Source organism: Alligator mississippiensis, chromosome 15, assembly GCF_030867095.1.
Source record: "Alligator mississippiensis isolate rAllMis1 chromosome 15, rAllMis1, whole genome shotgun sequence".
NCBI lineage: Eukaryota > Metazoa > Chordata > Crocodylia > Alligatoridae > Alligator > Alligator mississippiensis.
The window spans coordinates 31477305-31549393 of NC_081838.1; the positions used below are offsets into that span (position 1 = coordinate 31477305).

Below are 72089 nucleotides of genomic sequence, written 5' to 3' on the forward strand. Positions count from 1 at the left end.
CCACCTCCCCGGCCTCTCACAACAACCACAACCAGCTGAAATGTCGAATCGAACAATATTTCTCTCTGGCTTTCAAGCAGATTACTGAACCACTCTAAAAACAGCTGTGAGGTCATCTGGTTTAAATTCATAGCTTGAGAGTATGAACAGTTTGCCATGCTATCTGCCTGAATACGTAACTGGGCATAGTCATTGCCTGTGAATCTCTGGCGGAGTTCTGCTACAATTTCTTCCACCCCTCGGGTTATGGCTTCATATGCCACGTGTAATGGCACATGCTCCAGATTCACAAAACAGAACTCCTCAGTGTACCTTGTCCCCCCAAACCTGGCTACAGACCACTCTTGCCTTCTCACCCGCACCATATGTACATCCAGTAAAACATCCTCTGATGACTCAAGAGACCAGGGGGCGCTTGAGGGGTCCTCAAAACTGATTTCTGCACCAGATTCGTTATCCCAAGCCTCTGACCCTTCAGGTCTTGGTGATGGGGTAGGCCTGGGAACATTTGAGGGATGCTCTAAGGTGCTTCCTAAACTATAGTCACCATCTCCCCTCTCTGGCTCTGTGGGTTCTGGTGAAGGGTCAGGACTGGAAGGAGGAGAAGTGTTTGAGGGATCTCTAGGGGATCTCTTTTTTTTTTTCAACCAGTGTTTAGTCTTCCCCATGCTCCTCTTTAACCAGGCCCTTACTTTTTACCCCGTGAGCCACTTGCTGGTTCGCCGCCCATTCTTACCCCCACATTTACCATGACTCCCCCCTGTATGATACAGGCCACGACTGCTGTCCGAATTACACAGACTACCTCCTCCCTGAGTAAAATTTACCCTTTTGCTCTGATAGTAATCATGATCTTTCAAAGTGCTCTGCGTACTCTTTCTGGGATGTATACGCCTGCCAACACCACCCCAACCCCCCTTTTTTTTCACAATAATCATGATCTTTCAAAAAAGGAGAAAGACTCTCCTCTTTTTGTAAATTGTGCGAGCAATCAGTCCTGGGTTTCTTATTCACAGGGTCCAGATCATCTGTTTTGGGGGTGTGAATCCTTGTCTTTTTCCATATGGTTTTCTCAGAGGTATGTGGCTTATTTTTCTCTGAGGAATCAGACCCTTCTGTTCTGCCCCGGTGGTCTTCTCATCCTTGGGTGTTATGATCTGCAGACTGAGCATTTCTGGGGTTTTTTGCTTGTGCTTTTAGAGGTCTCTGCCCTGGCCCCCGCTCTTCTTCGGGAGTGGTGCGTGTGATCACTTAGGAAATATAAAATGTACATCTCAGCATTAAGAATTCACTTTCCTCACACACTGTAAATTTAAACTTTGCTTAACCCCTACACACATCTTCTCCTCCCATAGGAAACACAAAGTTTCAGAAGCTGATTTCAGAAAAATTACCTTTTACTACTGGATAAAAACATGACCGTATGTGCTTGTTCTGCTTTTTTATTTGAGAAGAAGAGGTTCTGTTTGAAAACAAACAGTTACAAACAGTCATTATAACTTAGTGTGATTGCAGTAACACAGCCACAAATAACCCACCATTTTAAAATAATTTTTACCTTGCTGTGGTAAAATTGCATGGTGCTGCCCCACCTGATAAGCTCTCTGTAATATAAATTGAATGATACAATAAGTATGTCCTCTGTATTAAAAATTAAATAATAGATTAAGGAAAATAGTGTATATATTAAGTAAAATATAACTATTAAAATAGTCACCACTAAAAGACAACTCCACCCTTAAAACATGTGGAGATCTGGACACACTGGTAAGCTTTCTTTTTTTTTTTTTGATCTTGTTATCTTTATGATACACACCCGCCACCCCATACCATACACAATCTGTGAGAATATATATTTTAAAATTCAGTCTTTATTTCCATCAAAAACTTTTATAATATTTACTGATTTATTTTGTTAAACCTTCTTCTAAGAAGTGTTTTTTATCATTTCCTGTGACCATTATGCCTTGTTGGCCTTATCTTTACAGCAGGCGTTTTGGCAAAAGATAACTCCTTTAGTCTTAAAACAGGCAGAAGTCTGAACACAATGGTCATTTTTTTTTTTTTTTGTGGTTTGGTTTATCTCTATAACACATACCCCCACCACCTCCATACCATACAAAAGCTGTGAGAATATATATATTTAAATTTAGTCTTTATTTCCATCAAAAACTTTAACAATATTTACTGGTTTATTTTGTTACCTCTTCTCCTAAGAAGGGTTTTTTAAATCATTTCTAGTGACCATTAAGTCTCATTGGTTTTATCTTTAAAAAAAACCCTATATATATGTGATTAGAGATCCAAGACACTAAAGCAAAAGCTAATCTACACTAGATGTAGAAAACTGTTGATGTGCTTTACAACCACACATCCCCCCAAGATCAGCAAAAGATATATGCCCCCCCCCCCCCCCCATTTTGAACTGTTTTTGCTAAGCCCTTCTCTTAAGCAGGGTTTTATAATCTCTAGTACCAATTAAGCATTCAATATGGGGTATGAGTGTTTTATCTTCCTCAGTGATCAAATCATGAAGCGCAGCATTAGGATCTTCTGCAGAATACACAATGTTTAGAAGCTCTCTAACCTGAACTAAATGTTTCTCAGTAATTCTGAGAATGTTCCTGGCAAACCCAATGGCTATAACAGCATTGAAAATATCATCAAGACATATTTCCTGGCAAAGTTCCTGAATTATTTGATTTACATCTTCATCTAACCAGGTAACATATTCGTAGGCTTCTTGACCCCCTAGGTCAAATGTGCACCCCCAGCATAGGTCAAAAAGTCTCTTCCTCAAGCAGTATGTCATTATGCCATAAAAGGAAATGCGAACAAGAGACTACATGAAAACTTTACGTTCACGATTAGTAACTGGATCTGTTGATTCTGAACTCTTCAGCCTCATCCAGTCTTTGTTCTCTGCAGAAGCATACACTTCCTTCTTGTGTACTGGTAAGTAGGTTTTCTGGTGTCATTAAAAAGGCTTCATCTAGCTGCAAAGGAATTCAAATAAAGGACTAAGTTAGTTAGTTGCTGTTTAATCAGTCCTTAGCTACTTCCAAACACACACGTGCCATGAAGTGAACCCAGGCCACTACCCTCAAAACCCAAATGCCCCCACAACTATGCTCCAAGTCTCTTACCTGTTTCTCCTCTGCAATGACCTCTACTTCATGCAGGCTCTGGCATAAAGATACCATCTTCCAAATTCTCAATGTCTGCTTCATTGAGCCTATATACTACTGAGGTTGCTGTGGTATGTAGCTCAAGGCAGAGAAGGAGGAAGTGGAGCAAGAATGGAGACTCAGCAAGGAAACTGCTTTTCTGGGGTTGATTTAGTGCTGGTTAAAAGGTGCCCTAGAGAATGAAATCCTACATTTATCCAGACAGTCAGTAGAGCATAAGCAGAAACAAGGCAAGCCTTCACCCATGTGCCTCAACTGCAGCTTGGAAGTAATGAAAGAGGCCTCCATACCATCATCCCACCCTTAATATTGGTCATGTTGTGACAGGGACTAAACAGGTAAGAGACAGTGTTGGTCAGCTTATGCTCTGCTCTGTCAGGTAGGAGGCCTGAGTTCTGGCCCCAGTTCTGCTGCTAGTTTGTCATATGGTGTTGGGAATCCTCTCTATCTGTTTCCACACTGTGAGTGATGATTTTGAGATTTCTTTTTTCAAGTAAGTATGGCTTTGGTATATAGGCCCGTCAGTCTTACCTCAATCCTGGGGAAACTCTTTGAGAAGATCATCAAGGAGCACATCTGTGATGGGCTGGCACCAGGGATGATGCTCAGGGGCAATCAGCATGGTTTCATTAGGGGCAGGTCACGTCAGACCAACCTGATTGCCTTTTACGATCAGGTCACAAAAGCATTGGATGCAGGTGTCGCCGTGGATGTAGTCGTTCTGGACTTCAGCAGGGCCTTTGACACTGTCTCCCATCCCATCCTCATTAAAAACCTAGGCGACTGTGGCATCGATGCCTACACAGTCAGATGGATTGCTAATTGGCTGAAGGGTTGTATTCAGAGGGTGGTGATGGACGGGTCATATTTGACCTGGGGGGAAGTGGGCAGTGGAGTCCCCCAGGGCTCGGTCCTTGGGCCCGCACTGTTCAATTTCTTTATCAACAATTTGTACGATGGGGTGAAAAGCAACCTGTTCAAATTTGCTAATGATACCAAAATTTGGGGTGAGGTGGGCATGCTAGCAGGGAGGGAAAGACTGCAGAAAGACCTGGATAGGTTGCAGGGGTGGGCTAACAAAAACAGGATGCGTTTCAATATGGACAAGTGCAGGGTGCTGCACTTGGGCACTAGTAACCAGCAGCACACTTATAAGATGGGAAACTCCCTTCTTGAGAGCACAGAGGCAGAAAGGGATCTTGGAGTCATCGTTGACTCCAAGATGAACATGAGCCGCCAATGCGAAGTCACAGTTGGCAGGGCTAACCGGACCCTATCGTGCATCCACAGGTGCATCTCAAGTAGGGCCAGGGAGGTGATCCTTCCCCTCTATGCAACACTTGTCAGGCCACAGCTGGAGTACTGTGTCCAGGTCTGGGCACCCCACTTCAGGAGGGATGTGGACAACATTGAGAGGGTCCAGGGGAGGGCCACCTGCATGATCCAGGGACAGCAGGGCAGACCCTACAATGAGAGGCTACGGGACCTGAACCTGTTCAGCCTTCACAAGAGAAGGCTGAGGGGGGACCTTGTGACCATCTACAAACTCAATAGTGGGGGACCAGAAGGGTTTGGGGGAGACCTTGTTTCCCCTAGCACCCCCCGGGATAACAAGGAATAACGGCCACAAGTTGTTGGAGAGTAGGTTCAGATTAGACATCCGTAGGAACCACTTCACAGTTAGGGTGGCTAGAATCTGGAACCAACTTCCAAGGGAAGTGGTGCTGGCTCCTACCCTGGGGGTCTTTAAGAAGCGGCTCGATGCCTACCTGGCTGGGGTCACTTGAGCCCAGTTTTCCTCCTGCCCAGGCAGGGGGTCAGACTTGAAGATCTACAAGGTCCCTTCCGACCCTACCTCTATGATTCTATGATGACTTGGAGGTTCTTTCACCTGTACCTCTACAAAAATCATATACACCATCAAGTGCTTGCATTGCCCCTCTGCTGTCTATGTTGGGCATGCAGGGTGTCCCTACATGTAAGAACAAATGAAACTGCACACCGGCAGACTGTTTTATCCTCTGTGGACATGTCATCACTGACCCCAGGTAGCTTTTCTTAAACAAGGAAACTTTAAATACAAAAATGAATGGAAATCACAGAAAAAGAAAAGATCAAAATACATGCTTGTGTTAAGAAGGCATAGTCACAGTTTAGACTATGCTTATCTCATGACCTGGATTAGCTTTTGTGACCCTTTTTTCCCTTATGGGTTTATTACTTGTTTGCTTCTCCCAGCACTTTCCCTTGTCCCCTCTCTTTCTTCTCTCCCTCCCTTCATTCCGTCTTTTGTATTCTATTGGATTCACTGCTCTGTGCATATCTTTTTATAGCATGTGATGAAGTAAAATCTGGCTTAAGAAAGATCATGCTACATACCTCTGATTTAGCTAGTCTATAAGGTGCATATCTACTTGCCTCCTGCCAGACTGCAATTGCCATATGGCTAAGTAGGAGGGAGGTCTTGCCTAGATACTGGCTAGGTGGAAGGGGATTTAGGATGGAAAAGCTTGAGGATGCCTTATTTGAAGGATTAATGTTCCCACTGTCTTTTCCTGATATTGGAAGTACTGAGAATCTATATCTTCACTGAGATAGTGATGGTCTCTGTCCCCTGGTAGTGAAATTAAGAGGAGAGATTAAGGGTAGTGTTACAGGTTACCTTTAAACCATCTAAAGGCACTTAAAATGGGAGCAGTCACTCTCACTAAAGTGCGTTATCCCATTCTAAGTACTCACTAAACATGTTAAAGAACAGATAATTGAAGTAAGGGTTATCTTTGTTCCATCTTACCCAAGTCCTTTCAGGGTACTATTAGTCAGCTCCAGGGAGATAAAACACTTAATTTTCAGCCCTTCAGCATTCTGGCATGCACAGCTCTCAGCCCCTCTACCCCTTCCCACCCTCCAAACTTTTGCTCCTTACCACTCCACCACCACATGGAAAGCAGCTTCTTTGAGTGGTTTAAGTACAGCATGCTTCCTCCAGTTCCTTGGTCTTGCTGTTCAGTGGCTCTGCACTGAGAGCAGAGCCACCGCCATGTTTGCAATGAGACCCAGGAACCATAGGCGACTGGTAGGGAGGGCATGGTGGAGTGGGGGGCATGTGCCTCCCCTGACAGGGCCATCCCCCACCACTGATGTCTCTGGTGGCTTCTTCAGGTGCTCGCCGGCCCCATCCCTGCTGTGGATGCTGCCAGCAGCTTCTGTGGGTGCGCACCAGCCTCATCCCTGCTGCAGACACCGCCTGCAGCTCCTGTTCTTGCCAGCCCTAGCCCCACCACCAACATCGGCTTCTGCAGGGGCTCACCAGCCCCATCCCCTCCACCGACGCTGCCACTGACTTTTGTGGGTGCCCTCCCCAGACTCAGGAGGCACCAGTCACCCATGCCAGGAACCCAGGGAAGAACACTCTGATCTTGCTACATGGTGGCTACACAAGGTGCCATGGTGCCCCGGGGTGCCTTGAGATCTTTCCAAGGATGCCACACCATCGTTAGCACTGTTAAGTTTACAAACATGATTCACAAAACAAACCTATAGATTTCAAGAAAGACTCCATAGTTTGAAAAGCATTTTGCCCTGTTGGGGTTTTCTGAGTTCTTTGCAGAAGAATTGCTTGATTATTTTCTATAGGATAAGGAATGAGTGAAAACGAAGAGTTGGAATTTACTGAGGTAATTGTTTTCTGTACCAATTCTTCCTCCTCACTTCCCAGGACCAGAGGTGTCTCTGGAAATCATCTGAGATAGACTGACTGGAAATTTTCTGACAAAACCAAATTTCATTAAAAAATGCTGGTTTGCTAAGCATGAAATGTATCCTTTCACTGAACCCAAGGCTGTGTGTTGAAAGAAAGTTACCTAGACCTTTTGGAGGTTGAGCACTTGATCCGGGAAGCTGGAGCTTGCAGGTTCACTGCTCTTGGCTGCTGGGTCTTCCTCACAAGCAGGGATGTTGGGAGCCCCTTGAATTTGATGCCTGTTTGGTAAGCTGTCTTTCTAAGTCTGCTGCAGAAGTGTTACTTACCACTGGGGCTGAGGGCACATTGCTGAATTCAGCAAACACAGGAAATTGAAATCTGTCCTTGTACATGTGGAGTAAAAGTTGATGTATTAGCAGGAATTCTTTGTATTCCCATCATAACCCTTATCATTTCTGTTCCCTTCTCGGGCATGAACTAAAGAGACTAAATGGACCAACAGAAACTAAGCTCCACAGTTGTGAAATAATTCATCCTCTTGCGCCTTACTCAGAATCACAAGCTACAGTCTTTTCCCTTTGTAGTCTTCTTTACACTCTATGTGACAACTTGGCTGGGAAACTTCACTATCGTTAGCACAGTAATCTTAGACCACCGGCTCCACAGCCCTATGTATTTTCTGCTGGCCAATTTAGCTTTTCTAGATGTCAGTGACTCCTCAGTCAATGCACCCAAGTTACTCTCCTGTCTCTTCCTCCAGCACAAAATTATCTCATTAAATGAATGCATCCTCCAAATGTTCTTCTTTCACTTCATTGGGGGCACAATGGTGATGATGGCAGTTGATTGGTATGTGGCCATGAACAAACCACTGAGATACTTGATTATCATTAGTCAGGGTATGTGTGTAGGAGCTAGTGGCTGGGACATGGGTAGGTGGATTGATTAGCTCCATTGTTCAGATTGGCCTGATCTTCCAGTTACCATTTTGTGGACTCTATGTCCTGAATAATTTATATTGTGATTGTGCCCGCCTGGCCTCAAACATCTGGTCACGTGTGGCTCTATTCTGGATGTTCGATGATGTTCACCTTCCTGTCCCTGGTGGTCCGCCGAGTAGGTGTTCACTTCCGGTATGGTCTGCCCCAGCCCCGCCGGCCATGACTTTGAATCTTACTTCAGTGGAGGGTCGAACCACTCGGAGTATCTTGACAGTGGGACATCTGTCTGGAGGTCTTCTGTGAGGCTCCATCTCCCCTCTACCTCGCCCTTATACCCAGCCTTGGTGGGTCACTGTTGTCCTCTTGGCCAGCCTCCTGACCATTGCCCCAGCTCACTTTTGCGGAAGGGATGAGCCACCCTGCCTAAAGTGTAAGCAGCCTGCAGTATCCTAACTGGGCCACGAGGCTGCCGCCTTTTCCCTAAGGCTAACAACCACCCTCTGGCATATGTAAAAAGAAACAGGCTCCCCAAGTTCTGACCCTCAACCCCTCCGAAAAGTGGGCAACACAAAATACACCAAAATAAACTACTGATACCCTTTGAGGGACCCAACTGTCCCCTTGCTAGGCCCCTTGGCCAAGTTGCTAACAACTCTCTCTCGACCCTATGGGTCTATGCTCGGCCCTATGTGTGGCAGGGGTAGCCTGCAGATTCCACCCCGATTCTTAACTCTTGTTGCCCAGCCTTTGGTTTCTTCAGCCTGCTGTGGTCCTCTGGTGGATGCCTGTCCCCTCATCCCCCACTTGGTCGACACTACATCGCCGAATGCCGGGTTTTGCAGCACCTCACGCTGCTCTTGTCTCCCATCCCCCACCTGGTGCGACTCTTTGGCTCCTCCAGTGCCCTCAACGGTTCCACCTGGTCTGGTGCCATGACCTGTACTGGCCTATCCAGGTCCTCTGCTGTGGCCACTGGTGTTGGGGTCTTCCTGCTTCCCTCTGCCCTTTTGTCCGGGTTCCCAGTGTTGAGGAGCCACCTTCAGCTCCTGGCTCCTTTTGCTGTAGCCAGCAGTCTCTGGCTTGCAGCACATACCAGCACATCCTTCCCTGTTGGGGGAAGCAGCTTCTGGCTCCTCTTGCTTCTGCCAGAGCTTTGGGGAGGCACCTCCTGCCAGCGTCCCTGCCGGCATCAATCTGCTGCCCCCTTCCTTCTTGCCAGTGACCTGTTTTATTTCCGCTGGCTGGCAATCACAGCTGACATCACCAGCTGGCCGCAACTGTATAAAGGCACGGCTGACGAGCCGTACAGGTTCCTCCCTCAGTTCTGGCTCCACCGTGGGTCCCGCTGTAGGTAAATATCTCCCTTCATCTTTTCTTTTTCTTTCCATCCTCTCTGAGTGTTCCAGACCCTGGGGCTACCCCCTGGTATTTTGGGGTCCCTCCTTCTGTTTCACCCTGTGACAGTGATATCCCTCAAATCATCAAGTTGGCCTGCACTGGCACCTATTTTGTGGAGTTACTGATGGTCTCAAATGGTGGGATGCTTGTTTTAATCTTCATTATCTTATTTATTTCATACACTGTCATCTAGTCAACATAAGAGCTCATGCTATAGATGGGAAGCACAAGGCCATATCTACTCGTGGAGCCCAGGCCACAGTGGTGTGTTTAATATTCATACCCAGCATTTACATCTATATTCATCCATTCAGAAAATTCCCCATGGACAAGTTGGCCTCAGTGATTTACACCACGATTGGTGTTGATTTCCTTGTTTAAAAGGGGATGCTGTTCAATAAATATGAGGTGGTTGTTTTCATGTCACTGATTCTCAAAGTGTGGATAACAGAATATAGCAGTGAATATGGCAGAATATGGTATTGTGCTGCAATATTGCAAAACAAAATGGGTATTTTTTTTGTAGTCTTTTTGATAATATTACATATTTTGTTTTCCCTGATGTTCTTGTATGCTCTTGTACCCTGGGAAAGAATGGGTTAACATTGCCCTTAATTTGATTGGGAGTGAAGATGGGGCTCTACCCTAAGTGTCTCAGTTCCTAGAACAACAAGCATTTTTTGGGGGGGGTGATCTGTTATCAGATTAGTGGTTGGCATAAATTTAGACAAGCTTTCAAATAAAAAGTGTTCATCTTCTGAAATGCAATTACTCCACCCCTGCAAAAATAAAAATAAAAATAAAATAATCCTTGCCACTTACATATTTCCTGCTCCATGGTGGTTGCAACATGTCTGAAACATTACCATCAGATTCTAAAAGAATATGATGGATTAATTTGCAGATGAAGATATTCCTGATCCAAACTGGACTGAAGCCCCAGCAGAGGCACAATGGATTTGATAGATTTCATAGACATTAGGGCTGGAAGGGATCTTGGGAGATCATGGAGTCCAGCCCCCTGCCCAAGGACAAGAAGTCAGCTGGGGTCAAAGGATTCCAGCAAGATAAGCATCCAAAGACTTGTTAAAGGAGTCCAGAGTAGGTGCTTGCACCACCTCTGGAGGGAGCCTATTCCAGGCTTTGGCAACTTGGACAGTAAAGACATTTTTCCTATTGTCAAGCCTATAATGCTCTTGGAGGAGTTTATGACCACTGGTCCTTATCATCCCTTAGGGTGCTCCGGTGAACAGACATCCCCTCAGATCCTGATGCATACCCCTGCTGTACTTATAGGCTGCCACCAAGTCACCCCTGAGCCTGCGCTTTTCCAGGCTGAAAAGTCCCATGGCTCTCAGCATCTCTTCATAAGGCCTATTCTCCTGTCCTCTGATCATGCATGTGGCTCTCCTCTGGACTCTCTCAAGCTTCTCCACATCCTTCCTGAATTGGATGCAGTACTCCAGCTGTGGCCTCACCAAGGCCGAGTACAGTGGGAGGATGACATCCTGAGATTTACTTGAGAAGTGTCTATGGATGCAAGCCATAGTTTGGTTTGCTTTACCAGCTGCAACATCACATTGGTGGCTCATGTTCATCTTGTGGTCAATCATGACCCCCAAGTTTCTTTTGCCCTTGGTGCTAGTAAGTGTAGCACTGCCAAGCCTACAAGCATGCTGCGGGTTTTTTTTCCCCAAGGTGGAGTACCTTACATTTGTCGGTATTGAAAGTCATCAGGTTTGTATCTGCCCACTTTTCAACTTATCCAAGTCAGCCTGGTTCACCAGCCTATCCTCAGGTGTGGATACTCTACCCCAAAGTTTGGTGTCATCGACAAACATGGCCAGTCCACTTCTGACACCAGTATCCACATTGTTGATAAAGACGTTAAAGAGAACAGGTCCAAGGATGGAGCCTAGGGGAGCCCCACTGGTCACAGAGCACCATGATAATTCCTTTCTGTCAGCCACCACTCTCTGAGTTTGGCCTCAGAGCCAATTCCCTAGCCATCAGACTGTAGTGTAGCCGAGGCCACTGTTGGCCAATTTTTCCAAGATGAAATCATGGGACACCAGATCAAAGACTTTTTTGAAGTCCAGATATATGATGTCAATCTGTTCTCCCGTGTCCATGTGATGTGTCACCTGGTCATAGAAGGAAATGAGATTAGTCAGGCAAGACCTACCCGCAACAAACCCATGCTGGCTATCCCTCAGGATGTTGCCATTAGCCAGCTGATCAAGAATGGTTTCTTTGATGATTTTTCTAGAATCTTTCCAGTGATGGAGGTCAATCTGATTGGCCTGTAGTTCCCTGGATCTACTTTCCTCCCTTTCTTGAAGATGGGCACCACATTGGCCTTATTCCAATCTTCAGGTATTTCACCTGAGCACCAGGAGTTTTTGAAAATCTTTGCCAGTGGCTGAACTATAATTCCTGCCAGCTCCTGAAGTACCCTGGGGTGCAATCTGTCAGGACCCACTGACTTGAAGGTTTGGTTTGCTTTACCAGCTGCAACATCACGTTGGTGGCTCATGTTCATCTTGTGGTCAATCATGACCCCCAAGTTTCTTTTGCCTTTGGTGCTAGTAAGTGTAGTAAGTGGTGTCCAGCCTCTCAAGGTGTTCCTTTACAAGGTCTACACTGATGCTGGGTATAAATTCACCCTCACCCTGGCCATCCCACATCTTGCTAAGCAGGGCGGTGCCTTTGGGTTGATGAAAAACTGGCACAAAGTATCCATTAAGTATGTTGGCTTTTTTCTGGGTGTCAGTTGTCCCATTTGGTTTAACAGGGGTCCAATGTTACCTTTGCTTTTCTTCTGACTCCCCACGTATCTAAAAAAGGACTTTTTATTGCCCTCGATATGTGTAGCTAGATGGAGTTTGGTTGTAGCCTTGGCTTTCCTGGTTTACTCCCTATGGGTACAGACCAGTACAGAGCAAGCTTCCTTTGTAGTGATTCCTATTTTCTATCTTTTATAAGCCTCTCTTTTTTGGTGTAGGAGGTCCATGAGTTCCCTGCTGAGACAAAGGAGTTGCTGTGCCCTTTTGCTACCTTTCCTCTGAGATAGGATGGACATCCCTTGTGCTTTCAGGACCACTCCTCTTGAATTCCCTTCCCTGTTGAGTCATGGTCCCTTAGAGCCTTGGCAAAGAGCCTCCTGAGCTTATCAAAGTCAACTTTGCTAAAGTCGAGGACTTCTGCATTATTGACTGACTTGCCAGCTTTGCGATGGATAGTAAAAGTGATCAGCTTGGGGCCACTGTCTCCCAGCTTTCCTTCAATCTTTAGGTTGCTGACTAGATTATCCACTTTAGCCAGTACTAGGTTTAGCAGTGCTTTGCCTCTTGTTGGTCCATAGACTTCTTGGGTCAGGTAGAGCTCATCCACGTGCATGAGGAATCTTTGCGACTCTTCAGATTTGGCTGAGTGCTGTTCCCATGAGATGTCTAGGTAGTTTAAGTCTCCCATGACAACCATGCACCGCAAGTGTGTGGCCTTAGCCAGTTCCCTGGCAAATTCCAGGTCGAGCTCTTGTTCCTGGTTGGGGGTCTGTAGTAGACTCCTACCATTGTGTCCCCTGTTCCACGTTCCCCCGTGTGGAAATGTCTTTCCATAATTGGCACCTAATAGAGACATCAAAGAAGCCTCAGTACAAGAGACTGACTTGGAAAAAAAAATAAATTTCCATGGACATAAGCCCTGGGGGGCACAGGGAAATGGGGGAGAAAAACAGAAGAAAATTAAATAACCTGGATTTTTGACAGCTGCCTGATATTTGGCTTTGACAATCTGCCTGTTATACTGCAGTTAGCTGACAAATGGCATCTTGTTTAAGAAGGGCTACCTGCTTCACTGAATGTGACATCAGGTGCAGTCTTAAAGAAGAGTGCACATCCCTTAAAGAAGAAAGTCCCTGTCCAGACATAGATCCAGAATGTAGTTCACTGGGTGGAGTGGGTTGGTGGGGGACAGAGACTCAGACAGTCGTCAGTTGATGCAGGGACCAGAACTCTTGGTGTCAGAGTCCAAGAAGCTCAGGCTTTGATGGGCAACAAGACTGAGAAAGCCCCATAGATGATGAACGGCTACTAAGAATGACCTTCCATGCATTATCACCAGACTAAATTGGCACACTGATGGTATCTGCAGCAAGTTGCTCTCAGCAGATCTTAGGGATCAAAAGGGAAATGAAGGGGCCAGGTGGTGGGATGAAAAAAGGAAGAGGAGGGGCCTCTCACCATTTAATCCAGGACATTTTACTGTTTAGACTGTCTCTCTAAGTGTAGGAGATCTGGATCCTTGGGCTCCCGTACATAGATAGGCTTTGAATCTCCTTCCTCAAAAAGTGCTGTAATCACCCTTGCCACTAGAAATATTTAACTAAACACAAGAAGTCTTTTGTGGTGACCAAAGTATCAGCATGGAACCACTTCACTGAGATCTTTTGCTGCCAAATAAAATGCATTTTTCAGAACGACCACTGCTTTCTGGTACACTGTCACTGAGAGTCATAATCAGACTGTCAGTGTTGTCAGGGCGGTCACCTGCCTGTAGGGGTCAGGTGTTACCAGTCACATCAGGCTCCCTCATTTGGGTCGTCTGTATGCCCAGTGTGTCAGGATGCCATCTGTGGTGCTGACTGCTGCTGCACGCAGCCTCTCTCCATTGACAACCTCATTATTAGAGGGAGGCTCGATTCTTAGTGACAAAAGCTTGGCTGATTTTATTGCATATAGGCATAGCATTTTATAAGCATAGTCACTAACATCCATAGCCCGCCATTATGCAGTGATAACTGGATTCCTTGCAGGCAAGATATATGCATAACGTACTTGTTCTCCCTCCCTACCTTGCCCCAGGCCAGCACAATGCATCAGAGTTTAATCCACCACTTAAAACTACTTCATGTTTACAGCATGCACATCCTACTTCTCAACAATCACTAATACTTTTTGGTGACACCATCCACATCCCAGTTCTCACCAGACAGTGTAACCTTTCCACCAAACTAAGGAACCTTTTTACTAGGTTTCTCCAATTCTTGTTTGGTGTTCTGGCTGGTCTAATCATTTTCTCTATCCACTGGTCATGTGAGGCACCTTTATGGGCTAACAACATCACTTTCTCAGCACCTCTTTGTAAGCTATATAAGGTCTGCCCAATTCTGGTCTCAGTGGGTGCAGCTACATGAGACTCTAACTGTGAAATAGCCTAATATTGTGCAGTAGTACAACACAGCATGGACAGTACTAATACACTACTGCACAGTATTATTAGGCTACTATGCACTAGTGTCACTAAAAAGGGGTTCACCAGCACTAGTGCACAGTAACTCTGGTTATTGAACATTTATTTAGTACTTGATTATACAAGCACTAAATTAAATACTCAGTAATCATCAAGCATTAATGAATGTGTAGACATGCCCCAGTGTGGCTTGTTTTGGTCAATGCTGTAGCAGAACCTTTGTACAATTTGTCTATACACTGAGTAATATTTTTATTAATCCAGAGTCCAGTGAGGCCTACAGCAGTTAGCCAGACTCCTTATTTCCTGCTTAGGCTAAAATTTGTCAACCTGTTTAAGGATTGTGGACAGTAAGCACCCATTATCTGTCATGGTACACAGGCTTACAACTTTCACAGGTAGCTCAGAAAAATCTCAACTTTCCCTATAACAGCATGTTCACTTCTAATATCTGCATGAAGTTTAGGAGGCCTGTTGTGTAGGGCACTCCTCTACTTATACCTAAGACAAGGAGTCCTGACTTGCAGTTCTCATCACTTCTGATTTAACAGCTGGGTACTAGTGACATTTTTTTAATTGGGAACTGAACAGACATCCTGACTTAAAATCTTGAACCTGCCCTAACCCTTAGAAACCAACCCTCTACCATAGGTCACAGGGGAAACCAGGAGTCCTAATAGAAAATTCCCTCATTTCTAGGGCATGGACTATACTACTCCCCATGAACTCAGCATGGATACCAGAATACCTCTCTCCTGCTCAGGGCTCTTGTTCCAACTTTTCATCAGAACCACAAAACAAAAGTTTGCTCCTCCACTCTCCTTGAAGGCCAGTTAAATGCCCTAACCACCCTGCAGGTGTCAATTCCCAGCCTGAGGACTTTTCCCAAGGTGTGTTGTTTCTCTGTGTGCTTAAAGCTAGTTAAATAATAATGGTAAAAGAGACCCATAGCTGAAGGCATATCACCAACTTTTAAATGACTCTTCTTGAGACTGAATTGTCATGGTCCACTAGCCTAGCAGGTAAATAGGGTGGACCCAGGGACTACAAGTCAGAAGCCAAATGCCAAGCCAGAGAAAGGAGTCAGGAATTAGAAGTCTAGTCATCATGTCAGAAAGATAATTCACAGGTGAACTCCAAAAGCCAAACCAGGGTCAGGAGTCAGGAAACAGCTCTGCAGGCAGAATTCAAAGCTGAAATATAGGAACAAGTCAAAGGCAAGATCAGGAACCAGGACAGCCATAGATTTGTTTTTTGTTTTTTGTATTAAGGACAGCCATAGATGTTGCTAAGATAGAAGCTGCTCAGAAACTGAAGACTAGTGTGATGTGTAGGAGGACTCAGGTGCTGGTGGGGTTCCTTAAAAATAGCTCCATATCCAGTCAGAGAGGGTCAGCTGACCTTGATTAGCTGTAACTGGGTCAGCTGTACTTTATAAAGGCTGCAGGGCAGTAAAGCCTGACTAGGCTTTGCAGAGTTGACCCAGGGTATAGTGCAGGATCCTTACATGAATGACTCACATTTTAAAATCAGCAGGTTTAGTGGTATTACCTAGTAAACCTTGGGAGGATTTTCAGCATCAGTATTACTGGGAGGGTAAGAAATAAGAGGAAAAACAGGGAAAGATGTCCAAGGTTTTATTCTTTGAAACTTGACCCACTTTCCTTGTCTCTTACAAAAAACATGAACCAGTCTGAGATGTGGCTGACTAAGGATATATTCTTAACAGCCAGAGGCACCTGGTTCTGAAGTTACAGACCAGGCTGGTGATATGAAGTAATGAGTCTTTAAGCATAAATTGTGCACTGTTCTGCTAGAGGTGCACTGCTGATTCATAAATGCAAAGGAAGATGCTGTGTGATCCTCTTGACAATGCAGGAAAGATCTGGTTAGGAGGATGATGCTTAATGTTACAAACTGCTTCCCTTTCTAAAATAAAAGGCTTTCCAGACATTGGCTGTGGTTTTCAGAGGAGCCTAGAACTATTAGCTGCCCAACTCCATTGCAAGTGAGTGTAAACCTGTTTTCTACGTCCTTTAGGCTGTTTCAAAAATCCTAATTGGCCTCCTCTGTAGTCCAACACCTGACAGATTTTAATCATTGCTTCTGGTGGAGGAAGCTTGCTTCCCAGGTCTCTGAAAGAGCTATAGACATATAGTGTATTGATCTCAGAATTTAAAACTCAGAAGTATGTCGAAGTGGGAGTGCTGCAGAGAAGATTTAGGATTTTATGAGCTGAAAACACTCGCCTATGAACACTTATGATGCCACAGGAATCAAAGCTTCTACTCCATTATCCAAGCTACCCATAACTCTAAGGACTAGGGCTAGAAAAGCTACTTAGGATTGCAATGGTTGGACTAAGAAGGAAGGGATAACTCAAAGCAGCTGTAACTACCATGATTACCTGATGCTTTTTTGTGGCTGGTGCGCGCTCTCTCTCTCTCTCTCTCTCTGCACTTTGATTCCCATCCAGTGATCAAATCAGAAGTAGACATAAAACTGGGACTGCTTTCTAAGACCAGAGGATCCCACTTAGGTGTATATCTATCTGCTTGCATACCCCATATCTATCTGCTTGCACAACCTTTATCTGAATGCATACTCCTTTACCAAATCATATGAAGAATGACAGTCAATCCATCTCTCCATTTACTCTCTATCATTTGAAACACCTCATTCTTCTGACATGTTTGCACAGACACTCTGTCTGTCTGTTTTTACATAGGAGAAATGCCATGCATCAAATGGTTACAGCAACGTTACTTGAACTATGAACATCATCACTATCATTATGTTTTCCTTTACTTGTGTCTGTTTCTTGATAAATTAGCATTGATTTATTAGCCTGGTTTACATAATAAATATCACATTGAGCAAATGTTCCCAACTGGCAGTTACTTATTTTGTTCTCACATTTGTCAGGTTAGTTGAAACAACTTAGCTTATATGGGAATCAGAGAAGTATTATTTCTTTTAATCTTTTACTTGGAAATCCCTTTATTTAATGTTGATATGCTAGATGTGATACTGCATAGAGGATGTTGACAATGGGTATGACTATGGGCATCTCACCTCAATCCTATGAACTCTCTAATAGTGCAAGGGATCTCTTCACTACACAGAAAAGAAGCACACAGGGTGAACTTCCTTTCTTATATGACTTCTTGTTATCTGCAAACCAAATGTCTCCTGCTCCTGAATGGATGGGGAATGGGATGTCATATTGAGTTTGAAAAGCTGTCATTGCAAAAGGAAATCAAATGCACCTGATAAAGATGTAGACTGCTTCAGCCTCAGAAAGTGGCTCAGAATGGCATTTTTTGCTGTCACGTGTCAGAACACTGTACAAGCCAAGAACTGTCTCCTGTGCACAGAGCCCAGAATTTTAAAGGCATTTAGGGGACTAATCTATATACCTAACTTTTCCTTACTCCTTATTCAACTCCAGTCACTCAAGATTATCAAAATATCTTAAGTGCACAAGTCAGGTTGAATTATCTTTGTTTTTGTATTCCTAATATGCTTTTGATTTTTACATGCTCACCTGCCTTAATGATAGACAGACAGTCTGAGAATATGGAAAATAAAAGTCTGTTGGATTTTAAGGGAACAAATTCAACAGACAGGTTTTGTTAGACAACATAGTGTGCAGTTGCAAAGTCAAGGAGTTTTTGCTGAAATTCCCCTACCCTTAACTTGCTATTCTATTCTATTCTATTCTATTCTATTGATGCCATCAGTGCTGTTTTTCTCCCTGGGTGGCAAAATTAGGAAGAATAACATAGGGCTAGATCTAATTCTTAGGCTACGTCTATACTGATGGCCCCTTTGAGTGGAAATTTTGGCAGCATGGAGAAAACACTACTGCTAAGGTGCCATGCTGCATGCACACCCAAGCCCTGCTGGCAATTCCATACAGCTCTGCCCAGCAGCTGTATCACTAGAGCATACAGTAGACACTGAGGGCTTCAGCTGGTTCATTAGGGGTAAAAAATAAATGCCTCTGAAGAGCTGTAAAGAGATCCTCTTTTTTTTTTTCTTTGTGTTGTTATAAAAATTTGTAAAAACAGAATCCAATAAACTGAATTGTATTCAAAACCCAATTTGGAGAGGAGGTTGTATGCATCTTTGTAGGTATTGTAAAGTGCAGATCCCTTCAAAAGACATTTAAAAACTGTGAAATCTAGATGATAACTTAGAGTGGCATTCTATTTCCTTCCTTGTAATCTAAATGGACATTTTTTGGTTTTCTATGTCACTTTTTTGATACTTACTTGCCCAGAGGAATTGTATTCCTGACCATTTAGTCATGCATGCCTACATGACTACCTAGTCTCACAGACTGGTAATGCCCATTAGTGTCTAGGGCCCATTCAAGTGCCCCCGGGAATGTGTAGCACACTTATCCATGCCCAACACATGACTACAGACCTGATGCTCAGAAGCAGAAAAGCAGGTGGTCCATGTTTTCCCCTCATAACTCAGTGGCTGAAGCATCCAGCTGGAAAACAGGTGGTTCTGGAAAATAGCCCTCTTTTCCTCCCCACCGCATTCAGGTGGGTTTGAACCTAGAACTTTCTGACTGTGCAGTGAAGCACTCAAATCATCACACCACAAGGAAGACAAACCAGGCAGCCATCTGGCATTCCTTTTGAAGCTGACCCTCTGGCCACAAGAGGTGGTATTGTTCCCAACAGGATAAGGCTGAGGGTGCGTGGCTCAGCAAGGTGGCTACTGACGTAGAACAGGAAAAGCCTTAGGTCGGGGTGGGCAAAATACGGCCTGAGGGCTGGATGCAGCCTGCCAAGCCAATCTATCGGGCCCACGGGGCCCCTAAAAAATGTAGCAAATTCATATTTATCTGCCCTGGGCTGCCTGTCATGTGGCCCGTGATGGCTTGCCAAAACTCAGTAAGTGGCCCTCTGCCCAAAATAATTGCGCACCCCTGCCTTAGGTACTAGTCTGAGGTAGAAGCTTCACATATGCACTGTTCTCCATCCTTTTTCTTTTTTTAATTTTCAGTGACAATATTAGTGTCTTGGCTTCAAACAGAGTGCCAGAGAAGGCTCTGGGTACCAACTGATCTGTGGTAGGAAATCAGAGAGACCCAGGTTCAAATTTTCTCTGGGTATGTGGGTCCTAGAGCCCATGTCCTCCAGATGAGTGCCTTAGCTGTTGGGGGCAAAGATGGCATATATAAATTGATCAAACTACTACTAGGATAAAAGTAGACATATGATAACTATGTTGCTATAACACATAATGTTATAATTTTAAACCTGATTTCTCTCAGGGTAACATTATATAAAATTCTAGGAAATAACACCAATAAGTGTTATGTAGTCATCTCACTGCTGCTTTTTTATACTGATATAAGGTCAGCTTACCCCAGATAAATGTGTTGTGTAAGCCTTAAGAATAGTTAGGTGAGAAGTCCTGATAGTGTATGTCTTCATCTTTCTTTCCATCTTTCCACTTACTGGAATAGAGGTCACTAAATGAAGAGAAGTGTGAAGGGGTCATTCATTTATGACTAATTTGAAGAGCCTAGGTTTACCTTGGCTTGAGAAAAAGTCCATTATGGTGATGAGTAACATCACTGCTTATGACAGATACCTAACTAGGTACCTGGCCTGAGCGAGCAGGTGATCTTGTAATTATTCTCAAATATCTAGTGACTGATCCTAGGGGAGGAAGACCATCCCACCTATTAGCCCATATATGCTGTTTAGGGCAAGGGAATGGAAACAGAGAAGAAGGAATATATGGCTCTATGATAGATATACTGCTGTGACAGGCCAGGTGACTTTGGCTCCTGGCTCCGGTCCCCTGTGGTATTTCTGTACCTGGGATTTAGTATTTTCTAGATAAAATGGATGAAAATAAGACACTTTCATCTGTTTTGAGATCAGGAAATAAAACCCAAAGTTTTATCTGGGGGCACATGCCACCACGCTCCCATGGCGGGGTGGGGGTGGGCTCGAGATAAAACCACTACTTGTTGGGGAGCTGCGGGCAGGCTGGAGCAGCTCCCACTGCTGTGCACCACTTGTCCAGAGGCAGTGCAGCAGCTCTGCCCTGCCCTGGCAAGGCAAGCAGCAGAAAGGCATTGCCTCCACTCCCAGCACCTTCTGCTGCCTGCCCAGAGTGCATCCCCAGCACCTCCTACTCCATGCAGATCTGGGAGCACATGCCCCCCCCCCCCGTCCTCCCAGACTGCAGGTGGGAGCAGAGAACAGAGCCACTGACTGAGCTGTTCCCAAATCGGTGGCACAAAGTAGCAGGAGCCACCCCAACCACCCTCCCCATGCCCCCACACCCTCACCCCCCTGCCCTGGGTGGGCAGCATTTGCCCCAGCCTCAATCCATCCCTCACTGTGGGGGCATTGATCTGCTCCCCCGCACGCCTTCCTTCCCCCCACCACAACAGACTTACCAGCTGGAGGCAGCTATGTCGAGCATCATAAAGGAGCCAATTCCTCTTTTACAACATTGTTCCTATGGGAAAATTGGTTCAGAGTTATGGTATTTTGACTTAAGACATAGTTTTCAGGAACCAATTGTGTTGTAAGTGTGAGGACTGCCTGTATCCTAATATTTTAATATGGGAAGGATATGTCATGTGTCCTCTTTTTCCCCTTCTTATAGATGTATGTACCTGCTTAATGTTGAGTCTTTCAGGAACCAATTAAGAGTGCTAAGCGGGGGTTGCCTGTACATGCTTTAAGAGGCTGATTGAGCACTGGATTATACTAACAAGGGAAGTGGTAGATTCTCAGCAACTGATGCCATTGTAAGACTGGATTTTCTTCTGGAAAGGCTGCTAGATCCTTTACTCTTACATCTGCACTATCTGGGTTTGGGCTAACACAAAGGGCTAATGATGTAGTTACACCAAAATCATTTAAAGGATTTTAACATAGACCCCAGAAACTATTCTGCACTCAGTTCAAGTTGGACTGGACATGTTCAAGTCAGCAGGTCCAGATGCTCTCCACCCCAGGGTGTTGAGGGAGCTAGCAGGGGTTATTGCAGGGCCCTTGGCACAGCTTTACAAGCACTTGTGTTGCTCGGGCCAGGTGCCAGATGATTGGAAGATGGCCAATGTGGTCCCCATCTTTAAGAAAGGGAGGACCTGGGCAACTATAGGCCCATCAGTCTTACCTCAGTCCTGGGGAAACTCTTTGAGAAGATCATCAAGGACCACATCTGTGATGGGCCAGAATCAGGGATGATGCTGAGGGGCAACCAGCATGGTTTCATTAGGGGTAGGTCATGTCAGACTAACCAGATTGCCTCTTATGAACAGGTCACAAAAGCATTGGATGCAGGTGTTGCCGTGGATGTAGTCTTTCTGGACTTCAGCAGGGCCTTTGACACTCTCTCACCCCATTCTCATTAAAAAACTAGGTGACTGTGGCATCAATGCCTACATGGTCACATGGATTGCAAATTGGCTGAAGGGTCGTACTCAGAGGGTGGTGGTGGACGGGTCATATTCGACCTGGGGGGAAGTGGGCAGTGGAGTCCCCCAGGGCTCAGTCCTTGGGCCCGCACTGTTCAATTTCTTTATCAACGATTTGGATGATGGGGTGAAAAGCAACCTGTTCAAATTCACTGATGATACCAAAATCTGGGGTGAGGTGGACACGCTAGCAGGGAGGGCAAGACTGCAGAAAGACCTGGATAGGTTGCAGGGGTGGGCTGACAAAAACAGGATGCGTTTCAATACGGACAAGTGCAGGGTGCTGCACTTGGGCAGTAGTAACCAGCAACACACTTATAAGATGGGAAACTCCCTTCTTGAGAGCACAGAGGCAGAAAGGGATCTTGGAGTCATCAGTGACTCCAAGATGAACATGGGCCGACAATGCGAGGTCACGGTCGGCAGGGCTAACCGGACCATATCGTGCATCCACAGGTGCATCACAAGTAGGGTGAAGGAGGTGATCCTCCCCCTCTACGCGACACTAGTCAGGCCACAGCTGGAGTACTGTGTCCAGTTCTGGGCGCCGCACTTCAAGAGGGATATGGACAACATTAAGAGGGTCCAGAGGAGGGCCACCTGCATGATCCGGGGAGCAGGGCAGACCCTACAGTGAGAGGCTACGGGACCTGAACCTGTTCAGCCTTCACAAGAGAAGGCTGAGGGGGGACCTTGTGACCATCTACAAACTCAGTAGCGGGGACCAGAAGGGTTTGGGGGAGACCTTCTTTCTCCTAGTGCCCCCCGGGATAACAAGAAATAACGGCCACAAGTTGTTGGAGAGTAGGTTTAGATTAGACATCCGTAGGAACTACTTCACAGTTAGGGTGGCTAGGATCTGGAACCAACTTCCAAGGGAAGTGGTGCTGGCTCCTACCCTGGGGGTCTTTAAGAAGTGGCTCGATGCCTACATGGCTGGGGTCACTTGAGCCCAGTTTCTCTCCTGCCCAGGCAGGGGGTCGGACTTGAAGATCTACAAGGTCCCTTCTGGCCTTACTTCTATGATTCTATGATTCAAGCAGAGTTTCAAAATAGGCCTCAGAGAGGTAAGTAATATGTCATCTGGTCAGCTAAGTATTGAATGTCTTGTATTTGAAAGCTTGTCTAACTTCATCCCAACTACATAGTTGATCCAGTAAAAGACAACAGTCTAAGAAATTCTTGCCTTTCAAACCATCTTTAAACCAGTCACTGAAAATGGAATTTTCATAGATTCAAAGAAGTTTAAGGCTGGAAGGGACCTGATGAGATAATTGCTGCCCTCCACTGCCCCGGGCCAGAAAGACTGCTGGGGTCAAATAACCCTAGCAAAGTGTGCATCCAGTCTCCTTTTGAAGATCTTCACGGTAGGTGCCTGCACCATCCGCACTGGGAGTCTATTCCAGAGCTTGGTCACATGATCTGTGAAGAAGTGTTTCCTTATATCCAGTCTGAAACCTTCTTCTAGGAGGTTATGACTGTTTCTTTTGGTTTTCCCCTGGTGCACATTGTTGAATAGTTGTTCACCTAGGCCCTGATACTCTCCCCTGATATATTTGTAAGCTGCTACCAAATCCCCCCAAAGTCTTCTCTTTTCTAGGATGAACAGTCCCATATCTGTCAGGCTTTCATCATATGGCTTGCTCTTGAGGCCTCTAATCATAAAAGTGGGTCTTCTCTGGATTCACTCCAGCTTCTCCACATGCTTCTTGAAGTGTGGCGCCCAGAACTGGACACAGTACTCCAGCTGTGGTCTCACCAGTGCTGAATAGAGTGGAAAAATAACTTCCTTCGTTTTCCTTGAGATGCATTGCTTGATGCATGCCAACATATTGTTTGCTCTGCTGACTGTAGCATCACATTTTATATTCTATTCATTTTATGGTCAATTATGACCCCCAGGTCCCTTTGAGACGTGGTGCTAACTAGCGTAGCACCATCATGCCTGTCAGTTTGTTACAGATTTTTCCTCCCCAGATCAAGCACCTTACACTTTTCAGTATCGAACAGTATCTGATTCTGGTCTGCCCATTTAACTAATCTGTCTAGGTCCACCTGGATCATTAGTCTACCCTGAAGCACTGACACACTTCCGCAAAACTTAGTGTCATTGGCGAACTTTGCTAGTGTGCTTTTCACCCCCACATCGAGAGCACTGATGTAGGTGTTGCAAAGCACTGGTCCAAGTACTGAACCCTGGGGAACCCCACTGGCTACCTTCCATCAGGTTGACACAGATCCATCTGTTACTACTCTCTGGGTCTGAACCTGCAGCCAGTTTCCTACCCATCTGACCATTGAATTTTTGAGCCCATAGTCCCCTAGTTTTACCTTGAAAGCCTCATAGGACATCAAGTCAAATCCTTCCTAAAGTCCAAGGAAATGATGTCAACTTCATCTCCATTATCCAGGTGATGAGTAATCTGGTCATAGAAGAAAATGAGCTTGGTCACACATGACCTACCCACAACAAAGCCATGCTGGCTGTCATTCAGAATTTCTCCTTCTACTAGCTTATCACATATGGACTCCTTGAGAATTTTTTCAAGGATTTTTCCTGGGATTGAGGTCAGAATAATTGGTTTGTAGTCCCCTGGGGCCTCTATCCTCCCCTTCTTGAAGATGGGCACAACATTGGACCTCTTTCAGTCTTCTGGGGCCTCTCCCAAGTGTCATGAATTCTTAAAGAGGTTTGCCAGCAATCCTGCAATAACTTTGGCTAGTTCATTCAGCACTCTCAGATGGAATTCATCCAGTCCCACTGACTTATAGATATCCAGCTTCTCTAGCTATTGTTTGACCAGTTCTACATTGGCTGTTGGTAGCAGATCATCCCTTCTGTGACTATTGTTACCAGATTGGCCATTACTTTTCGGTGCGCTCATTTATTAGGGATACGTTTCTAGGGTCTTGGTAATTCTATCAACGTGCTGCTTGTGTTACTTGTGTTTCTATATGGAGCTGTATCCTCACCCCCAATGGAGCTATCTTGCAGGAATCAGTTTTAATAGGGCTGGGTTCCTCCAGTCACCAAATCAGTCATACACACACAGATTAACATGACACACCTGACCCAGCCGGGTTGATGAGCATGGACAGGCTGACACCCTCATATGCCAAGAATCAGCTCATCAGAGCAACAATAAACTGCAGTCAAACACACGCACACAGGTGAACAGAATCCTTCTAAATCCTTCTAAATCCAGCTGACACCCGCATGGGTCAGCATTCAGTTCATAAGGGCATGTCTGAGTCAAACTGGGTCAATCAGCCTGTGCAAGCCGATCCCCTTATGTGTTTCAAACTCAGCACATCCCAATCTTTGGTCTCTTGATGAGCAGACCCACAGTATTTTTGGGCTTCACAGGGATCTTTAGCTTAGGTAAAAGAAGCGTTGCTGCAGAGCATGGGAGGAAGGAGAAGTAGAGAAGGAAAAATGTACCCAGTTACTACCAGTTTGACTATGAAAGTTATTTATTGCTAAGCATATGAAATATATAAGGTACTAGTAGTAATAGACATGCAAAGGAAAAACACAAGCAATTACAATACTACCCTGGTTTCACTAAGTATTTGGGGAAACTTAGCTCAAGCTTAACTAATACAGTTCAGATTCAGAAATTTATGCCTAGAGAGAAAAGAGAGAGAAAGCTCTGGGATCTCACCAGTCCAAGGTGCTTGGGTTGCAAAGCTGACAGGTAAAGTTCCTAGCACAACACTGACAAGTGCAGGGTAATGCACCTGGGAAGGAAGAACCAGCGGCACACCTACAGGTTGGGGAACTCCCTTCTCATCAGTGTTGAGACAGAAAAGGATCTTGGAGTCATCATTGATGCCACAATGAACATGGGCCGACAGTGTGGGGACTCAGTCAGGAAGGCCAACCATACCTTGTCGTGCATCCACAGATGCATCTCAAGCAGGTCCAAGGAAGTGATCCTCCCCCTCTATGCAACACTGGTCGGGCCACAGTTGGAGTACTGTGTCCAGTTCTGTGCTCCGCACTTCAGGAGGGATGTGGCCAATACAGAAAGGGTCCAAAGGAGGGCCACCCACATGATCAGGGGTCAGCAGGGCAGCCCTACAAGGAGAGGCTGAGGAATCTGAAGCTATTCAGCCTCCAAAAGAGAAGGCTGAGTGGGGATCTAGTGGCAGTCTACAAACTAGTCAAGGGGGACCAGCAGGCATTGGGAGAGTCCCTGTTCCCCCGAGCAATCCTGGGAGTTACAAGAAACAATGGACACAAGCTAGCAGAGGGTAGTTTCAGGCAAGCCATTAGAAAGCACTATTTCACTGTCAGGGTGGCTAGGACCTGGAACCAACTTCCAAAAGAAGTGGTGCTGGCTCCTACCCTGGGGGTCTTTATAAAAAGGCTGGATGAACATCTGGCCGGGGTCGTTTGACCCCAGTACTCTTTCCTGCCATGGCAGGGGGTCGGACTAGATGATCTCCTCAGGTCCCTCCTGACCCTACCAACTATGAAACTATGAAACCTCCTTGGACCTGCTCATGATGCATCAGTGGATGCATGACAAGGTGTGGTTAGCCCTCCTGACCGCATCCCCACACTGGTGGCCCATGTTCATCTTGGAATCAATAATGACTCCAAGACCCTTTTCCCCCTCTGTGCTGATGAGAAGGGAGTTCCCCAGCCTGTAGGTATGCTCCTGGTTCTTCCTCCCTAGGTGCAATACCTTGCACTTGTCTGTATTGAAACCCATCCTTTTCTCATCCGCCCACCCCTGTAACCTGTCCAGATCTAGTTGTAGCCTGTCCCGCTCCTTCAGCATGCCCACTTATCCCCACATCTTAGTGTTATCCATGAATTTGAACAAGGTGCTTTTCACCTCCTCGTCCAAGTCACCGATGAAGATGTTGAACAGTGCAGGCTCGAGGACCGAGCTCTGGGGGAACCCACTGCCCACATCCCTCCACATCCCTCCCACCACCACTGTCTGGGTGTGGCCCTCCAGGCAGTTTGAGACTATCTGACAGTGTAGGCATCGATGCCATAGTTGCCTAATTTCTTAATGAGAATGGGGTGAGAAACAGTGTTGAAGGCCTTCCTAAAGTCCAGAAAGACCAGGTCCACCGCAACACCTGCGTCCAAGGATTTTTTGACCTGGTGGTAGAAGGCCATCAGGTTGTTCTGACAGGCCCTGCCTCAAATGAACCCATGTTGGTTGCCTCTAAGCATGATCCCCTCTGCTGGTCCCTCAGATGTGCTCCTGGATAATTTTCTCAAAGAGCTTTCCCAGGACCGAGGTAAGACTAACAGGTCTGTAGTTTCCTGGGTCCTCCTTCCTCCCTTTTTTGAAAAAGGGGACCACATTGGCCCTTTTCCAGTCCTCTGGCACCTCACCAGAGCAACATGAGTGCTTGTAAAGCTGTGCAAGGGGTCCCACAATGACCTCCTCAACCACCTGTGTCTCTTCTTAGGGGTGGCAACTAGCTGCCTCCCCTCATCCAGAGCTGGTATTTCTGCTGATGTCTCTGGTGGTGGTGTGAGAGGTGTGTACTTGTTTCTCAGTTCCAAAGGAGGAGTGACCCTGGTAGTGGTTGTCTTGGGACCTGAGTTGACGATCTTCAAAGCATCCCCCAAGTGTGGCTCCTGGTTGATCTTCCTATTGTCTATCTTCACCTAGTCAGGCATCCATGTTTTTCTCTCTTCATTCTTCAGGAGAAGAGCCTGATTATACTGGTCATCCATCTGCTGCTCGTGGGCCCTGATGGCATGAAACCTGCCTACCTGGGCCAGGAGCTCAGTCACCTGGGACTTCAGGGACCTCACTAAGGAGCATACCTTACAGGTGGGGGTGACCTTGCTCCCATTCCCAGTTGCTGGCACTGTACCGGGTAGTTCCTGCAGCCTGGAGCCCGGGGCTCCACCTGAATGGAGGCCAGGGCCTTGGGTTCCATCTGGGTAGAGGCTTCAGTGGTGAAAGGGAAGGGAGCACCATCTGGGGGAAACCATGGAGTACGATGAGTCCCCACCATTGTGTGGTAATAGGTTATGTTACTACCCATGAACTGCCTGCAAACTGCTTCCCCTGTTTGCTGTCCTTGTGTACAGGCTCCCTGGTCACTGGCTCCCTGGTTGCCTGGGGAGTCTCCTTTTATACCCTTTTGGGCCTGGGCTGACTAAGCCCCATTGTTAGGGCTTCTGTCAGGCGCAGGCATCCATCACTCAGCAATCATTCAACAATTAGCAATCACTCAGCAGTCAATCACTCCCAGCTTCTCAGAGACCAGGCCCTGAACACACACAGCCCACCTAACAAAAACTCATTGATTCATAGATGCTAAGGTCAGACGAGACCTCAACAGATCATAGTATCACAGTACTTAGGGTCAGATCATCAGGTCTGACCCCCTGCCCCAAGCAGGAATGGGTGTCGGGATCATATCACCCTATCCAAAATATCTGTCCAGCCTTCTCTTAAAGACTCCCAATGTGGCAGAGAGTACCACCTCACTTGGGAGCCCATTCCAGAGCCTGGCAGCCCTAACCATAAAGTAATGTCTCCTGATGTCCAGCCTGAATCTTCTCCCTAACCATTGAGATCATTGAGTCTGACCCCCAAGGTAGGGGAGAGCAGCACGTCCCTTGGAAACACATTCCAAATTTTGGCCACCTTTGCTATGAAGAAGTTTTTCCTGATATCTAGCCTAAATCTGCTCTTTGTCAGTTTGTGACCATTGCTCCTTGTTACCCCAAGAGGCACCCTGGTGAACAGAGCATCTCCAATACCTTGCTGCACCCCCCCTAATGAATTTGTAGGTGGCCACAAAATCACCTCTCAGCCTTCTCTTGTGGAGGCTGAAGCGGTCCATGTCCCTTAGTCTCGCCTCATAGGGCTTGGCCTTTAAACCCCTAACCATACAAGTGGCCCTCCTCTGGACCCTGTTGAAGCTATCCACATCCTTCTTAAAGTATGGCACCCAAAAATGGATGCAGTACTCCAACTGTGGTCTGACCAGTGGCGCATAGAGGGGAAGTATCACCTCCTTGGTTCTATTGCATGATAAAGTCCAGTTAGCTTTGCTGATGATTTTGTCACACTGACAACTCAGTTCATCCTGTCATCCTCTATGGCTCTAAGATCTCTTTCCACTTCTGTGTTGCTGAGAGGGTCATTTCTGAGCCAGTACGTGTCCTGGATATTTTTATGCCCTAGATGCAGCACTCTGCATTTGTCCTTGTTGTACTGCATCCTATTGTGCTCTGCCCACTTTTTCCAACCTGTCCAGGTCCACCTGCAATCATTCCCTACTCTCTGGAGTGTTCGCTTCCCCCCACAACTTAGTATCATCCACACAACAAACTTGGACAGAGTACACTCCACGCCAACATTCAAGTCACTGATGAAGACATTGAAGAGTATAGTTCCAAGAACTGAACCCTGTGGGACCCCACTACCCACATCCATCCAGGTCAATAACAACCCATCTATTACCACTCTCTGGGTGTGACCCCTAAGCCAATTTGCCACCCATTGGACCATGTAAACATCTATATCACAGCCTCTTAATTTATTTATGAGAATGGGATGAGATATTGTATTGAAGACCTTCCTAAAATCCAGGAAAATGACATCTACCTCTATCCCTGCATCTAACCGTTTTGTGACCTGGTCATAAAATGAAACCAGATTAGTCAGGCATGATCAACCTGCTATGAATCCATGTTGGTTGTCCTGCTACATTATTTTTTTCCTGCTGGACTCCCACAAATATGACCCTTAATAATCTATTCAAAGACTTTTCCAAGGATGGAGGTGAGACTGACTGGCCTATAATTACTTGGATCCTCCTTCCTCCCCTTCTTGAAAATAGGGACCACATTGACCCTTTTCCAGTCCTCTGAGACCTGACCCCACAAGTGCCATGAGCACTCAAACAGCCATGTCAGTGCCAGTTATGACACCGGCCGATTCCTTCAGTACTCTCGGATGCAGCTCATCCAGGCCTGCTGACTTGAACACATCCAGTCCATCCAAGTGACTCTGCACCAAGTCAGCATCGACAGTTGGTGGGCTGGTGTCCCTCTGATGCCCAACTAAGAACCCATTAGGAGATTTATCTTGACCCCTGTTCAAGAACACTGAGGCAAAAAACTCATTGAAGAGCTCAGCCTTATACCCCGTGTCTGTCACTAATTGCTCCTGCTTGTTCAGTAGGGGTCCTATGCTTCCCTGTGCCTTCCTTTTACTCCCTACATACCTAAGAAAAAAACTTTTTGTTGTCTTTAATTTGTGTTGCCATCCTCAGCTCTGTAGTTGCTTTGGCCTTTCTGACTGCCTCCCTACAAGTGTGGGCCAAGTAGGTACTCCTTCTTGGTAGCTTCCCCCTCCTTCCACTACCTACATGCCTCCTTTTTTGCCTTTAGGCTCCCCTGGATTTCTCTGATTAGCTAAGGAAATTTTTTGGCCCCTTTCCCCCCTTTCCCTCACACTGGGATCATCTCCCTCTGTGTCCAAAGGATCGCTTCCTTTAGGATTGACCACCCTTCCTGGACTCCCATCTTGGCAATACACTTATCCTGCAGTGTGTCATTGACTAAACTCCTGCCCCCCAATCTTCTCTGTTCCCTGCCTGTGCTCGTGACGGTGGCACACTGCCACCACAGACCTCCCCCCGCAAGTTGCCTTGTGGCGTCTGGTTAGTGCGTTGTGCATCCTGTCTGCTCTGGTTTTCCTTGCCATGGTAGTGGTCTGGCTCTCCCGACTGGTCCGGACCTTCCCATCTGGAGAAAAAATTGGCTACAAAGTTATCCGTGCCTGGACGATGCACTATAGTGAATTTAAAACGTTGCAAGGCCAGTGCCCAGCGGGTAATTCTGGCATTCGTACTTTGTTTTCTCGTTAGCCACTGTAACGGAGCATGGTTTGTTATTACCAAAAATTCCTTCCCCAGGAGGTAGTATTGGAAATACTCTATGGCCCATTGTATGGCCAGGCATTCCCTTTTCACGGTAGCATACCTTGTTTCTGTGTGGCTAAGCTTCCGACTCACAAAGGCAATTGGGCGTTCACCTTCTTTCCCCTCCTGTAATAACACGGCCCCCAATGCCCGTCCTGATGCATCCGTCTGCACGAACTAGGTGGCGTAATCCACCAAGACCAGGATGAACTGGTAGACATTGTGTGATTTCGGAAGGGGACCTATTATGTCTAAGGCGACCCTGGAAAAGGGAGTCTCAATTATCGGCATAGGTCTCAAGGGTGCTTTAGGTGGCCCCCACTCCTGGGATCTCTGACATTCCAGGCATGCTGCCCCCCACCGATCCACATCCTTGCGCAGGTGTGGCCAAAAAAACTCTTGGGTCAATCTAGCCCGGGTTTTGGTATGCCCCAGGTGACCCCCTAGCAGAGAGGCATGGGACAGCCTCCAGACGAGGTGCCATAGGGGAGATGGGACCACCAACTGCCTCCCTTTCAACTCGCCTCCCTCTTCCCACTGCACCCGATATAGTAACCCACCGATTACCTCGAAGCCTTCCTGCCTCCGAGACGTTCCCTCTCTGGGGTCACTGGTTCTCAGCTGCTGGAGTTCCTGGTCCTCCCATTGAGCTTGTCGAAACTGTGCTGTGCTTACCAGGGATTCCACACTAATGCCTTCCCCGCCTTCTCGACGGGCAGGCTCAGAGTTCTCAGCCGCCCATCCTTCCATTCGTTTAATCCGCCTCCTCTCCTCTTCAGTGGCCCGCACTCATTCTAACACCCGGTAGAAGGGTTCCCATTCGCGTCCTAAAATCATTTCGCAGGCTAAGGTGGGGGCCAAGCCCACCCGTAGCTCACCACGGAACTCCATCACCCTAATGGGTACGTAGTAGCAGCTGAATTGCATTTCCCCGCCTAAAATGCAGGTCGTATTGATGACCCCCGCCTCCTTTCTTCCTTCCAGTGGGGCTAGGTCTGCCCAGAGCAAGGACTGGGAACATACAGTGTCCAACATTGCCCGCACAGCCCTACCGCCTACCCAGGCTGTAACCATAGGACGGTTCCACCCTTCTTCCGGGCTGGTGAACCCCACACTACAATCCATGGGTTCCCCCATGCCTATCTCCCTGCCCTTCTGTCTCGTCGGCAGGTATCCCACAGGACCACGGCTTAGTTCGCTTAGCCCTATTCCACAGTCCTGGGAGATGTGTCCTGTATATCTGCATTTATAACAGACTACCCCTTTGGGGAACCCTTCTTCAGGGCTGACCGGCCTTCTCCCTTACTCATCGAACTTTCTCTCAAGACCCGGAAGCCTCATCCACTCCCTCTCTCCTTCTCTGAGTTAGAAAAGGCCTCCGCCAGGCGCAAGCCTCCTCACTGGACCACGGTTGGTGTCTTCGCACCCATCTCTGGGTGTCTTCCTCTAAGTCCCAGAGGAATTGCTCCAATAATATTTGACCTAATACCCCCGCACGATCAAACTTGCCTGCCGGCAACCATTTCTGCAGGGCATCCCGGAGGGTTTGCAGTAAGCCCCGGGGTCGCTTACTTTCCCTTGGCTTGCAAACCCTGAATGCCTGCTGGTAACTCTCGGGGGAAATCTCTAGCCGATACAAAATTGCGGCTTTGATGGCCTCGTAATCCTGGGCCTCCTCCCTGGATAGTACCCTGTACGCTGCTTGGGCCTTATTGATCACCAGGGCCCCTAGCTGGTGACCCCACTGGCTCCGGTCCAACCCTGTCTGAATGGCTGTCCTCTCAAAGGCCTTGATGTAGGCTTCGGGATCGTCGTCTTTAGTCATGCGGGGCATCCTAAACAGGGCAGCATTGCGCTGTATCCACTCCTGTTGATGCGCCCCCTGTAGTTGTTGGACCGCCAACAACTGCCCAATAGCCTGAACTGTTTGAGTCAGCACCTCCACCTGGGATACCCCTGATAGCTGCATCTTGTTTTATCCCCAGGTGGGGCTCTGCCCTGTGGGTATCGACGCTGTCACTGACCTTCCCGGCCAATGCAGCACTGTGACATTGGTGGGCCTCACGTCCAGTAACACCCTTCGTCAGGTAGCCCCTCCCCCTCGTCCTGCCTGCCACGACTTTGATGTTATGGGTGATTCGAAGGAGGGGTTCAGTGGAGCTCTTCTACCAGAGGGGTTTCCCCGACGTGGGTGTACTCATGGTTGAGGTTTCCGTTGTTCCATGGGGCTCCTACACCCCGTCCACTCGCCAACCGATCACTTGCTGGTGAGATGGTACCTTGCTGCTATTTTGCAGGTCTGCCGGCTGGTAGAGGCTCCTGACTGTCTGGACCTAGGCTGATGGTCTCTTTAAGTCAGCCTGCCTTAGGATCCTGCTGACCCCACCGCTGGCTTGGGTTGTCTCCCTTTTCCTCCCCTGGTCTTAGAAGTAATATTCCTCCGGGATGGGGAGGCTTCCTGGAACAACATTTTGGCCCTGGCAATCCATGGGGGCCACTCTTTCCACCCCTGCCAGGGTTCCCATTTCTTGCTTCAGCTGTTGAGCTGAGGCAGAGCTGCCTGTCTGAGGCGTACACTCCAGGGGAGCCGCAGCACCACCGGCATGCTGCCTGTCTCCTCTCTCCTTCCCTGGCTCCCCCCTGTCGCGGGGTTTGCTGGGGTTTTTAAACATCCTTGTGGCAGCCGCTGAGGCTGCTGTGATTGACTCAGCTGTTCCCCTTGCCGGGAACAGCTGTTTAAACAGCCAGTGTAATGCCGGCTCGTGCGGCTGTAATGGTGACTGCGGCTGCTGCCGCGGTCCCGGCTCCGACGCCGCTGTCCCTCCCAAGGGTAAGTAGCTTGGCCCGGGGTTTTCTTGAGGGGTTGTTGCTGCCCCCCAATCTTCTCTGTTCCCTGCCTGTACTCGTGACGGCGGCACGCTGCCGCCACACTGTCACATTCCCTTAACAAAGGCTTTTCTTGTGAAATTCTCTTCACATTTGTTCCCACCTCAAAGAACAACTGTGATCCTAAAACCAAATGCTGACATAGATGACAGGAAAAAGATTTCTTCCTTGGGACATTGAGGTGTTGATTATGATGGGGTTAATTTCCCCTTTTTCTGAATTGTGTGGTGTTACTCTGAGATGACCATAGGATGAAGCATTTTAGGACTCTTTCTGTATTATGTCATTCAGACAGTAAGGTGATAGGCAAACAAAATGGCAATGTATTATCAGGTCAGGCACCTAAACACAAAATTTAGATCCTAGATTACCTATTGAGGTCCTTCCTAGCCCTATTTCCTATGAAACCACAGATCAGATGCTGCTTAAATGTGTAGGTTCTGAACTTCCCTATGCATCTTAAAGTGCTATTACAGATTAGCTATAAAATATTTAAACAAATTAAATGGTACATGCTGTCATGAAGTTAGCACAGTTTCAGAGCAGTTAGAGGTTTAGGCTTTCACAGACCTGACCAACTGTGACTTGCTACTAGAGTGCCTGGTGAGCAGGGACATGGACAAGTCTACCTTCCCTCTGGGGTGGGAAAGGAGTGGGAAGGAGTGTTATGTAGCTCAGAAGCATAGAAAACACCATGTGGCTTCTTTCACTATGCAGCCATCAAGATGCAGCTGGAACTGTTGGTGAGAAGGTAAAATTATTGAAAAACATTTTTGAAGTGAATGGGAAAGGGGTAGATGTCAAAAGAAGTAAAGAGAAAGGAGTGAAAAAAGACTAAGAATGAAAAGCAGACCAACATCTTGCATGTGTTTCACTTGATTTGGATTGGTCAGAGGAGTGTTAAGTTAGTACTCAGACCAGGGCAAGGCTGAGACCCAGTTGGCTCACTGCATGCTACACTGGGGCAGAAGTGGAGTTAGTACTCACATCTTGGCAGATCTGAAACTCAGCAGGCTCACTGCATGGACTGGGTAAGGGGGCGGAGGGGTGCTAACAGTCATTTCAGATGAACTACATTTCAGTTCAAAGGAATACCTTGGGGGAGGCAAAGCTGAGCTTTGCTGCAGTAGCCGGCAGCATACAGAGAGGCAGGGTGGATGGGGATTGAAATGGCTACCTAGTGCTAAAAGTCAATTGCCTGTGCTTATTAGAAGTTAATTTGCATCTTAACCACTTCCACTGTACCAGTGCCCAGCCAGTCAAGTGCCTGGGGATTCTTGAACAAGCAGAAAATGGGTGGCCTGCATTTGAGTGCTTAGAGTGGTCAGGATATACTGAGGTTGCAGCATTGGGGGCAGGAGGCAGTTATGGCTTGGGACCAGGAACAGCCCCTGGGCAGTAGAGTTGGGGGGGGGATGTCAAAATCCTCCCCCTCCCCCACAGCAGAACAAAGGAGTGCATTTTCTCTCTCCAGAGCAGACTAAGAATAACCTGGAATGACCTGGGCAAAACTAATCAAAGATAACACTTGCGTGAATTGGTATAAGTTTAAAACTTTGGAAGGGTATTTTCGATGCGTTAACACCCATTAGTTGATTAATGTTTCCATTTTAAGTACTTTTATAACAGTTTTAAAGTACAGGCAGTCCTCAGACTTACGACACAAGTGGTTCCTGAAAACCACGTCTTAAGTCGAAACATTGTAAGTCAGAACCAATTTTCCCATAGGAACAATGTTATAAAAGGGGGATTGGTTCCTTTACGATGCTGGACACAGCTGCATCCAGCTGGTCAGTCTGTTGTGGTGGGGGAAGGGGGAGGGGAGGGAAGGGGCATGGGGGGTTGCAGATCAATGCCTCCACAGTGAGGGAGTGATTGGGGCTGGGGCAAGCGCTGCCCAGCTGGGGTGGAGGCGGGGCATGGGGAGTGGCATGAAGAGGGGGTGGAGTGGCTCCCACCACTTTGTGCCACTGGTTTGGGAGCTGCTCATCTGGTGGCTCTCACTGCTGCTCCTGCCACTGGTCCAGGAGGGCATTGGGGAGGCGAGAGTGCCCCCAGATCTGTGCAGGGCCGGGGCTGTGTGGGTTGAATTCTGTGTGGGCAGCAGGAGGTGCTGGAAGTGGGGGCTATGACCTCTTACCATTCGCCCAGCTGGGGTGGGGTAGAGCTGCTGCACTGCCTTTGGACAAGTGGCATGCAGAAGCAGGAGCTGCCCCAGCCTGCCAGCCGCTGCCTGCAGGCAGTCGCCATACCCCACCAACCTCCGGGGGCATGTATCATTCATGTTTTAGGATGATATTCTTAGGGTGAAACCCCTGCCTCATGCATAATTCCTGGACCATCACAGCTACAGCATTGATCTAATGTAACCTTAGAATCACAGGAGACAGACCTGGTAAAAACCTGAAGAAGGTATATATTCCATCCCCATGGCTCAGGAGAAAATAAAATATATGCCAATTGCACATAAAAGATGTTTGACTAACTTGATCTTAAAAACCTCCAGCAATGTCAGATTTCAAAGTCTCTCTTAGGCAATTTAAACTTGGCATGAATAGTTGAAAATCTTCTCATTTGCAATCCTCTTTGACATGACTTGAGTTAAGCTCCCAAATCTTAAGTGACTACCTAGTGAAGATGTTAGAGGGAATTTTTGGAACCCCTCTCAGTCTGTTTGTACAATAATTAAATTATATTTATTAAAGCAAAAAAACCTGGAGACTAACATGGAGAATGGGTGAACCACCATGATTATTTGGCTTGGGAAACAAATGTCATGATTTAATGCATAACTCATGGGAAATTTAAAGTCCTTTCTGCTTATAAGAACCTAAATATGTGAGCTGACTGCTTCATTGACTTGCTCACCAGGTTACATTCAGGTGCATCAAAAAGAAACAGAACAGCAAAATAACTTTGAACAAGATTAGTATGCAAAGCACTAGATTAACTCAAGAAAAGAAATGAGGCTTAGTTCTCTAAATAAGTAAATTCTTACTTAAATTTTAGTCATTGACTGAGAAACATCATTATTACAACAACATTATTTTTATGACCATTGACAAGTAAATATAGAAAACAAGCTAAGACCAAACACTTTTTGGTTCATAGTTCTCTAAAGCAGAGAAAAGAATTCAAATAAAGTGTCACAGGTGGTAGGGCTGGAACTGTGATAAATAGACATTCTGGTTCCATAGTCTGTGTTGACTACTACAGACATAAGGGCACAATGGGCCAGACCCTAGTAGGAATTAATGTGCTTGTGTAGATGAAGAACTGAAAATTCTGGCACTAACAGGGCCTTGTTACACATTAATATTAGGCAGCTCCTGGAGCTCTTTACCCCCAGATTGTCCACACATTATTTGCTGAAACTAGTTTTTAGCATCCTTTTAGTAACTTAAAGTTATGCCAGTCCAGTGCAGGTTGGCATCTCTGATCTGTCTTACCTAGCTCATGTTCCATTAATGTGTGACTGCTCCTCACAGATGAGCCATCCAAGTTCCAGTCCTCCAGCATCCCAGGATTCAGTGTCCTATCCCCCCCCCCCCCGTTCTATGAGGACAAACTGTCCACCTCCCCAACTGTACTACTGGAGGGCGGGGGGTATCTGGCACCAAGCCCTTTCCCCCTCCTGCCCCCAGAGGTGTAACCTTCCCATTCCCAGAGATGCAAACCCAGGACAACAGGTCACAGGGCACAGATGGGTCTGGGAGAGGAATTTAGGGGAGATGGGATGAAACAAGGTGTGGTGCTGGATCAGATTCCCATGAGCTTTCTGGTTCTTTCCCTCACCCCAGCCACCCTGGGAAGCATAACTAGCACCTCCAGATCCCAATCCGAATGAATTAAAACATGAAACCATCTTTAGCTTACTTCCTTTATTTCTTTTTAAATTCTTTTTTTGTTTTGTTTTACTACTTTTTATTTTACCCTTCAGTGGCTGGCTGACTTATTTTGATGACCCTTCCCCATTACCATTTCCATTCCACCCCTCATTCCACCACCCACCCCCATCCCATTCACACACTGCCTCCTAGCTTCATGCTCCTACTACCCCCACCCACCCCCACAGCCCATTTGTCCAACACCCCACCTACAGCAGGGATAGAAGCCTCCATTGCTCAGCTCACAGCTATCGCTCTTAGTTTGGCCCCTGCTCATCAGCCCTCTAGTGACAAGTCACAGCTGTATACGTGGGAGACAGAGAAGACTTATAGCCTTAAGGTATGACTGCTCCAGAACTCAAGCCAGCACTAACACCATTCAACATCTGAACAGCTCAAATGCAATGTGTAACAGGGCCCAGAGTTTGGAATTTTATTTTACACTAGGTAAATGAAATGTCCTTGCTAATGCACCAGAAGAAGGAGGAGAAGGTCCTTTACACCTTTTAAGCTCTATGGCCTAGGAGTTAGGTAAATTGGTGGGGAGCTGGAGTCCCAGGTTTTATACCTCCTTCCTGTCCCACCCCCAAGTTATTTGAACCTGCTTCTGAAATGCCCTAAGTCTTTCCCACCACATGAACCTAGCTAACAGGGGAGCCATGACAACAACATAGGCATGCCCAGGAGGAAGAAAACATAAAAGAGGGGTCTGCTTAGTTTGATGGATGCTGTCCTAGAAGGTCACCTGCTTCTTGCTGTTCCGGGTGAATTATGATCCCTAGGCAAATGCCATAAACAATGGTTATTGGATTAAAAATGGGAGAGTCCTCCTCTCGTGTCTAACTCCTACTACTTGTCTTTTTTCTCTGACTAAAACTTTTGGACTTACCCAGTCTTGCACACATACTTGGCAGATTTTATTTCCCCTAGGTAGCTGCCCTCCTTGAATGCAGCCCTCAGTAAGCTAGCAAAGGCAATACCAAACATTGCATGAGTGCCAAAAACTGCTCCTATGTAGCTATATATTTGCCACTTAGGAGCACAAACAGTAACTAGGATCTAAACCTATCTAATCTAGTGATGCATCTCAAGCAAGACCCAGGAAGTCATCCTCCCACTTTACTTGCCTGTGGTGAGGCCTCAGCTGGAATACTGCATCCAATTCTGGGCTCCATAATGCAGAAAGGATGTGGAGAAGCTTGAAAGAGTCCATAGGAGAACCACATGCATGATTAGAGGACAAGCAAGCAGGCCTTATGAGGAGAGGCTAAGAGAGGGCAGTTAATTAGTCAACTGTACAGTTAACTTCCCAAGTAGACATGTCCATTCTTTCTTAAAATTGAGGGGGGGTTGTTGTTTCCTTTATTCTTACCACAGAACTGTTGTAGATCCTCACTGAGATTCTCAAAATTGAATAGTGCATTTAGGAAATGGATTTTTATTCCAACTTTTATTATGGTTTCCAAAGCAGTGTCAAATCTCTGTCTAAATCGTGCTGCAAGTTCCAACACATACTTACTAAATATGTAAGGAAAGACATTTAGTCTTTTAGATTCTTCATCCTGGAAAAGCACATGCTCAGGGGTGGTAGACTTGGTGGCAGCCTATAAGTACATAACGTGTGTGCATAAGGAACTGGGAGAACGTCTGTTCACCATGGCACCCCAAGGGATGACAAGGTCCAATGTTCACAAACTCCTGGAAGACTGTTTTAGGTTGGACATAAGGAAAAAAATTATTTACTGTCTAAGTCTCCTGGGCCTGGAATAGACTCCCCCCAGAGGTGGTGTAAGAACCTATTCTGGACACTTTCAAGAAACACTTGGATGACTATCTTGCTGGGAGCATTTGGCCCCAGATGACTTTCTTCCCCTTGGGCATGGGCTGGACCCGATGATCTTGTGAGGTCTCAGCCCTAATGTCTATAAAATCTATGAAATTCTATCTCACTAACTAGCTTAGAGTCCTTCTTGTATGTAATGTAGACCAGTACATTCCAATCTTTTATTTTTGACATGCCGCACACTACAGCTGTGGACAACATATCAGAAGGCCTTCTTTTGTTTCTGATATGTTGTCCAAGTTTCACACCCATACAACAGGTAGGGATGACAACAGCCTGGTTGTCATGGATTCTATCACTCATGGATACTTTACCTTGATTATTACTTTCCGTTCCTCCAAAAAGCCAAAGCCAGTTAGATCAAAAGCATCTACTGTTGCATTTTTACAAAGCAGACAGAAGACTCAACATTTCAAAATTAAATAATTTCTTTGTTTTTATTCCTGAGAACAGAATCCTGCTAATTAACCTCTTGATGGCAGCTTTTATTTCATTGTTTCTCAAAGTGTAAATTAAAGGGCTCAGCATTGGGGTGATGGTTGTGAAGACTACAGACAGGCTTGTCCCATGAGAAGTATGAAATGGCTCAGCTTAAATGAATGTTGAAGGAAAGAAAATTTAAGCACACAACTGCTATGTGGGCTCCACACATGGAAAAAGCTATGTGCTTTCCTTCTGTGATACGTGTTCTTATTTTGATCAAGATAATTGGGTAGGATAGCATCAAAATGATGATGATTGTTGTGATTAACCCATAGTAGGAGATCATCAGCAGCTCCAACAGACAAGTTTCTGTGCAGGCCAGTTTGATGACCCGTGGAACACTGTAATAGAAATTATCATGTTTGTTTGGTCCACAGAATGGAAACTGTACTAACAGTATTATCTGGATAATGGAAAGGAACAAAGTCACCCAACCATGCTCCTGCCACCAGGCCCAGGTGTGGCAGAATACCATCTCTGTCTCTCCCCAAACTCTGCTATCAGGCAGATGCCTAATCTGACAATTTGGCACCATGGTCACTGCAGAGGGGAGACACTTCTGGCTGCATCAGCTTTAGGTAACTCTGAGTTGTAACTTGAGTTGGATACATTCCTGAGGGAGGTGGAAACCTACTCCCTCTGCCTATGTGACTGACCTCACACACTTGGGTGGGGTTTTAAACTCCCTATTGTTCTAAGCAATGGGAGGGGGCTAGAGACCCTGTCAGTCTACCCTACAACCAGTGAAGCATTTCAAATTGGTTGGCTGGCACCCAACAATTGCTGGCCTTCATTGGATCAGGTAAATGAGGTCATAAGGCCTATATAAGTTAAGGACTGTCCAGGGGGCAGGGCAGCAGCCATGATGAGAACTCGCAGAGAAGCTGGACCACCTGAAATTCGCGCTCTCTCTCTCGAAACTCATGGTCAATGAACAGCTTGCCTCCAGAGGGCATCTCCACCTGCCTTTGGATGATACTTGTGAGTAAGCTACTTGAGCTCTAACTAGGTATATAGCCTGTGGTAACACAGATGCATAATCAAAGGCTACCATGCCACTGTTTGCTGTAAGGGATTTCTCTGATATTGCTCTACCCTGTACCCTATTCCAAACCTATCCCTGGTAACTAATAAAGTTCTCCTTTGTAGGGAGAGTCATTGGGAGAGGGTCTAGATTATGCCTTGGTATGGATGACTAAGGGAAACCACTATTTGTGCTTCAGACTGAGGAAAGGACCCCAAATTCTTGCAGTGGGTCAAGTAGTCGCAAGGACTACTAGGACTGTGTCTCTTAGGGTCATAGGCCCAAGATCAGTACAGACTCTGGGTGGTAATGGCGTTGGCTTGTGGATTGTGTATGCGCTTCAGGAAGGGGAGCAGCCAGATGTGAGGCACCACCATGGAGGCACTCAGAGCCTGGAAGGTGGTCAGGCTCAGTGAGGCAGGTTGCTCAATAAAGGAGCATGCCCTACTGGCTTGCCACACCATGCACACACTTCGGTTCATAATTGTTGTGTAGTGCCATCATTTATGGATGGCTATATACTGGTCAATAGCTTTCATCACACAGAAAAAGACTTCATCTCCCCCTGTAAAATGGAAGAACATCTGGGAAAAGCAGTTGGTAAATAAAGCAACCTTTCCTTGAATCAGGAATCCTGACAACATGACGGGTACAGTGTTGGACCCATAGGTCACATCTGCAAAATCCAAGCTGGCCAGGAGGAAGTGCATGGGAGTGTGTAGGTGAATATCAAAGATTACAGTGGCAATGATGGTGACATTTCCAATCTGGGTCATCATCTAGACAAACAGAAAAATGAAGAAAGGGAGAAATCTTAGTATAGGATTCTGGCAGAGACTCAAAAAGATGGTGAAATTCTTTTGTTCCACTTAGTATTGTTGTACAAAACCTGGACAGGGAAGATCAGTAACAACCTCAGTCATAATAATAATAATAAAATGCATATATGTATATGTGTATGCCTGTGTGTGTAGTTATGGTGCTTCATCAAGTGTGTCCACCTCGCCCCACATCTTAGTGTCATCAGCAAACTTGGACAGCATGCTTTCCACCCCCTTGTCCAAGTCACTGATGAAGACGTTAAACAGTGCAGGCCCAAGGACCGAGCCTGGGGGACCCCACTGCTCACATCTCACCAGTTTGAGTACAACCCATCCACCATTACTCTCTGGGTGCGCCCCATCAGCCAATTTTTTACCCATCCAACTGTGCAGGCATCGATGCCACAGTCACTTAATTTATTGATGAGGATGGGGTGACAGACAGTGTCAAAGCCCTTCTTAAAGTCTAGAATGACTACGTACACAGCAACACCATCATTCAAGAATTTGGTTACTTGGTCATAAAAGGCAATCAGGTTGGTCAGGCAGGACCTGCCTTTGATGAACCCATGATGATTGCCCCTGAGCATGATCTCCCCTGCCGGCCCCCCCACAGATGTGCTCCCTGATGATTCTCTCCAAGATCTTCCTGAGCACTGAGGTGAGGCTTACACGCCTATAGTTACTTGGGTCCTCCTTCCTCCCTTTCTTGAAAATTGGGACCACATTAGCCAGTTTCCAATCCCCGGCACCTGACCAGAGGACCATGAATGCTCATACAGCCGGGCCAAGGGCTCCGCGATGACCCCTGCCAGCTCCCTCAACATCCTTGGGTGGAGGGCATCTGGACTTGCAGATTTAAAAATGTCCAGCCCTTCCAGAAGATCCCTAACTACATCTGCACTGACTTAAGGCTTGACAGAGCTATCCCTGAGATTGTCCCTACGTCTGGTAGGTGGGGTGTCCCGGTCCCTGTTCAAGAAAACAGAGGCAAAGAAACTGTTAAAAATATCAGCTTTCTCATCTGGCGTAGCCACAAGATTACCGTTTGCATCTTGCAGGGGCCCTACGTTGCCTGGTGCCCTCTTCTTGCTCCCAATGTACTTGAAAAAGGACTTTTTGTTGTCCTTAGTCCTAGACACTAGCCTGAGCTCCATCTCTACCTTGGCTTTCCTAATAGCCCTCCTACACTCCCAGGCCAAGAAGGAGTACTCCTCCTTGGTGATAGCTCCTCCCTTCCACTGGTTGTACGCCTCCCTTTTAGTCCTCAGGCATTGCTGAATGCCCTTGTTGAGCCAAGGGGTTTTCTGAACACTCTTACCCTCCTTGCTTCTCTCAGGTACTGTTACCCTTTGGGTCTGGAGGATCGCCCCTTAAGGTACAACCATCCTTTGTGGACTGCCATTTCCTCTACCTTCTGGGCCCTCAATGCCTCCCCCACTAGTCTCCTAATCTCATTGAAGTTGGCCCTTCTGAAGTCAAGGGCTTTAGCCTTGGTGTGAGGCCTTGGCACCCTGCATTGGATAGTGAAATCCAGCAGGTGATGATTGCTATTGCCCAGGTGGTCAAGGACCTGAAGTCCCCTCACCAGGTCATTCCCTGTGGCCAGGACCAGGTCCAGCAAGGCGTTACCCCTAGTGGGGCTGTGTGCTTCCTGGATAAGGTGAAGGTCCGGTAATACAGCCAGGAACCTACGTAAGCAGTCAGATCTGGCTGTCTGCTCCTCCCAGCAAATGTCTGGGTAGTTTAGGTCACCCATGACAATAACATCCCTTGACCTAACACCTCCTTAAGCTGACTGGAGAAGTCCTGGTCCAGCTCTTCCCCCTGGTTGGGTGGTCTGTAGTAGACACCCACTGTAAGGTCCCTTTCACCATGCCCCCCTTGTAGTTTGACCCCTAGTGTCTCTGCCCAACCCTTCTCTAACCCAAAGCTAATTCTTGATGATGTGAGGTGCTCTTTGACATAAAGCATGACCCCCCCCCACCTTTCCTGTCTGTCCTGTCTCTTCTGTAGAGGGTGTATCCCTGAATGCCCACCTCCCAGTCATAGGTAGGGTCCCACCAGGTTTCTCTGAGCCCTACTAAGTCTGGGTTCTTACAATCAGGAGGCACAGTTCCTCCTGCTTACTCCCCATACTACAAGAATTAGTGTAGAGGCACCTGAGGCCTCCTGAGGGTGCATGTGCCTTCCTTCCACTCCCAGGACAGTTGTGGCCCCCTGCTCCCTGGACATTGTTGCTTACCTGGGCTTCCCTTCCTCTTGTCACCTTGTATGTCGGTGAAGCATCCTCTCCACTTGAAGTGGCCCCTTCCCCTGGCGAAGCTAGTTTAAAGCCCACTGTACGAGATCAGCCAATCTAGAGGAAAAGATAAGTCTGCCCTTAGGGGAGAGGTGAAGCCCATCCCACCCCAGAATGCCCTCCTTACAAAAACCTGGGTCGTTACCAAAAAACTCAAAGCCTGCCTTGTGGCACCAGCTCTGAAGCTGCCAGTTAACCACGTCAATGCAGGCCTCATGACACCTACCCTGTCCACTTACTGGGAGAATGGAGGAAAATACCACCTGGGCTCCCATCTTCTTCAGTTGGTGTCCCAAGGCCTTGTAGTCCTCCATGATGTTATCCAGCTTGCCCTTGGATGCATCATTTGTACCCACATGTACCACAACCAGTGGGTAGCAGTCAGACGGCTTGATGATTTTAGGGACAGTCTCTGTGACGTTGCGAATCCTCGCTCTGGGCATGCAGCAGACCTCCCATGACCAGGGCTCCAAGTGACAGATGACACCATTGGTTCCCCTCAGGATGGAGTCCCCAATGACCAGAACTTCGCGTCTCCTTCTTGGGGTGTGCCTCTACTGAGCCGGTGATGTAGGTCCAGCAGCTTCAATTTCTCTGGGGACCTGTTCTTCTGCCTCCTCTTCCAGGGGGGCCAGGGCCGCATACCTGTTCCTGAGGGGTGTCTGGGGAGCAGGCACAGCAGTTGTTTGGACTGCCCTGGACTTGACAGGAACCTGCTGTCACTGATTAGTTGGGTGCTGTGCATGCGGGGTCTCTCTGGTGGAATCCTGTCCCTGCAGAGAATGGAAATACATATCAATTTCATCCTCTGCTGCCCAGATCCCCCGCTGCATGCTCAACTCGGCCTGGAGCTCTGCCACCTGCCCCTCCAGAGCCTGAAGACGCTTACAAGAGGGGCAGCCGGGGGCAACCTGGCTGCTCATCAGGGACTCCATCCTGAGGGGAACCGATGGTCCAATCTGTCACTCGGAGCCCTGGTCACAGCAGGTCTGGTGTTTGCCCGGAGCGAGGATTTGCAACATTATGGAGACCATCCCTAAAATCGTCAAGCCCTCTGACTACTATAGCAATACCCCATTTGAAAACTAATATAAATGTATTAGGAATATTAAAAATAGAAATACTAATTCTATTATTAACCAAAATGTTATTAATTGATTATATGATCATATTATATTCACCACTTCTGACCACTGGTGGGAGTGCTCTAGCTCTGCCTAGCCCAGTGCATATTTGCCCCCAGTATAGCTGTGGAATCCCCAAACTTGACTCTACATGGCTGGTCAGGATTGGGAACCAGTGGGGTAAATTCTTCCCTTATTTCCTCAGGTCAGTTCCTCCCAAATTCCAGCTCTGGGGCCCTAATAAACAGAGACCAGGGGCTGGATGGGATGAGATGGCAGGGATGAGGTACTGGGGTGCACACTCACCACATAAGGTGTGCTGTGTGGGTGGTAGAGTTATGGGTTGAGTGAAAGGACACATAAGATCAAAGAGCGGGGAGGAAGTAGGCCAAGGGAGTGCTGTGATGCTGTCATTACTGCCTCTGCCACGACTTCCATAGGGTGAGACTGCCACATGCCTTGTTTTTCAACAGGCCTGTCAGAATCAAACTGAGAAGGAGCTGCAACAAAGCCATACCTGCCTTCAAGATGACTTTTGAAAACTGAAGTGCATAGTGCAGTTCTACCAGGCTGTCATCAACTCAAGGAAAAAAAACCAACCTGTCTTATGTGCTATGCAGCATATAAGAGTTGAACTAGAAAGAGCTGTGACAGAAAAGTGTGCCTGCCTGCATAATGTAGAGCAGGCAAGCAGGCCTTTCTGCTGCAGCTCTTTTTAGTTTGATTGTTTACATGCCTCCAGAAAACTGAGCTGTACTCAGCAGTTCTGCACCGGCGGCAGGTTCTTGTGGTGATCCGGCATGGTGGAGAATGCCAGCTGAGGACCACTGCCTAAAGCTTGAAATGGGCTAGCCTGCAGATAAGAAAAGATATCCACACTGCGTTAGTGAACATGTAAGTGTATTGTGACCACACATCCTCATTCACTCCATGGGAAATTCATAGTGCAAGTTTTTTTCTCAGAGTAGAGTGCGCTTCGGTACTACTAAAAATGGAAAAAGTAACTACGTGAGATTGTGGCACAAATTCCTACATGTGCATGATATTGGTGCTAATGATACTACATGCAGATGAAGAAAGTAGAAACTCTGTCCTGTGGAAACCCCTTGATGCATATTGTTGTTTCTGGCCTTGTTTTCCTGGTTAGTGTTCAGCAATAGTTCAAGAAGAACACTGTATAATTTGTCTCCAAGTGATGGTTAGATCATTTCAACAGCTATACCCCATGGGAATGTTCAGTGAACAGAAGTAGCCAGGATCCCCTAACAAGAATTACTTTGCAGAGAGATTTGGGCAGTTCGCACAATATTTAGCAAGGCTGACTACATGTATCTTGAGAATATGTATGTGTTAATTAGTAGAAAGTTGTTGTGGTCCCATTGATGTGCGTATTTTTGAGGGCCAGCGATCAAGTAATAAGATGCTCAAACATAATGACAGTTAAAGTGGCATGATAACCAGAAGAGCAGAGCAGGGAAGAGCAAACTTAACTGAAAGATTTATTATAAATCTTTCAAGTTTAGTAATTCTTCCATGTGGACACTGCTTAAGAAAAGCACCTAGCTTTTTAAAAAATATTTTAAACATTGTTTTATCCTTGGTCTGCAAATTCCTTACCACGCTTCATAGAAAAGAGTGAGCTGAACATTTTTGAAGATACTTCTTGAATTGTTACTGCATGCCATCTACAATGTGAGTATTTTAAAACCACAAAATTAAAGCCGGGCCCGAAATGGGGAAAATATGCAGGAAGAAAAAATCAACGCTCTGAAATTATTGCTATATTGCAGGTTTCGATGAAAGCTTATTTTCTGTTTTCATATTTTTTTATTATATTGACTCCTGACTTCATATGTCTTGACTTCAAATATGATTTATTACTTATTTTGACTTCAAATATTACTGATTTTTGTATAAAGCATTTTCTTACTGTAAGAGAGGTTGTCAGGTAATTAAATGCTTTGCCAATTAATTAAGAAGAATCTTTGAAAAAATAAAACCTTTTTGTTGTTGTTGTGGTGTAGAAATATTTCGTGAAAATGTACGTGCCAGCATTTTATAAAAAGTTTTTTTTTTTTCCTAATGTGGACAAGCTCAAAGAGATTTATAGAACATTTGACGTAACAAAGATGTCTTTAAATTGAATTTCTGGCTACATGTTGCTACAGTTCAGTAGCTGGCTGCAGTTAAGTAGGAATTTTTGAAAGAGAATGAGCTTAGGTCCCATTCCTAAAATGACCTTTGCAGATGATCAAATGTCTATAATGTGAATATGTTAGCATAACAACATGAAGGTTTCGTTGCAGAATATGTAGACATACCCGTATATTGTTCTTTAATTTAGCTACCAAGAGGAACAATAGTAATGCAGAAGTAACATCGTAGGCATTGGCACAGCTCATCAATCAAACCAGGGCCCTGGCAAGTTGTATATGGGTTAATAGTTCCCTGATAATCCCAGCATCAGCCATAACATTTATGAATCTGTACAAGTCTACCTTTTGCTTTCTCTGTGATGCAAAACCCACAGAAAAAGTAAGCCTTAAAAGGCAGGCAATGTGGTAACATGCATGGGGGTGTATTAAGTGCTTAACTCCCTTGGGGTCCATTAAAAATGCCACCCTTCATAAGATGGTTTCAGAAAATGGTATAATACCCTTTACAATCTACTTTCTTCACAAGTCTGACTGCAGAGAAGTCATGGACATATCAGTGTAATTCAGGTTTGTTTTAGGTCATCATTTTACAATTTTTATTAATTATTTGTATTCTGGTAATGTGTCAAGGTCATCTTATGTTGGCTCAACATGCAGCAGGCACATAGTCTGCTTGGAAGAGCTTTAACAACATCCATTTGGATGCAAAATATGTATACCTTTCATAAATTCATATCTCTTAAAATGCTGCCCAGTCTTGATTTAAAGACTTCTGGTAGAGAATTCATTGCAACTGCCAGGCAAGTAGTTCCAATGGCTTATTACCCTCACTATGAAAACACTTACCTTATTTCTAAACATGTATCTAGCATCCTTTTCAGCTAGGTACACACAGAGATGGTTAACCAATCATCACTTCATTTGCTTGTTCTTAAGATAAATTAAGCTTCTTGAAAGGCACTGATTGAATAAATGTTTCTCATTTAGACCTGAGAAATCTCTATTATAGCAGACACGCAGGTTTATGATTATGTTTTTAGGAACTCCCAAGACAATTTGCCACTGGAATACCTTCTTTGGGGATTTTTTGGTAGTTAATCACTTGCCCTGTTAAAAATGTGTAGCTTTTCTAGTTGGACTAAGTTTAGTTTATCTGCCTTTCTCTATGAGAGTGAAGAACCTTTAATAACAAATCTTTTCTCCCCATGAGGTTATCCACCTTCTTTATGATAAACTGAAAGGTTGAGACCTTTCAGTTTTTCACTGTCAGACATTTTCTTTAGCCCTCAATTCATTCCTTGGGGGCAGGAAGGGGGGGGGGGTTCTCTGCCACCTCCCCTGCTTTTCAACATTCTATTTAAAACGTTTGAAAAGTGGAAGGAACTTGACATACTTGCAGATTTAAACTATATATTTTTTGTCCCCATGGATACAGGCTAGCAGGTGATATAAAAGCATTTATTGGAAGGGAGACAAGTAACCAAACCACTGTGACTGAATTCATCCTTCTTGGATTTGAAAATATGCACTCAGTTGAAATCCTGATTGTTAGTGTCTTTTTGCTCATGTATACTGTGAGTGTGGTGGGTAACCTCACAATAATCATCCTCATCCTGACTGACCATCAACTCCAGTCTCCAATGTACATCTTCTTGGGCAATCTGTCCTTCCTGGAACTCATGATCACTTCAGCTGTCGTGCCCAAGATGCTGGTGAATGCCATCTCAGGATCAAAGACCATCTCTTTTGTGGGATGCCTCACACAATCCTTCTTCTACTTCCTCTTAGGGTCCACTGAATTCTTCATCCTGGCAACCATGTCCTTTGACCGCTACCTGGCCATCTGCCATCCTCTGAGATATGCAGTCATCATGAGTGCACAAGGCTGCTTCCAGCTCCTGGTGGGATCCTGGGCTGGAGGATTCTTGATTATTTTGGTTCCCAGCATTCTCACTGCTGGTCTGCCTTTCTGTGGTCCCAATGTCATCAACCACTTTTTCTGTGACAGTGCCCCCTTACTCAGACTCTCCTGTGCTGACACACATCTGGCTGAACTGGTAGATTTCATCACCTCTGCTATACTTCTTTTGGGGTCCTTATTGTTGACAGTGGTTTCTTATATTTATATCATCAGCTCTGTCCTAAAGATACCATCAACCCAAGGTAGGCAGAAAGCCTTCTCCACTTGTGTCTCCCACATTACTGTAGTTACACTCTACTATGGGAGTTCTATCTTCATATATGTCCAACCCAGCAAGGAGAACATACTGGACTTCAACAAAGTGGGGACAGTTCTCAACACGATGGTGACTCCCATGCTAAACCCTTTCATTTACAGTTTGAGAAACCAAAAAGTTAAAGAGTCCTTGAAAGATGCATTCCACAAGCACATCTTCATAAAGATCTGAAAAGCACAGTTATTGATTTTTAAAATTTTTTAATATACTTTCTCAGTAGAAGACTAATGAAAATTAATCTTTTTCTTTTTCAGAGAAAAAAATAAATCCCTGATTTAAAAAAAAAAGGGGGGGGGGGAGGAGTAGAAAAATAAGGAAGCAATGGGGGAAAAAAAGTTTAACATTAGATAACATTTTTTATTTATTCTGGTTAGTGGACAAAAAAAATCACTCTTAAAATGTGTATGCTGTGATTTTGTTTGAATAATGCAACTTTTGGTCAGGGACAGTACTATCTTCCAGCAAAGGTAATTAACTGTGATTAAATGCACATGTAACACTGACCATGGGAGTAAATTGTGCCTGGTCAGCCCAGCCAGCAAGGGGTCAGATTTCTGCCTGCTGCCTAGCCAATGACTCCATAATTTCAGCACCCTCATGTCCCAGACAGCTCCTCCGCTACCCAGTGCTGCCACTCAGAGCCCAAGGCCGACCCCCTCCCCCCACTCCCCCAGTACCCTTTGCCAGCCCCAGGCCTGTTTTAAATTGTTATACCCCAGCTCAGTTTGCAGTTCTCCTGAGCGCACATGTAGATGCTGTGCCCAGGAGTAATTTACTCTGGATCAAGCTGCTCTGGAGTTTATTTTTTTAAATGAATTGCACATGGAGATGCACCTAGAGTGTGTGTGTGATTAAGGCACTTGCTGAGGGAGGAGGTGGTCTAAATTATAGCTCTTTCTCCCCACACCAGGGAGTTGGAACCTGAAGCTCCAGCTTCCCAGCAAAGTGTTCAGGTCATAGGTTTGGTACTATCCAGACCCAAAGCACCCACTGGAAATTTCCAGCTCATAGTTTTCATGATGTCCCTTTTAAGTTCCTGTGTCTAAGTGACCAATGCACTCACCTGGAAAGCCAGAGACTATCCCCACTCCCAAGAGGGTTTGAACCTGGATATCTTTTGTTTCTCACCACTACACTTAAATGGTCACACCACAGGCCAGCCACTGCCTAGTGTACCTTTGCTGGCATTCCTTTTGAAGGCAAGTCATTAACAGTCACTGGAAAATATGGATAAAGGGCAGTCTGGAGGAGAGAAGTTTTTGCCCCACTGGGATAGAGAGCCCAGTGTGCCCTTCCCTTCAGACCAACAGCCATTTTGCTGCTCCCTACATCATCTGGCTTACTGCTCTTCCTCCAGGCTCCACGTTTCCCCACTGGACATCAGTTTCATGACTGTCCAGGGACCAGCTTCAAAAGAAGTGCTGGAAGGAGCTTTTGTAATGACACATATAGTGCTTTGAGTGCTCTATTGTTAATTCATAGACTCAGAAACAAATGAGGGCTAGGGAAAAGAAGGAGTTTGAATTTGAGGCACTAAGTTCTGGTAGTCATAGGTTTTGGTCAGCTACATTTTTTGTACATGTAGAGACCACTGTGTGTCTATCAGAGGTACGGTGATGTATGCATCCTACTGTATATGCCTAGTCTGCATATACAGACAACTGCATATGCTGGCTACATATGTGCAGGCATATAGCATGTACAGACATTTGCTCTGCCATGGGACACTCTCTTGGGAGTAAGAAAGCCCTTGTTTTCCCCAGGCTATTTGTCTCTTGGAACAGGCATTTTTACTTCAGAAGAAAAAGCATGGACATCTGTATACTTGATGCATCTCCTAGAAGAGCAGCAACTCTCCCAGGAGAAACTGTATGTCTGTACAAGACTAAAGAGGAACAGAAAAGGAACAGTGTGTCACCATAGGGTCCTATACCCTCCATAAGTAGATGACCATAACCTCCACAGTATAGAACTGGATGGATAGAAGCACTCCCACACCTCCCACAGTTTAGTTGGTTCCTGCTAAACCCAAACCTTAAAACCAATTGCCTGGGAGAGGCAGCATCATTTCTATTCAGGCTTTATGGCTCATTAGTATCTCCCTGATTCCTGCTAAAATCTTTCCACTCCACAAGTGTTAATGATCCTCTCTTCTTTTTAATTGTCTTGATGTTCCATTATTCAAAATATCCTTTCTTCAGCAATTTGGTTGTCTGTTAGCCTTTCCTGGTTACGTCTCTTCTATTTCACAGATCTGCAGACTGTTTTTAGCTCTTATTAAAATCTTAACTCAAACAAAGAAATGACTGAGATTGAAGTATTTGAGGCTGTGCCAAGATGCTTAAGAAGGGTAGATTTTATTTTATGAATCAGAGAATATACATTTAACTATAATAACTACAGGAGTAATGACACAATATCTATTGACGATTTTGACTATTTTTGTCAGTTTGTTGCTTTTTTAATGGTAAATATAATCTAGAAAATTGGTGACATTCCAATATTTAGATTTGTTCTTGTTTTGATCTTAAACTAAATAATTTAGTGTTAGCCCCTTAGCATATTAATAAAGCATTTGGTTTCCATTTAACCAGAGAAAAATATGCACTGTGCTATACGCGGTGATGTGTCACACCATCTGCACCTCACTTTTCAAAATCCTAGATCCACCTATAGAAATGATTATATATTTCACATTAGACTATCGTTAGTTAAGAGAACAGGGACAACCTGATATGAGAGACTCAAATCCAGGTCTTCCCCACTTCCCAGGTGATGGCAACATTCACAGGCTACAAAGTCAGGCTCCTCTTCTCTGGTTCCTTGCTGGCACCATTACCTTTATGGGTTCCCAGGCACCCCTGTGTTTCCATTTTTTTAAAATGAATTTCATTCCATCTATAAGAAACAGCAGTGCTTGGTGCCCAAAAGGATTGGGCCTGTTCAGGAACTTAGGCTGTGCTTAAGTCCATCCTTGACTCCATTTGAATGGCAATGGAGCTTAAATGGGAGTTTAAATTCCAACAGAATTTCTTCTGTGTGTGTCCTGATGCCCTACTGGATACACACCTAGGACACTGCACAGTCAAAAGTGGAGGCATCAAATGTATGTTAGCCTTTCTGTCTCAGGAAAATGTAGGTGTTTAAACTCCACCTAAGATCTCCTTAACTGTCATAAGCAGTCGCTATGAATCTAGACACTGGCCTTTATAATTGACCTAAGTTTTCATTTTTGGGTTTGTTTGTTTGTTTGTTTGTTTGTTTGTTTAGACACTAAAGTTGTCTTTTTGCATTAAGCCTGGAATGCTAAACAGAATTTTCTTTCTCCCAATGGAAAGTAAATCATTTTAAATAAAAAATAGCAGCTCTGGATCTCGTACAGCAGTAAATTTATAGATGGTGGCATGCAGTATGGTCACCTAACTCATTATACATGGAAATATAATCTGCCTCTAAGTGTTTAAGATCACATCAGATAATTTAAAAGCTCATTTCAAATTTATAAATATATATTTGTTTCCAACCACAATATAAATAATGACATCTTGGCCCACATGGTGATCAACAGGTACTTTGCTGGCTACAGCATTGCATTGGTGGCTCATGTCCATGCCATGGTCAATGAAGACTCCCAAGTCTCTTTTGGTTGTGGTGCTAGCAAGTGTATCACTATCAAGCCTGTAAGTATGATGCTGGTTTTTCCTCCCAAGGTAGAGCACCCTGCACGTCTCTGTGTTGAATGCCATCAGGTTTTGGTCCACCCACCTTGTGAGTCTGTCCAGGTTGACCTGTATTCCCACCTTGTCCTCTGGTGTGACTGCCTTCCCCCATAGTTTAGTGTCATCTGCAAACTTTGTCAGTCTGCATCTGACGCCCAAATGCAGATCATTAATGAAGACGTTGAAGAGTACTGTCCTGAGTACTGAGCCCCAAGGGACACCAGTGTTTGCCTTATGCCATGTTGAATTTTTTCTTAACCAGGAAGTTGGCCAAAATTTTAGGAACTGGAGAAGACATCATTAGGATCTCTATGAAGGTCAGATTACTGAGGAAATAATACACTGGGGAATGGCGATGGTGATCAATACGTATCAGTACAATGATGAGGCTATTTCCCAGTACAGTCACTAGGTAGATGAGTAAGAATACAATGAAGAGGATTGTTAGGGTGACAATATTTGGATCTTGGGGAGCAGTGGATTTACATCTGAATAAAGCTTTACTCTGTGTCTCAGCAAAGCTGCTAACTGCAAGGCAGAATGATATATTAGAAGTAACATTGCAAGACACTTAAGCAAGCATTTTCCTAACAATGGAGTAGTGTTGTAAAGATATATAGCTCATTGTGTAAGAGAAGAACAAGATGCAGACCAGCAGCTATCATTAGGAGAAAAAGCAGAAGCAGGACCTTGGAGATGGTGCTGATATCATCAAGAAACCACAATTGACCAGAAGAAGCTGGGTTCACAGTCTTGAGCATGTGCACTTAGCAAAAAGGCATGTAAATGAATGAAATGCATAGGCAATTCCATGCTAATTAAGTAAACAGTAAACAGAGGATGAGTTTGAGATAGGAGGGAATATGGGTGGAACAAAGAAGGGACCAAAGGTGGAGTAAATGTTAATGAGTATAAACCAAAGTATATAAATATGGAAAAAAAACTAATGTTCAGGCCGGGTCCCCAGTTTGTTGGACGTGGCCCGAAGCTGTCTCCATTCTGAATAAAGCTGTTGTGAGCAATGTGTGCTTGTGTTTGCTCCCTGTTTGCTCCCCAAGCAACTGGATCCCTAAGCAATTGGATTGTTATCTCCCTAGTCATTGGGCGCCACATGGAGTCGGGGTCTAACAAGGATTATCTTTACATTACAGATATTAGGAAATCCAACCAAGATGAACACTGCCACAGATGTCACATTCACTGTTTCCATGTGTCTTGTGTGTCTATGCATACACAGAAACAAATTAAATAAAAATTATTGTAATAGGATTTTCTAAGTATGTGCATAGGTACTGGAAGAAAAATGGATAAGGAGGACTCTCCCATCATCTAGCCTTATATGGCAGTTGCCCAGGGAGCAGGAAACTATGATTTCAGGCTCCTCTCACTCAGAATTTGAACCTGTAGATCCCACTTTCCAGCAAACTATCCTATTGCATAGGCTTCCTCTTGAAGTTGGCCCACCAGACAGCCAGGAAGGTAAAGGATGCTGGGTCAGGAGAAAGAGAGAAAGCTTAAAGTGACTGTGGCTCAGTGAGATGCATGATGTTCAGGAAGACAAATACCCTGGGTTTTCTCCTGCCCCCAATGACTTTTCTGCACTCTGCCTTCAAAATTTATTGAATGAAATAGCTAAACAGAAATGGGATAGCTTCCTCCCTGTTAGGGCCACAAGTGGCCTTCTGGTGAACTTGATGCTACTGGTGTCTATCAATCATGTTCTGAACATGCCTACTGGATTAGGTCTCTCAAAACACATTGATATTCACGTATTTTCTGGATCTTAAAGCATCTTAAATCTGAGATAGCTGCCAAGATGACATTTATTTTGAGACTGTACAATTGCAGCATTCAAGGTGTGTAAGGAAAGTCACTGCTGACTTATTCTAAGGTGCATAATTGATCAGGCCAAAGGTTTTGTGGATCACATTCTTTGAGTAGCATCCAAATGGTGTCTGTGCCCCACCTTAGGTACTTAGGAGCTTTTGTGTATCTGTGTATAGTTGTTTAATGAAAGGTCTTAAGTAGAATTTAGGTTCCCTACATCAAACCCATGTTCGTGAAAACCTCTACTCAGTTTTCCTCCTGCACCAGCAAGTTGGGTGTTTAGTAATTAGCTGATTGCCAGCTGGCTGAAAATCCATGGGGCTGTTTCTGGTACTGTCCCTGTCAACCAACAATCAGATGATCAGGATGGCCCAGGGCTCAAACCTTGGGGCCATCCTGATCTCCCATCACCTGGCATGGATGGCCCAATAATTTGAGTCCCAAGGCCATCTCTGCCACCTTGAGATTAGGCAGGGGAGCTGCTGATGATTAAGGAGGGAAAATGCATTAAACCTAAGGCCAACTTGATCATCTGTTGGCTTAAGCTGCATAGAGGTCCCTGCCAATTGACAATCAAATGATCCAGACAGCTAAGCTCCAGGGTGTCTCAGCCGCCTGTGGAGGGTTCAGGATTGAGAGCATGGTCGGGGGTAGAAAGGTAAGAAAGATTTATTGACTTAACAAAAACACATCTACGCGTAGTAACAAAACAAACAGTGACAGACAAAAGCAATTCACGTCAGCAACTTATCGGCAGTCCCCTCTGATGCCTGATACACAGCAAGCTTCTCTTTCCACAGAGTTCAGTGAAGTCAGGCGTCCCTGAACAGTGCTGTCCGAAGGGTGCCATGAAGGACCCTGGAATGCAGTTCTTGGGCTCCTCGAGGTCTACGGGCTCACTGATCTAGGCAGCAGCTAGCTGTATCTTCCTTCTGAATGGTTTCTAGATTTTCTAGCCAATTTAAAGCTTCTGAATGATACTGATAACGAATGACCACTCAGATTCTTTTTACTTCAACTGTCTTTAGACTGACCAATTAGCAGTACAAGCCTTGCATTCCTTTGATAAGGTCATTTTAACTATGCCACAGCGCTTTACTACTTCAAGGCTTTACTAAATTTACCAGGCTTTACTTTATACAAGGCCTCACTACATCTTAAACTTTAATTAGGCTTTTAGCCACAAAATATAGCTTAATATCTAAACAAATACAGAAAAACACTTAGTCTAATCTTCATAGAGCCTTCAGCAAGCACTTTTATTACACAGACATAATTTCAGCTGTCACACAGAGTTCAAGCCCCAGGGTGTCCTTGATCTGCTACCAGCTAGCGGAGACTTCCCGGGGGCTCAGCCTTCAGCTGATTGGGATGGTCCCAGGGTCTGAGCCCTGGGTCATCCTGATCTCCCATCAACTCGCAGGGACTGCCCCAGGATTTGATGCCCACAATGGTTCCAGCAGATAATTAGCTGATCAGGATGGCACTAGATTTTAATCCCTGGAGCTGCCCCAGCCTGCTGTCAGCTGTCAGGGACCACCCTGGGTCTCATTCACCAAAGTAATTCCAGACAGCCAATGATCAGCTGATCAGGCCAGCTCTGGGGCTCAAGACTAGGGCAGTTCCTGTATGGAATGACACATGCTCAAGTTATAACCATACAAACCAAGATATTACACACTTTCAAGTAACTTTTTTGTGGCTGGTTTGTGATTTTGTGACACCATACATTCTGTGATCACATGCCCAGTTGCTATTTCTGGTATGATCAGCACCTTAACTGCACCAGAAACATAATGTCTGTGATAACTACAAGACTAGAATGCCACCCTTGGAAACAAAGGAAATAAATCATGTTATGAACAGCTCAGGCTTAACCTATGATTCTCAACCAGGGTACCAAAAGTGGTCTGTAAATTCAAACAAGCACCTAACCTCATCACCAGAACTGAAGCCAACTTCCTACAGCACAAAACACAAAACCGGCCAACTCTCTCCAGTGCCCCCACAAACTGCACACCATAATCTATCAAAGACAACAATATTGAACAACCTGTGGGGGCACATTCCTCACCAAAAAAAACACTCTGACTCCAGTCTCTCAGGCCTGATCCTGGGAGGGAACAATTTACAAACCACTTATCAGAGCCAGGACTATGAAATTCACTTCATCAGCCTCCTAGGTACAGAAAGTCATGGACTCAATATAAGCAGTGAAATTCTGACGCACCGCAACTGGACAGACATCTGACTCCCCAGGTACCTTTGCACTTTTATCTATGCTGCTACATCCCGCTTCACCCCCCACCCCCCGCCCCACAAGCCTGTCCCTCACCCTCTGATACCTCCATTTACATTTTCACCAACTGGCTTTCTTTCCTGCATTGCATGCCAGGCCAGCCTTTGTCTTTTCTGCTCAACCCAGCTTGAAGGAGAGCCCTCCGACAACCTGACTGGTCACACCGGTGCCCTGTGAGGGGGAGAGAGGCACAATCACCGCCCCCTACAACTGCTCCAGATGTCTAAGGTGAAGTGTAAGGCCATATGTGGACCTGCCTTGTGCAGCTCCTACCTCAAATACTCCCTGCATGCCTCATACAGGGAGGGCACCACCGTCCTGCTGAAAGTGGTGCATGTAGGCACTTGGTATGATGGGGCCGCAGGTGCCATGAGCTGCCTGAACCCTGGCCGCTCAACTAAGGAGAAGGGCTGGCTATCAACAGCAAACATCTCCCCAGTTCTCTGGGTGATCTCACTCACCCTTGCAACGTGCTCTGCTTTCTGTCTGCCTTCCCCTACGCTGTTCCAGGGTGGCCTGCCTCTCCTTTGGGAGGATGGGGGCTTTGGAGTGAGAGGTAAACTTCCCTTTGGGCATGCTCCTGCTGGTGCCAGGCTGAGGAGGAGGAAGGGCAAGCAGGTGGTGCCTGCGGAGATGCATCAGCATCGGGTTCGTGGCAGGCAGATCGTGCCTGACCAATCTAGTCTCTTTTTATGACCAGGTTATGAAACGCCTGGACACAGGAGGAGGGGTGGATGTCGTATACTTAGACTTCAGGAAGGCCTTCGATACGGTATCCCACCCCATACTGGTGAACAAGTTAAGAGGCTGTGACTTGGATGACTGCACAGTCCGGTGGGTGGCGAATTGGCTGGAGGGTCGCACCCAGAGAGTCATGGTGGATGGGTCGGCTTCGACCTGGAAGGGTGTGGGCGGTGGGGTCCCGCAGGGCTTGGTCCTTGGACCGATACTCTTTAATGTCTTCATCAGTGACTTGGACGAGGGAGTGAAATGTACTCTGTCCAAGTTTGCAGATGACACAAAGCTATGGGGAGATGTGGACACACCGGAGGGCAGGGAACAGCTGCAGGCAGACCTGGACAGGTTGGACAAGTGGGCAGAAAACAACAGAATGCAGTTCAACAAGGAGAAATGCAAAGTGCTGCACCTAGGGAGGAAAAATGTCCAGCACACCTACAGCCTAGGGAATGACCTGCTGGGTGGCACAGGGGTGGAAAGGGATCGTGGAGTCCTAGTGGACTCCAAGATGAACATGAGCCGGCAGTGTGACGAAGCCATCAGAAAAGCCAATGGCACTTTATCGTGCATCAGCAGATGCATGACGAATAGGTCCAAGGAGGTGATACTTCCCCTCTATCGGGCGCTGATCAGACCGCAGTTGGAGTACTGCGTGCAATTCTGGGCACCACACTTCAAGAAGGATGCGGATAACCTGGAGAGGGTCCAGAGAAGGGTCACTCGTATGGTTAAGGGCCTGCAGACCAAGTCCTACGAGGAGAGACTAGAGAAACTGGACCTTTTCAGCCTCCGCAAGAGAAGGTTGAGAGGCGACTTTGTGGCTGCCTATAAGTTCATCACGGGGGCACAGAAGGGAATTGGTGAGTATTTATTCACCAAGGCACCCCCGGGGGTTACAAGAAATAATGGCCACAAGCTAGCAGAGAGCAGATTTAGATTGGACATTAGGAAGAACTTCTTCACAGTTCGAGTGGCCAAGGTCTGGAACGGGCTCCCAAGGGAGGTGGTGCTCTCCCCTACCCTGGGGCACTTCAAGAGGAGGTTAGATGAGTATCTAGCTGGGGTCATCTAGACCCAGCACTCTTTCCTGCCTATGCAGGGGGTTGGACTCGATGATCTATTGAGGTCCCTTCTGGCCCTAACATCTATGAATCTATGAATCAGCATCCCCATGGTGCTCATGTCTTGTTCCCTTGCCCTGGCTGTTCTTGGCTTGGCAATGCAGGCAGATAGCATATGTGGGATCATCTGCCAGCTCAAAATGATCCCAGACCACACTACGCACTTGCCTCTGGGGTGCAGGTGCATTTGTGGATGCTGCTGCATTTTCCTCCTCCACAGCAGGCAGAGGCACAGCAAGAGGAGGAGCCAACTTGGCTGACCTGCTTGCCTCTACCTGTACATCAACCTCCTCTGAAGTGCCATCTGGGGAAGGAGACTTGGCTATAGGGGAAACTTGGGGGGTGTTGAGCACAAACTCAGATGATTCCTCCTCCTTCCCCAGAATTTCTCTTGCTAGGGCACTGAGATGAATTGACACTAAGTCTTGTCAATGATAAATGATAAATTATAGCACTGATGTCTCAGATTTTCAAACCTTTAAAGGTGAAGGTGGTCTCATTTACAGGTCCTCAGACAAAGCTCTGTCATTTTTTTAAAACTCAGCATAAATTGGAAATGTGGCCAGTATGAGGCTCCAGTCCCAGCCACCATTCAAAGCAAATAGCAATCTACTCCACAAATAATTTAACTGTTATAAATCACACTGGTTGTGGAGGCAGGGACTAGTTAATACAAGGAAATTATACATATGATATCAAATACCCTTCCTGGACTTTGAAAACTCATGGCTCTGTCTAATTACTTAACATTAAATAGATATTTAAATAAAATCTTTAAGCTTCTTAGTGACTAAGGACAAAAAAATTTAAAAGCACATAAATGATGTAGTTAGGTTTACAGCACCTCAAGTCCATGCTCAGGAGTGCTGCTCTAAAGCATGTGCCTCCTGCTCACTTTTTCTGTGCGTGTGCCAAATACCAGAAATGAAACAATGTCTCTGCTTTGTATCAGCACTGAGTGGGTGCATCTATAGGAGATGCTTTACTGTGGAGCTGACTAATTAGCTCTGCAGTAAACCATCACCATCTACATGTGCGGCACTATTAGGCCACATTAAACTAATTAACTCAGCTGTAGGATAGTAGTGCACATACTATCCTACAGTGGAGTAGTTACATTTGGTGAAACACATATGCGGATGGTGACAGGGCTGACTAGGGCATGAGGGTGCTACAGTATGGGGACTGCCTGTCGGCTTGTCCCACACGTTAGTGCCCTCATACCCCAGCTGGCCCCTCTGCAGCATGTTGAGCTGGGGGGGCAGAGGGAACAGCTCCAGGCTAGCAGGAGGGGTTCTTTGTTCGTTTGTTTTTACTGTTTAAAAATTGAAGAAGCAAATATTTAATTCTCTCTTCCCCCCCGCCCTCTCTCCCTCCCCGCCACTCTCTCTCTCTCTCAGTGGAAAATTTAAAACGGTGACAATTCTTCATGTGCATAATATATGAAGTCTTGTCACTATCGTATTAATCTGTATTTTAGAAGCACCATGGACAAAGAGCCAGTGTAGTAGATGCTGTGCAAATATCAAACAAGATGACAGGTTCTGATTCAAAGGGCTTGTAATCTAAGTATTAAAATAGAGAAAACATATATTCATAGTCAGAGAAGAGTGCCTGTGGAAATAACAAGCTAATATTGAAGGCTAAATTATAATGCTCAAACTGAATAAAACCTTATTTCACAAGCAGCCCTTTGTGATTCCAGTGGCAACACTCAGATTGTAAGGTATTATTTTAAGTGAGTGACTGTATCACAACTTATTCCTGAGTAAATGAGTCAATCAGTGAAATGAAAATGGCTGAAGACTGTTTTTTAAATAAAAGATTAAATGAAAAATAGCAATTATTGAATAAAAATATGAATAATTACTGAAGGGAATACCAGGGAATAAAGGGAATGGCATTAATTTTGAAACGAATCATTGTTATAATTATATTTTTGCTCAAAGTTTTAAGAACCCAGAATATTTATGAACATTAGGAGCTTAAGACTTAAAGCTAGATGAACTGTGGCCAAACGATCCACAGCACCAGATATAGATGTCTTTTGTAGGATTACAGGTAACATTGAAAAGAAGGGGAAAAAATATACAAGTTATAGTCCATTCAATGACAATGGTGACAAGTAAGAAACAAAATCATATTTTGGAAATAAAATAGTTGCCTCTCTCACATTCCTAGGCAATCACCACTATAGCATTGCTGCAACATCACCTACATGAATACGTGAGGTTTAATGAAGAAAAAGACATTTTTCATCAACCAAAAAACAAAAATCATAGAAAGATGTTTTTTACATGCAAATGTTTTTTCTGGGGGAAAAAAGAATTTGAACCGGCCTTGTTTCCCAGCTTCATACCGATTTCATTGTGGTTGGCTTCCAGATTAACTTTTCCAATAGGACCCTGGATTCTGTGAGTCAAACAGAGACGCTATCAAATTAAGTCAGGACTTCTTCCAATGACTGCTGGGATCAGAGGCTATGGCTGCATTTATATCACTTAGTGCATCTTCTCAAGGTTTCTATCAAGTGTCCTTATTCCAGATCTGATGATAGGTAAAACCCACAAGCCCAGATGCTTAACATCATAACTCCCTTCCAAAGTGACAGTCCCCCATGGCAAACAAGGGCACAATCACACAAATGGAAAATATAATGAGCTAGATTTTAGCAAACTAGTCTAGGTAACATTTTCAATATATTTCTTCAATAGGACAGGTGAGAACACATGGGGACTGAACAAGTTCTCCTTCTCCTCTGTCTCAATAATAATATCCTTGGATGCTCAGTTATTTCACTGTCCCCAGTGTATGATACACACTTTGCTGACTAACAGACCCAAAATATCCCTTGGGAACAACTAGTCAAACCGATGCCGTTGGTTTAAGACTGGAGGTAGTAAGATCAAATTCAGGACCATGTACTAAGTAGTTCAAGAAGTTTAACATTTTACTTCTATTGCAGGTTCAGTTCTATTGCATACCAGTGAGTCCCTGTGAAGAGGACTGCAGAACTAGGCCAACTCTGCATTTCCCAACTCTTTCACCTTGCAACCAGCTAAAGCATAGCATTAAAGTAACTCTGATTTACATGTCCACATGGAATACCACTACATTTTGGTTGCCTAGATCATATTTTTTGCCTCCCCTAATTGTTGTGCAGCTATGGTAGAAAATAAAACATATAACCCTTTTATTTTCTATTCTTATTTTAACCATACTGGACAGGGATTTGCGGCCTATACCTGCAGGCCAGATTCTGTCCACAGAGCCATTGAATTCAACCTGGAGTTGGGGCACTTTCGTGGTGTTTGGCAGTGGGTTTTGCCCATGCTATGCTGCACTGTGGCTGGCAGTGGGTACCTTCAGTGCTGGGGGAACTTTGCCCGTATCACAATGAAGCCACTTGCTGGGTGGAAATGGAGGATGGATCCTCCATTTCTGGCCTACCTCAGAATGGAGATGGGTTGTTTCAGCCCACTGCCGGGGGGAAAAAACAGAAAAAACAAAAACCTTTACCAGTCACTGACATAAGGGAAAATCCATCATATTTTAAGGTTTATGAATTCCTTATTCCAAAATCAGCTTTTAGACATTTTATTTAACTGGCAAATATGAAGGTTACAATTACAATTTTCAGATGTTAGATTAGTAGAGATTCTACCTTACTTCACCCAATGAAAACAGAGAGCTTTGACATTTACCCACATGGAGAACTGTAAACTAGAAACTCATTTGGTTTTAATGGACCAAAGAACTCGCTTTTTATGCTCTATGTTTTTTTCACAGTACAATCTTATTTCAGCTTTCAGCTCAGGGGTGTCAAACCAATCTAGCCCCATGGGGCAGATGAGAGGTGCAGGGCTAGTCTGCAGGCCAGGCCCACAGACTGGCCCCATGTACCAGACCTACATGGGCCAGTCTCTTGCAGGGCCATTCTTTTGCAGGCATTGCATGCAGCATGTGCTGGAACCAGCCCCACATACTGCTCGAAGCCTACCTGCCAGCTGCAGTCCCACATACCACATACATCAGATGCCTGCCCTGGCCACAGGCATGGTAAGTGCCATATGGGGCCAGTCCAGGGTTCACACTACACATGGTGGGCAGGGCCAAACTTGAGCAAGTGCTACATATGGTGCCTGCACCAGTCTGGCCCTGTACACTGGATCCAGCATGCAGGGGTGATCTGTGGGCACAATCCTGAACAGCCCCAGATTCAGTGTGTAGGACCGGTCTGACCAGGGGCGACATGTAGGAGATGCACGTGCAACCCCTGTGTGTAACAGTGCACCCCCTACAAAAAGGTGCTGCCTCTGTGGGCAGTCACCAATGGTGTCCGTGGGAGCTCCCTGCTCACTGCCACCATGCTCCTGCTGCTCCCTCCACCGCTGATGCACTCCCACCACCGCCACGCAGTGCCCCCCTCCCCCCCAGCCAGTGGGGGCATGAGTTGTCCATGGGTCTAACGTGGGAGCTGCGTGCACTATACACCCTGAACAGACCCTATCCACTGCATGCAGCCCATGTCAGCTCCAGCCCCTGTGTCATATGCAGCCTATGTCAGATGGGCTCCACGCACCTTCCTGAGTCCCACAGACAGCACTGCAGGCTGAGTGAAAGGCTCCACAGGCCAGATTCAGCCTGAGGGTTGTATCTTTGAAACTGCCGCCTTAACTAATGGATATTTGAGCCTGATTAATCAATGCAACTTCTCTGTTTAATGCCAGTGAAACTACTTTGGGTAGAATTTGCATAGTAGCAAGTGTTTTAGAAGTGTAAGTCCAATAGACATTCAAGGGATTTGTGCTCCCAGTTCACTTATCATACTAACACTCATAGAATATAGGACTGGAAGAACTTAATATGAGTCCAGAATAAATGCATGGGTTTGTAGCATGGGACAGTTAAAATCATCCGTGTCACCACAGAGAATAAATAGAGCATTTTTGGAAGGGATCTGAAAGAAGAAAAATAAATTTAAGATTCATATTCATATAAAAATTGGGAGTTGGGCATCTAGCTGCTTCAAACACCTTTGAAAATCCCTGCTTTGCAGTCCCACACCCTTTCACTTTTAAGGTAATCTTTAGCCACACTGAACCAAATGAAGTGAAAAAAATCAAGAGAAAATGTGTACTTTGCTTTAAGATGGTCTAGCTAGTAAGGCTTGTGCAAAGGAAAATCCTGTCTGGCAGGCTACTGCTATGGTCTACTCCTGCAATTCCCCTGTTCCTATAAACCAGGCTTGTCCAACGTATGGCCCGCCAAGGCATTTTCTGTGGCCCACGGTGCTGTGACGGGAAATGAAAGTAGGACCGGTTTACTTCCGTTCCCGCCCCTTGTCCCTCCCCCAGCCCCTCAGCAGCTTCCTAATGGCTGCTGAAGGGCTGGGGAAGGGACAAGGTTCCCACACGCACCGCGTCAGCAGGACATTGCTAACGCGGTGCATGTGGGAAGAGGAGTAGCCATGTGCTGCTCTGGATGGGATGGGCCCACCTGGAGCAGCCAGGGCTCAGCTGCACTTAGGCAGGGGGAAAATGTCACTGAGCCCCTGCTGCTCTGGCCAGGCTCATCTCCTCCTGAGCGGCACATGGCTCTGCCGCCACTTCTGCTGGCTGGTGCAGACCCGGCCGGCCTCCTCCCGTCCCCAGCACCATGTGGGGAAGCCACTGCTTTCTGGCCCAAGCAACTTGTTGCTCCCCACCCACAGGCGAGAGGCAGCCTGACTTGGCCACCCAGCCCCGGATCGTTGGCGGAGGCAGAGGTGGAGCGGCATGGGCAGGTGCCGCCTCCCGCCACACTGTCGGCATTGGCCGCGCCGCACAGGGCAGCCCTGGGCTTGGGCAGAGCCTGCACTTGCTGTGCCTCGAGGTGCTGCTGGGCCCCAGCCGCAGCTCCGGCTCCCTCCAGCCCGGTGCAGCGTGGTGATGTGGACCTGTGGAGGCGGCGTGGCGGCCGGGCTCACCCCTGTTGTCTGCCACTGCTGCCTCCTGCCCGGCTGGGGTGCTGCAGGTAGGGCTGGGCCAGGTCAGGCCGGGAAGATGGTTCCCCCCCCCCCGGAGCCGGGCCAGTGACTGTAGGTTGCCGGCACCTGTGTGGGGGGAGGTCCCTGCCTTTCACAGGAGAGGGAGGCTTGGCTCTGACCCCCATCTCATGGGGCTGAGGCTTTAACCTCAAAGCCTGGTCTTCCCTCCTAGCAGCCGGCTGTGCCCATGTCCCAGCAGCCAGGTGCTGGAGCATTACAAAGGAAGGCAAAAACCTCCACAATCTGCTCTAATCTGACCATGGGGTAAAATTCCTTCCTGACCCCAAATTTGGCGATCAGTGGGACCCCGACGAGAGGGGCAAGACCAGGGTTCGGCAGCGTTTTTTGGGCAGTGACAAAAACACCCGCAGCCTTGACTTGTAAAATGTTGGCGTGCCAGTGGCAGACAGCAGGGGAGCCACGAGGGGCTCTGTCCTTGTTGTGGCAGCACAGCCCTGGCCCTTCCCCTGAAGTCTGCTTGGTATGTGTACCTCAGGGCAAAATGCCTTTGAGCGCTATGCTCTGGCACCCCTGGAAGGGGTTGCCTACCTCCAGACATAACCCTCTAGCCAAAAACCTCTGGATTTGGACCCAGAAGGAGCATTGGCACACCCCAGTCAAAGTCCCTAGCCTTGGCTGTAGCCAACACCCAGTACCTCTGAGGAAAACTAAAAACACCCTGGCACATATAGCAGAAAGGGGAAGTGTGGTGGTGGGGGCAACCAGCAAAGCCCAGAAGCATGAGAAGTACCCATAGTAGAACATAGGCATAGCTATGCCTAGATCGGGGTAGGCAAAATATAGATTTTAAACCACATTTCCAGACCCATTTCATTGTCACTTCCTGCAGCTTCACTGGTGTCAAAGGTCACGTGACATCACTTCCTGATGTGATACCACAACTTGTGAGGTCTTTGAATATGGCTCGCCAGCCCACTGGGTGATAAAAAGTTCATGATTTGGCCACACATTCAAAAAAGTTGGACACCCCTGCTATAAACTAACAAAAATAAAATTGGAGCTGCTACTATTTTAAAATGTTGAAGGTGTATCGGTCAGCCAAGCAGTGGAAAACTGTTCAGGCAGCTTTTAAGATATAATTATCTGCAAATTAATTGTTTTTTCTCTTTTCTTTTTTTTTCATAGAAAAGTCTATGCTAATCAATGCAACTTTGAAGACACAATTCCCTTAACCAACTCCTACTAATGAAAGGTAGAGAAATCTCTTTAAGAAACTCATGATCTCAAACAGAAAAAAAAAAGTTCTGAAGGTGAGTGGGGAGAGAGTCAGAACAAACAATGAAGTATTTTATAACCGTACCACCCCCCGTTAAAGGAATGAATTCTTTTAATTAACCTCCTGGTAATAAAGTTGTGCAAGAAATGTCTGTGTTAACAATTCCTGAAACTGGATTGTCTCTCTTTTGTTTTGTTTTACAGATCATTGTGCAAGTTCAAAAAGACCTGTGATTTTTATGGAACGAATCCTTATGATCTTCCTTAGCATTAATTCCACCGTTATTCAGCGCTTACTATTCATGCATTCCTAACCCTATCAACTCAAACAGAGGTGTAACACCATAGCTCCACAGCCAGGGCAATCATGTCACATGGAACAGCACTGGGTATTGCAGTTCTGATTGTGGTGGCAAAATCAGTTCCTAATAGGCCATGGCTATTTTTGCACCCCACTCCTACAAATGCAATGTCTGGGGCTGCTGCCCCAGTCCTCCCTTCCTTCCTAGTTATATTTCTGTACTCAGGCAGAGTTTCCATTGAATACAATTGTCTAAATACTTAGTACCTTTTATGTCTTATTTAGTCTTTACTCCAGGTGAACTTATATCAAAATCAGTGAGCCCAGGCTTTCGGGCATTGCCATTACTTTGCTCAGGCACACTCACTTCAAATTTTAGCATCACATACTGGAGACTTGTTCATTCCTCATCTGGGCAAATCTCTGGGATCAGTAGGCTAAGGCTGGGGATAAGGCAGTAAGGCACCTAGATCCCATTGACTTACAAAGATAGGTGCATAATTCTTTTAGGCGCCTTTGAAAACTTCAGTCTAATTTCTGAATCCCTTGCTTAATCTTAATTCAGAGTTTGCCCGGGTGAAAGTTATAGTGACTTCAATGAGAATTTTGCTTGAAGGAAGCCTAAGACCACTTCTTGTTCAATTGGTGAAATAGAATCTGGAAGGTGGATGCCTAAGTACCACTTTGGTGATTTAAGATCTCTTCCAAACCTTTCTTCTTCCAGTAAGTTAAGTCTTCTAGATGTGTTGTAATATGGTTTCACCGAAGACAAATGTCATAAAAATCAGTCCAATCTGCTAGATATGCTGCCTAAATAGGAATTAGGGGCCTAAATGGAATCCTATTCCTCTGCTTGAGAGTCTAGAAAACATTAATGGGTCAACTTTTGTAACATTTCTTTATCTTAGCCTAAAACAAAGGGACAAAAAGTGGCTAGGCAGAGCCCAGCAAGCTAGTCTTCTTAACCTTTTAAGCCCACATGAGCTTGGGCCTTCAAAGGAAGATAAAGGATTTAAGCCACAGAGAACTCCCTTTTGACTAAACTTGGGAAACTAGAGGTAGTGAGGCAGAAACATTAGTTTCAATCCACTGGATACAACTGAGAGGCCAGTGGAGGCCTATCATCAACATGAAGTCAGAGATCTGCAGCTGATCAGCAAAAAATCTCACAGGTTTTCCTATATGGCCTGGCAATGCTGCAGAGCTGATGAAAAGACAAAAGCAGAACTAGAATTTTCACCAAATGATTGAGTTAGAAAATTTAACAGGGAGGTAGGAGAGTTAGAAAAGTAAAGCTTACAGCTGCCTCTGTCTTGATATGAGTTCACAGGCATGTCCACACATGCAGCACACCCTAAAGATGCCTGCCCCAGCTGCCTTGGCAGGCCAACCCCTGCCTGCACCTCCACTTTCACCTGAAGCACACCTGAGCTCTAAAAGGGACGGGAGCTCACAGCTTAAAGCATTGATTTTGTTTGTCCCACAAAAGTGTATATGTAACATAGGAACAGTGTTTACTAGTGAAAACAATGCACCAATTAAGCATGCACCATCCACCTACACAATCGCTTATCCATGATCCTCACATAATGCAGCGGGGCACATATGGCAGCGTATTGGTCATAAGCCATTGCCAAGAGCATGAAAGCTTCTGTATAGCCCCTCAGAAGAATGTAGCTCATCTGTGTAATGCAGCCAGGGAAGAAAATAATGTTCTTTTCTGTTAGTATGTGTCACAGCATGTTTGGGACAGTGACTGAGGAATAGCAGAGATCAAAGAAGGACAAATGGAATAGGAAAAAGTACATGGGGCTTTGAAGATGAGGATCATTCTTCATTGCTGGTATGATCATCACATTCCCTAGTAGGGTTAGCAGATAGACACTTGATCTTACCCAAAAGACCGAGAAGAAGAAAATCTGGGGGTATGGCTCATTGGAAATCCCCAAGGGAACAAAGTAGTTCACAGTGGCTTTGTTCTTCTTTGAAATTTATTCAACTGACATCGACCTGTAAGAACATAAAAGGTAAAATTAAAACAACAACACCACCAACAACCCCTAAATGGAATTTCGATGTATGGGTGTGAAGTGGGTGTGATTCAGTGCATTAGATGCTGATCTATAGAAAATGGAGTTCTAGGCTCTAGCCTCAATGCCTTGCTCTCAGTGAATCTGAAGCTTTCTGAAGCTCAGTGAATCTATACTGCCCTCAGTCCTTCCCCCACCCCTGCAAATGCCAGTTAAATAGAAGGGGCAGTACCTAAGCTTCAAAAGGAGTGCTCAAAAGGCTAATGAGTATTTCCTGACCTGTAGCATGGTGGATATCTTCACCTTCCCAAGCAAGTGCCCTAACCAGTCAGCTATTGGAGCTAAAACATAGGATAGCCTTCCTCCCTCCCCATTTTGTTTTGGGGAGTTGACTTGGGTATGCACATATGTAGTTGTCAAGGATTTAGGATTTCATGTATAGGAATATAATCCCAACCAGTAAGTGCCAGTAACGTGCAAAAAATCAAAAACAAAACAAGGGGATGGGGGGTGGAGGGGCTAGTTAAAGCTAGTTAGATGACCAAAGGGAAACGAAATACCACCTTCTGTGTTTTCCTTATTTATCTTTGCAACTGTAACACAGTACCCCACTAGGTCAGTCATAGGAAAGAGGATTCAACTGGGAACAGTAAAAGACCAAGAGCACTCCTGAACATGATTTTACTACTTTAGGAAATAAAAATTAAAAATAAATAAATACATAAGTAAACTGCTTCACCTTCCCATGACACAAACTAATTTCAGCAGTGACTGACATGGTTTCTATGAAAGCCCACTGAATATTTTATTTCTGAATTAGGTATATATATTTTTTTCTTTTGTCAAACTAACTGTATGAAATAATGTATATATTCATAGAGTAGAATATTGTTTCTCATAGTACGATTTGAGAGAATATTTGTTGAAAGGTCAAACAATCCAGAGATTTGACAAAGTGAGGGTTGTTTTTTTTTTAAGAATATCCAATGATAACATTGATTTATAGTAATGGGAAATCTGGCACATCATTTTCACCCATTGTTTTTAAGGTCAGAGAGGATAATAAGATTATCTAGTCCAATCTCCTCTTTAGCAGTGGCCTGATAACTTTACCCTTTAACATCTACAATGAACCTAGTGACTTCTGTTGGGATAAACAATCACTTTATAAAAGTCAACCAGATAGGGTGAATTTCCCCCTTCTCTGTGAGTTTGCTTATATGGTTAATCATTATCACTGGTAAAATAAAATCAAAAGTGAGTACAGAATGTGTATAAAGTCCTGCCAAATCTGAATGGAAATGCTTTACTCACAGTCTGCATTCATTTTGCACAAGCATAAATGATACAAGCAAAGTACAAAGTAGGAAAATTGAAGATGCATTAAAATAAGAAAGAAATGATTATCAATAATTTTCTTATACTCATACATATGGCTGCAGGTTTTTGGACATGTACATCTACCCTCCAATCTTAGGAAAGGACAGTAAGTAAAGCCAACTCCAAAGCAGCAGGCAGGGGGGTCAGGGAGCTCATGCCTGGTGCAGACACAAGCATCTGGTGGGGCGTTGCTTTAGGAAGTGCTGCACGTGAAGGTGAGGAGTGCAGCTTGCCTAGCCACCTCTATCATGGGGGTTCTGCACTGTGCCTGCAGCTCCTACATGCCCATGGGGGAAGCCCCGCACTGGACTCCATAGGGAGGCAGGGAACAGGGCTCCCTCCACCACAGGTGGCATGCAGGGACCTGCACAGCAGGGTGCAGGGAAGGCAGCAGGCTCCAGTGTGGGGCTTCCCCCACTGTGAATGCAGGAGCTGCAGGCATGCTGCAGTACAGGTGGCAGCAGGAGCAAGCTGGGAACTACAGCGTTGTGCTTGCTCCAGCTGCATTCTGTGATCCTGGCATTGCAGTAAGGAACTAAGTGATGTGGCCAGCCGCCTCCCAGCAGTACACTGTTCCTGGCTGCAGCACCAGAATCACAGAATGCAGCAGGAGCCATCCCAGCCCCATGGTTCCCAGCTTGCTCCTGCTGGCCCCTGGGGCCCTGATCCCTGGTGCCTCATACTCCCACTTGCTGCCATTTCTCCCCCCATGCCTGCTAGGCAGAGGCTTCTGGTTGGGGGTGGCAGGTGGGGTGAGGCCAAGCCAGCCTTGCTGCTGTGGATGCTGGGTGCTGCCACTGGCTGCTGGGTCCTCCCCCTGTGTTCTACTGCTGCTGGGTCCTGTCATCTTTGACAGGCAGTCAGAGGCAGATAAATATTAATCTTTAAAATATTTTTTTAGGGATCCCATAGACCAGATAGAATGGACCGGCAGGCTGGATCTGGCCCCCAGGCCATATGTTACCCACTCCTATTTTAGATTATTGTTATAAAGAACACTGAAAATATAAGTGCATAACCCCACAAGAGTATGGGCATAGAATCATTTATCAATCAAACTTACATCATAACCAAAGATTGAAACTTCCTCCCTCTTCCCCCCCCCCCATACCTTTCATGAGATCATAATTTTAGGTTGAGCCAACCATTTTTCATCATACAAAATCACCACTTGATGGTCCAACATGAAGCAATCAATCTGTGCTTTGTTGGAGGGTGATGTGTCCAAACACAAGGAGATTTGCCCAGACCAGGAACTGAAAGAGGCAGTGGGTGTTGTCAGAAATAGTCCCTGTTAGTTAGTTCCTCTGACTCTTCAGGATCACCATTCTGGCACAGTCCAGCAGGAAATCTGCCAGGCAAGCTTTTTGGTACACAAATGCACAAAAAAAGACGTTATTTAACGTAAATCCAGCACGCTAAAGGGCATTCAGGCTGGCAAGGTATAGTCATAGCCAGGAGCAGTTGAACAAGACATGGAAGCATATTTCTACCTGTTCCTCACAGAAGGGTTAGTGTGTCAGTGCCACCAGGTCTAAGTGGCAGTGTGATAAGAGATCCCTTCCACATATTATGTAGAAAGAGGTCAATATACCTTTAAGGATGTAGGAGCCACACATCCTTCCTGGGTTATACAAGAGGCTTTCCAAAGGGCTAGGCAGATAGATAGGGGACAGCCTGAATTCAGGAGCTCTGGCAAGGGTGAATTTCTGATGGCCAGGGGAGAAAGGGGAACAACTATGATAATCTTTGTGGGGGAGTCAGACCCAAAGGA

At 45.9% G+C, this 72089-nt stretch overlaps 1 protein-coding gene across 1 annotated transcript; it reads left to right on the top strand.

The window, feature by feature from the left end:
- The first annotated feature begins 7974 nt into the window (after window positions 1-7974).
- LOC102558946 (olfactory receptor 6M1-like) lies at window positions 7975-49807 on the top strand. Its single transcript, XM_019499397.1, has 2 exons — window positions 7975-8024; window positions 48835-49807. Exons 1-2 carry the CDS (start codon window positions 7975-7977, stop codon window positions 49805-49807), a joined length of 1023 nt encoding a protein of 340 aa, XP_019354942.1.
- Window positions 49808-72089: the final 22282 nt, after the last annotated feature.

What these genes read in the sequence shown, in the direction of transcription:
- LOC102558946 (XM_019499397.1), top strand. Translation starts at nt 7,975, where the DNA reads ATGTTCACCTTCCTGTCCCTGGTGGTCCGCCGAGTAGGTGTTCACTTC. An exon ending in CGAGTAGGTGTTCACTTCCG is followed by an intron (nt 8,025 to 48,834) that starts GTATGGTCTGCC and finishes CCATGGATACAG; the next exon opens with GCTAGCAGGTGATATAAAAG.